The following is a 61,555-nucleotide window of genomic DNA, read 5'->3' as shown; positions in this document are numbered from 1 at the left end:
GCTATAAAGCTGTTACCTCTTGATAAACTCTTGCGAGCAAGTCTGTTTCCAGGTGCAGCTGAATTGACAACTTCGCTGTTAAGGCTTTCAAGTATTCTTTGTCTCCCCTTGTGTCGAATCAATAAATTGGGTTTTACTACCCGCGAAGACTGCTGCGATCCCCTATACTTGTGGGTTATCAAGTAGATGCACTAGGCAACACATTAAGAGCATGCTGAGACACAACAATAGTGCGAGCATCAGACGGATATGCATCTACACCATCAGTGTCATAGTCATCATCTTCTGGAGCATATGGATCAACATCATCTCCAGTCTCATACTCATTGTCCTCATTAATAATCATAACTTTACGATTAGGACAATCTCTCTTGAAGTAACCCTTGCCACCACATGTATGACATGCCATATCACGGTTGCGCGCAGTAGACATGCTAGAACCCCTTGAACTTGCAGCAGGTTCGGACTTCTTTGTGTTGGACACATTGGACACCGGCTTGATAGACGAAGTGGGAAACTGTGCGGGGCGCGATGATGACACGGGCGCCGTAGATGGAGGCGCCCTAGGCGTGTAGCGCCCAACTCCCGTAGCACGACCTTTGATTTGCGCTTCTTCAGCCAACTGTGCGTCAGCTTCTCTTGCATGATGCACCAACTCATTCATAGTAGTGTAACTGTGATGACGAACAATGCCTTTGATCGATATCATACTTCAAATCATGTAAGAAACGCTGCATTGTCATCTGAAGTGACTCACGGACACGGCCACGCTGCATAAGCATCTCCATCTCCATGAAGTATTCATCAACAGTCTTCACACCTTGTCTCAATAGGGTCAACTTATCATATATTGTACGCAAATAATTAGTGGGCACAAAACGAGCTTGCATAATGGCCTTCATCTCACGCCATGTACGAACTGACAGCTCGTTATCTTCTTGACGAGTATGTGTAACTCCATCCCACCAACGCAATGCATAGCCATCAAATTCTGAGGAAGCAAGTTTGACCTTCCTATCTTCAGTATAGTCATGTAAGCGCCATAACTTCTCAATCTTCAGCTCCCAAGTGTGGTATTCTTCAACATCAGCTCCTCCTTCAAACTTGGGTATGGAGAACTTGGGCTTACCCAAACCATCTTCTTCCTCAAACCCATGACCATGGCGTCCGAGTTCTGCGAATCCACGACCGCGGTTACCACGTCCAACACCACGACCAGGTGCTTCATCCTGATGATCAGGGTCTTCTGCTTCTTGTTGTTGTTGTTGTTGTTGTGTAAGATTGTCAACATCCAGTTGCAGAACTTGAAGACTGCGCTGGATATCCGTCATTTGATCTTTCATTGTAGTGACGGTCTCACTAGTAGCATCCAGCTTCTGGGAGATCCCTTGTACCGTCCCCCTAAGCTCATCATCCTGAGTGCGGAATTCACGTCGCATCTCATTACGAAGAGCTTCATATTCCCTCCATGTCATTATATCAGCGGAATTCTTGTTTTCCTGGTTAACAATTTTGGCATCACTAGTAGACATGGTTAGTAGGTTAGTGCACTAAATCAAAAGTATATATGGTGGTACTCTCACAACTCACTCAAAACTGATAAGACAAGGAAATCTTACCGCTCCAAAGTGAATTAGTATTGCTTACCACTTGTGGGGACAACTAGTGCACGAATGTAGCGAAGCGAATATCAAGGGTATAAGAACAAATCACACGGCAAAGCAGGATATATGTGGGGCTGTAGGTAGGCTACCTATTTGCACCAATAACGAGCTCTAGCGCTGACCGTAGAGAACCAATGATACTCACACAAGGCGATAAATGTGGCAATGCAACTATATGGATGAAAGGTTGCAATGCACTCGAGAGACACTAGCAAAGCTCAATGAAACAGGCACAAGATTGCTCAACTACAGGTGCAGAAAAGTAAACTAGGCCTTCACTTGATCTTACTAGCACTTCACACGTTTTCTTTTTTGATTTTCTTTTTGTAACACATGCAGCTATGTAGCTCATTTTGCTTCTTTTCTATTTATTTTTTATTTTATGACTCAACTCCTTGATAACACGGCCAACAGATAATGCAAAGCACCAAAACCCTAAGAGCAGCCTGTCGAGCGGTAAAACTAGTCTCTTCTGGGGAAGTTCCTAGTCACGTATGTCGAAAGGCTGTGGCTATGGTTTGGACAAACACACTATATGCTATGTGGACTCGGAGCAACAAAAACTGACTCTTGATGAAAGCGGAAACACAAACCCTAACAATACTAGATGGAAGAAAAAGATACACAAAAACAACTACGAAAAACAACTAAAACTCGAAATTAGTGCAATTTAAGGCGATGGCAAACCCTAACCCTAATATTTTTGGCTTTTTCTGGATAGGAAATACTCACAACTCAACTACGGGGTGGATTGTGGATGGCTTACCGAGGAAACGCTGAAATCTGATACCAAGATGATAAGGGGTGGCCCGATCTTCTCAGTAAGCGAGGTGGATGGTGATGAACACACGATGAACACAGTGGAGATAACTTGATGATAACTTGTATGATGCAACGAGATCTCTCGATTGGTCCCTGTCGCCAATGCAACAGCTTTTAATCCTGCAAGATATTCGCAACTCCACACACTTGCGCACGTAGACGCCGACCACGAAGTGGTAAGTTGCAACCGTCTAATTCCCAATGGAACAGGAGATCACACAAGACTTTCAGGGGTTCAAAACCAAATCGATGCAATATGGTGTAGAAATGCAATAGATTTGCAAAGCAATCAACTATGAACTAGGGTTTATCTTAAACGTGGTCTAAAGCTACTTTGGGGGCGTCCTGGGCACTTATATAGGAGTTCAGGACGACCTCAGGTCAAAAAAGTACGAAAATAACCGACCCAGAATAGATCTGGTCGAGACAGACTCGGACTCGGCCGGCCTGGGGACCGGTCGACCCGGTCTGGGACCGGCCGGTCCGGTTCAAACCGGGCCTGGCGTCGGGTGGTGACCGGACGATGGTTCCGGGCATACTGGATAGTGCCCGGCTGGCACAAGCGCCATGTCCGGTTTGGACCGGACGGATCCGGCCTGGCAGCCGGTCGGACCGGGCCTGGGACCGGGTGGTCCGGCGGCACGGCCGGTCGGACCGGGCCTGGCACCGGCCTGGACTGAATCTCCTCCTCTCGCGCATGCCTCCCGCTCTTCCTCGCGCGTCCATGGGATGTCTTCATGTCCAGCTCCATGTCCAGCTTCACGTCCAGCTTCTTGTCCAGCTGCTCCTCTCCTCCTCGTGCGATGCTTGGTTCCTCTTCATACCTGATCATACATAAGTAATACGACTTAGGCAGTATAAAGTTCTCATCGATCAAAGTATCATTTAGGAACAAGTTCACCTGTTGTTTAAGTAGCTTCGCACGAGCTCGTGTCATTGGTCCAATCCTGACTTCATTGGACTTGAGCTTCACATCAGGATCATCTTCAACTTGTAATGATGGAGGTAGTAGTGTGGTAGGGATGTCCTCATCACTAGGGGCCAAAATGAAAACTGTGTCGCGGCTTTGTTCCAATTGTCAGATCCGACTATGACGACCATTTTCAGGGTGATATCAGCCGACCTACGGCCAGCACTGCCCTAAGGGCATCTCCAACGCGGGTACACAAAACTTCCGCGTGCGTCCTTTTGGGTAAATACATGTCCCAACGCGCGGACCCAAATGCAAAACGTACGGCCCGCGAGGGTCCGGCACGACCCCAGCCGGCCTAAATTTGGGACCTCTTTGCGTGGTGACGGACGTGTTCGCGCGTCCGTCCTAGTCCGTTGTGTCCGCCCCCAACCCCACTTGGCAGTGTCTCTCCCTCCCACAGTACCACCTACCCATCTCTCTCCTCCGGCGTGGCATCCCAGCGTCGGCCTTCGGCGAGGCAAGGACGGCCACGCCCCGCCGCCGCGAGCACGAGCCGCGCCTCGCTGTCGTGAGCACCGGCCGCCCCTCGCACCGCCTCCGCGAGCACCAGCCGTCGCTAGTAGAAGCTGTCGCAAGCACGGGCCACGCCGGCCGCGCGAGCACGGGCCACGCCGGCCGCGCGAGCACGAGCCGCCACGAGCCACGCGTGAAGAGGCCGCCCGCGCCGCTGCAGAGTCGGACACGCCCCACCAAGACGCGAGCGGGCCGCCGCCGTCCCGTGCGTCGCCGCGCCATCTCACGCCGCCCCGCGCGCCAAGGCCTGCGTCGTGCCTCGCCGCGGGTGGGGCCTGCCGGAGCAGAGCTCGCCGGGGCTAAGGTCGACGCAGGCGGGGCCTGCCGGAGTAGAGCTCGCCGGGGCGTGGCGGATGGGGCGCTCGAGGAACGCTCGAGATGGAGCGGAGAGGGGGGAGCGAAGCGGCGGCCATCGCGGGTGTTGCTGTGCGCACATCCTTGGAGTTGGTCGCAGCTAGAGGCGGCCGGAGCCGGACCTGGGCGCGATCGCATGGTGGTTGACCGGCGAGCGTAGGGCGGGCGTGGCGCGGCTGGAGGCGTGTGACCGGCGAGCGTCAGGCGGCCTAGGCTTGGCGCAGCTGGAGGAGCTGGCCGCGGTGTGTATGGGCGCAGCCGACCGGTGCACGCTGCTGCTGCTTTGCTAGTTGGTGTTTTGCTGCTGCTTGCTAGCGCGCTGCTTGGCTGCTCTGCTAGTACTACTAGGGGAAGTCACATCGTGTTGGGGAACAGAATGTCGCGGACGTTTCATCCTATCCGCATGTGTAGAGGCCGACCTAAACCGCAAAAATGGACGTCCCAACGCGTCCGTTGCTAAGCTACTAAAAAGAACATCCAATAATTCAAAACCTAGCAGTTTTGTGCCCCAACCCAAACAAACTTGGGCTGATTACACTCACCCTCCCCAAGAAACTCCAAAGGCCCAACGGGCCTTCATTTCCCGACCCCGCGAGCTAGAGCTAGGCAGCGGCCTGCAGCTCGAGCGCACGGCCGAGGCGGCTCTCCGTCGGCGAGCAGGGCGTCCGGCCGGCAAGGAGAGGAAGGAGGCTGCAGGAAGCGCCCAGGTAACTGCGAGCTACGCGGAGCGCGGGGGTCAAGGGCGCGACCGCGTGCCCCCAAGCTGAATCGCGCGGCGGCGCCTCGGCGAGCCGGCGAGCGGGCGGAGGCCTGAAGGGGAGCAGAGCGCGGCGCTACTCGCAGAGGCACTCCGCAGGCAAAGCACCACAAGAGGTAGCTTCTTGGCTCCCTGCTTTGTGCCCCAACCCAAACAAATTTGGGCTGATTACACTCACCCTCCCCAGAAACTCCAAAGGCCCAACGGGCCTTCATTTCCCGACCCCGCGGCACCTTGGAGCTAGAGCTAGGCAGCGGCCTGCAGCTCGAGCGCACGGCCGAGGCGGCTCTCCGTCGGCGGGCAGGGGTCCGGCCGGCAAGGAGAGGAACGGGGCTGCAGGAAGCGCCCGGGAAACTGCGAGCTACGCGGAGCCCGGGGGTCGAGGGCGCGACCGCGTGTCCTGTGAGCTGAATCGCGCGGCGGCGCCCTCGGCGGAGGCCTGAAGGGGAATAGCGCGCGGCGCTATTGGCAGAGGCACTCCGGCAGGCAGCACCACGCATCCGCGAGAGGTAGCTCCTTGGCTCCCTGCTTCCGTCCCTGCAAGATAGACTTAAGCCCACACCTGCTGCCCCTGGCTGTTCACTTCAGCTGTTCTGTGCTATGTGCAAACTTGCCTCATTTGTCCAAGTGTATTCGCGTAATTGTACTCCTAATTTCGCTAGCTGTTTAGCAGCATTCATGTGTGCATTTTGGTCCAGGGCATCGGTGCCTCCGGATCTTTGCTACGGCATGGACATGGAAGGATTCGGTGATCATCATCAGAGCACATGCCCTCAGTCTCAGCAACACCCTGACCATGTCTCTGATTCTGCTGAGGACCCGATATCTGATGAGGTGCTGCTGCCCCTACTGATGCTGAGCTGTATTAAGCTTTGCTTTCTTTTTGCGAAAGAACTTTTATTCCATTAATTTCTGTTGTTTGCTTGGCCCACAAATTGCGCAAACATTGTTGCTGGTCATGTGCTGGTGTGAAAGGAACTGTTCCAAATTCCATATTGGTTTGGACCCTGAACCACTCCATTAGATGCACATACTACAACTGCTGCTTCTTTCTTAAGATGTTAAAACTCGACCAATAGGCACTAGCAGTCTAGCACCATGGCTTCTAATCCCCACGGACGCTAGGCAACGAATGCTGGTGGATTGGGCGTACACTCCTGCCTCTAGACAATTGACTGAAGCTCAGTCCTCCCTCTTCAACTGTTGCTAGCAAATGTACCTGACATCTTTATCAATATTACAATTTCTGGCCTGTTCATATGAAATGCTTGCTGAGCTTGTGGATTTTTCTTCTATTGTATATCAACAGGACGTTCTTGCACCAACAAGGCTCTCATTGTCTAGTGCTACTTCAAAAAGAAGAGAGAATGATAACAGAATGGCGGACCATGCTAGATCTGCCGTCTGGGATGAAGTTCTGGAAGAAGCTGATGAGCTAGCCCATGTGCATAAAGATCTTCGCAGTGTCTCATTTCTATCTGGTGGAACAAGCAAAAGTACACCACTGCATCTCCTGCTATACGTATTATACAGATTCTGTTCCTTTTTTATGAATGGAGGACTTTGATACGTGAATGTTTCCTTGCACAACTTTTCCTGGTGGAGATCCTATAAGAATCGTTCTCTTTTCACCACTGATGCAGGGAATAAATTTGACAACAAGCCCAGGTTCTCAATACGTGGATCTGGTTTTGTTGCATCAAATGTAAAGAGTGGAAACTTGGACGATGGTGAGCAAGAAGTATCATCAGGAATGCCACCAGCTAAAGCCTTGGAAACTATGATGGCTGAGCAGGTGGAAAATATCGATGAAGAAATTGAAGACTTGCCCTCAGATTTTGCCCATCCAACCAAGAATGAAAATATTTCAGTTGCTGAACTTCTTGAAGATCTACAAGATAGGAGTGGCTCTTCTGTTAGAACACCATTTCCGGTGTGTATTTTTTTTACTCTGCTTCCTTATTTGGAGTTCTTAGACAATAGTTAGCTTGTCTCTGAATATTTCACTGCAGTTTCATCAACACAGTAGAGCTACAGAAGGGAAGCCAAAAGTTCCTACTTCTGGGAATAAAACACTAGCACTTCTAGGTCAGAGTAACCTTGGCAAGGAAGAGGCCTCACAACATGTTATTGGTGAAACGTCTAGTGAAGATGAAGTGGAAGTATGTTGTTAACATACTAACAACTCTTATCAGTAATTGTTCAGTTGTTCAATTCATCATGATACTTCTATCCTGCAATAGGATACTGTTCAACACAACTTGGCTATGGTGACCAAATATGTGAAACGAAAAACTATGACTGACCTATTCCAAGAAGCTTTTAGCGCAACAGACATGGATGTTACTGCGCTGCCCATGAGATCAACTGGGTACAGTAATCCTGACAATTATTTGCCAATTGACAATTCAAATATCTCTGGATGTTCTGCTTATTTTCTTTTCTTATTTCTCTGTGCAGAGCTGGTTATTATGGAAGGATGCAACAGATTTTGCAGATGGAGAAAGATAGGCACGTTGAGTTCTCAAGACAGTGTAGCAAGGCGCCAGACTATTTAGGTGGTCCTTTGTATGTCATTGTGATAATTACGCTAGACTTGCTAGTAGAAGCAGTTGGTATTGGTACTAAAATTACCTCCATCAATGTGTCTCCATATATTGATGAAGTAGCGACTCTTTGTATTTCCAGGTAATTCAAAGGGACTTATTGTTCAAATTTTGTCAAGGTCCTTGGAAGGAAAACTAACAGTCTGCCTCTGCTTGTTGAAGGAAAAGAGTAATGTTCGTGTTTCATCTCAATCTTTCAAAACCTCTTATGTTCTTTCGTTGATTGATCATTTGTTAGCAGTATTCCTAGATCAAAATGTTGCTTTCCATACTCCAAAAAAGTAATAATTATTGTGCATGAAATGATACTCTTGCTGACCTGGCAACTATAGATATTATCCAGGAATATGTGCTGTATGCAGAAGTCATGCATGTTGTGTGCTTTGGCCACTCCTGAAATGTCCAACCATCTAGTGTTCAAACATTTAAGATGAAAATACTGTGCGGCCTTTAGAATTATATTCCTTTCTGTTTTTGAGCCCTCCCAAAACATTTCCTTTTGCCAGAGACAGGTTCTGACAAACAAACGTCATGCTATACTCAAATGCTATTTTTTCAGCATCTTGTGGCAGTGGTGTTATCATCATACTTGTGTTTCTTGCAGTTACCCATAACAAGCAAGGTCTCAACAGATTGTAGCATGGATGACAGCAGCAGTAAGAGGACCATTATATTCAGCCCAAAAATATGTGACAATGAGGATCTTGTAGCAGGAAACTTAATTCATATCTACCCACCATGGTATGCTTCTATTTCCATTTTTCTGTTTCAAGCGACATCCTGTTGTAGGCTTGTACCTATGATGGTATATTGGTTTTGCTCAGTAGGATTAAGATATTGTTTGAAAAAAGAAGACATCATGAATAAGAACTCACCGAGCATGGAAAATGTGGGGAAAACTTAAATGGCCTATTTGTTAATACTTCAAAAGATTGTAGTGTAGCGCTCAGGGATAAACTTCTCACCAACCCGTTAGTAACAACCCATGCTTCAGGCATTTTGCAGTATGTAATTTTGGTTTAGAACTTAGGTAGGGAAATTTGATCAGGTGCCGCAAGGCAGCAGCAGCTGCCTGCTCATTTTGGTTCAAAAAAATAGATACCTGGTCATTTAGGACCGCAGAACTTAGGGAACTTATCTAGGTGTTCAGAAAGTATGAAATATGGCTAAACGTCCGAGCATGTAACGTCCAAAAGAAAAATAAGGGGATTGATTTTCTCATGTATTGATACTTGCAGCTCTCCTTTTCCTTGAGAGACACCTGATACGAATAACTAGATCATTGCTGCACCTATATCTGCTTTTCTTACACATGCTTTGAATCCAAGCAACAGCAAAATCGAGAGATTTGACAACTTGGTTACCTCGGCAGGAAAGAGGTTAAAGTTAAAGAAGAGGAGGTGATTATTTGCACCTATTTTTCGCATCACGTGGCGTGAATGAGAGGGATGCCAAGTGACACGTGGACATTTGTGTATGTAATGGGGTTTGTGCACCTAGGGAATTTGCAGGGCGAAGAGATTGTGCAGTTCACTGCAGCAGCGGCAAGCATGTAATTCTCGTTTGTTGTTGTCTGAAATGGTATCAGTGTAGAATATATCAGGTCAAACAGTGTAAAATGTAGGGGTTACGAGGGAAGCCTGGAAGCATGATGGATTGAAGTCAGTCCGCTGTTATTTCTTTCACCGTTGTTCATAATGGTGTTAGGAAGATAAAAGATACAAAAGGGCAAAAAATATTGGAAATCCAGTTTTGATTTAGGGTGCGTATGGTCTACGCTGGTCATCATTAAAGTATATGTACTACTCCCTCCGTCCTGGGGAACTTGTTGGACGCTATGTACAAATGTCATTTTGCAAAATACTAGGAGGTAACAACCTCCAATTTTCATGGAAGCAATGGAGCTGGCCAAGAGAAGCAAACTGTTCTAGGAAGCAAAATTAAGTTGTAGAAAATAGATTTTCAACTCTTGGAAACAAGAGTTTAATATGCCACGATTATTCCAGAAAATAACGAGGGTATTTTTCCAAAAAGGAGGCTTCCAGTGCTGAAAAACAATGCTTCCCTGTTATAAAACTATGGTATATTGGTTTTGCTCAGTATGGATGTATTTAAACTAAAATATGTCTAGATACACGAAAATTCAATGGCAACTAATATGAGTTGGAGAGAGTAATTGATTTTTCTTATACTAACTCCATCCCACGAAGTTATCTGAGATTTATCAAAATTTAAATGTATATATACACTATCTACCATGTAGACACATCTACTCCGTAAAAAAATTTCAATACTCACGCAAATTTAATGAGACGGAGGAAGTAAAAAGCTATTGTTTTGGATAAACCGGACGCATGCAAGATGTTTCCTGGAATCACGGGAAGGAATCGCGGAAAGAACGAAGCGGAGGCTGGTTGAAATTCGTACGACCAAGCTGCTTCCAATCCTACGGCCAAGCACAGGGCCAATCGGAAGCAGAAATCAGCATCTGATTCCGAGGGAAAAGCTGATTATCATCAGGCGTACGTCCGCCTCCGTCGCTCGACACGCAGGCTCACTCCCCACCGGCTCCTTTATTCGGTTATTCCATCGTCTTCTTCCCCATGTGCACCTCCATGTCCCCGAATCCACTCCTTTCTTATCCAAATCCTACGCGATATGCTCCCACAATGCTCAGCTGCTGCTCATATAACTCGCGGCCACGCCCCGCCGGCACTCTCCACCAGCATACGCCAAATCAACAAGTGCAGTCCCACGGGAGCGTCTCTCTCCGCCGTTGCTTCAAGGCTGACGGCGGAGCGGCAACCGGGTACCGCCGATGCTACGTAGGCATAACTAAGCTTGTGTGACGAGTCATACGGCTGATAGCGAGCAAAACATTTCTTACCGTGAGTTATTTTCCATTCATCGGAACTGTTGTGTTATTAAATTATTATGCTACCTCTTGGGTATACAGTTTGTTTGTTGTTTTCCTCATACTTTGGGGTGATCACCTATGTCATTTCACACATTGAACTAGATGATATAGTTGTTGAAGCTCAGATGATAATAAGTTTCTCATCCTCTCAAATCGATCGATCTTGCTGCTAATTTCATATTTTATTTGATAATATCTATTTTTAATAAAAAAATGTTTGGATATCATCTGCTAGATTAGTATATGTACAGTCATTTTAAGTAGCCTTTCTTATTCGTGTTTTCTTCACTCTAGTATTCACATTGTTTATATCTATGATTGGTCTAGGGTTTCGACTTAACATCCATTTGCAAGTCCAGTCCTCCGATAAGAAAGCGGTGACCATATATCAAGGAACTGGAACTCAAGATGCAACATAATGTATGTTGCCTTTTAAGCCCTCCATTTTAAGAACTCAGAGCATAGTTACAACACGTATGATGCAACATAAATTTTGTTGCAATTTGAGTTCCAGTTCTTGATGTGGTCACCTCCCTTTCTCTGAGAGGACTTAATTTACAAATGGATGTTGAGTTGAAATGCTACACTAGTTATAGATGTAAAGAATGAATACTAGAGTGAACAAAATAAGTATAAAAAGGCTAGTTGAAATGATTTTTGCAAAGACAAATCTAGCAGATGATAAACAATCAGTTTTTCATTAAAATAGATGTTATCAATAAAATATGAAATTACCAGCACGATCAGTCGATTTGAGAGGATGAGAAACTTGTTATGGTCTAACCTTCAACAACTATATCATTCAGTTCACTACGTGAAATGGCACAGGTGATCACCACAAAGTGTGAGAGCAAAGCAACAAACAAACTATATAATTCAAGAGCTAGCATCATTTAATAATACAACTTCTGAGGAATGGAAAATAGCTCGCTGTAACAAATGTTTTGCCCAATTATTGGCTGGATGACTTGTCACACGAGCGCAGCTATGCTTGACGTCATTCCAGGCCACAGCACAACTGACACCGCCTTCGTCTTGTCCTGACGACCAAAAGAAGGCGCTCTTGAAATTCCTTTGCTTGAGCCTCTTCGCCATCCATATACAACCAATCCTGCACCTGCACAGCTAGAACTCGCATGAATAACTAGATCATTGCACCAAAATTTGCTTATTTTTTCTAATGATTTTGATCCATGTAACATCAGAATCAAGAAATTTGACAACTTGGTTACATTGGCACTAAAGAGGTTAAAGTAAAAGACGATGAGGTGACTATTTGCACCTGCTTTTCGCATCACGCAGCTTTAATGAGAGGGGTGCCTCTGACGCTACCTTGCCGCTTGCTGACATATACGTTCGGAAAAGTAGACTACCATGCTCACGCTAACTGTGGACTTTAAGCTGTGAAGATTGAGCAATTAACTGCGTCGGCTGCAAGCATGTAATTCCAATTTGTTGGTTAGAGTGGACAACATCAGCTGAAACAGTGTAAATGTACATTGCTACAGTCAAAGCCTGGACGCAGGATGAATTGAAGTCCTTTGTTTATTTCCTTCACCGTAGTTCATAACGGTGTTAGGAAGACGAAAAGATACAAAAGGCAACAAAAAAAAAGGAAACAGTGATACTTATGTGAAACTCCCTGTAGCTACTGTAAAAAGATATGAGTTCAATACAACAATGCAACTACACAGTTGGGTCCTGAAGTCCCGATAACTAAGCCCTTCGAGGCACTATCTTAACAAAATGCCATAAGAACACAATACTGCTATACAGTGGATTTATATCAAATTCTTCACGACCATATAGCATTAGTCTGCCTTCAGTTCCTACACAACCTCTTTCGGCCGTCAAACAAAACTGTGGTGACAAACTGTATTCTCGGAGTATATGGAGCAGTACCTCCCAAACCAGCTCTCTAAGGGATTCTCAAAAGGTCGACTTCTAATAATCACAACTCGTCATGAGATTCTGGTTCTGAATCGTTAGTCTTTTCCGGCGCAGGCTCTGACTCCAATGGCTTGTCACTGGATTCAGACTCAGAGGCAGGTTGTTTCTCCTTGCTAGCAGACTCTTCTTCCTTTGGAGGTTTCTTCTCAACCTTGGGCTTTGGTTTTGGAATCCTATTGACGCTAGAGACCTGCACGCCAATTGAGTTCCCATCATATTTCAAAGTCAAAATAAAGTTGTGAAGTTTGCTAGAATGCTAAGTATAAAATTCTAACCTTATCTTGTAGGCCCAAAACTTTCTGATAGACCTCTTCAGATGTGAAGGCAGGTGAGCTGTAGACAGGGGTACTGCAGTATACTCACTGGGAGTTAGCCGGCCGTGTGCAAGGTAATTAGAACTTGGGAAATGATTTGGTTTTAAAAGGCTTACCTTTTCTGCAGGGCTTCCTTCTCCTCCAACCAAGTCTTCAGTTTATCTGCTTCACTCACGACCTAGATCCAGAGATAGCATCACACAACCAATTAAATGAGAACTGCACATAGTCGGCGAAATGAGTTACTCAGAAATTTCACTGATCTCAATGGTTACCTCATCTATTCTCTTTTTAGGAAGCCATGGTTTGCTTGTCTCCCAGTTCTTAACAATCTTTAGAAAAAAAAAATACAAATGAGAATACTGTAACACAGCAACCATTTAGTAAATGGTACAACATCTAGTACTACCTCTGTCCATCAAAGGATGTCGAAAATTTGTCTAAATTTGGATGTATCTAGACATTCTTTAGTGTATAGATACATCTGAATTTGAACAAATCTTCAACATCCTTTTATGGACGGAGGGAGTACAATTTTTACTACTCCCTCCGGTCCATAGTAAGTGTCGGGGTTTTACTTCAAATTTGGACTAAATTGAACTAAAGCTCTGACACTTATTTATGGATCGGAGGGAGTACTTGGCAGTGCTATAATGCAGATAAATAAAAATATGCAGGTGTAACTCGTGGATTCTGAATTCAAGAATGTCCAGACTAAGATTTTTCACAATGAGAACCCACAAACATAAAGAATGACCATAGATAAATAAAAATATGCAGGTGTAACTCGTGGATTTTGAATTCAAGAACGTCCAGACTAAGATTTTCACAATGAGAACCCACAAACATAAAGAATGACCATAGATAGGTGATTGTTCAACATGATGAAGTTAAGTTTGTCAGTGACAAGGTAGAGGATGAACCATGCTAGGAGGTTGCGTTCATTACACAACACTTCTGCCAGTAATGGCCTTTCCCAAAAGAATGTGCAATTGCACTATGCTTCTCTGCTCAAATGGTGAGTTGCATTCTCTTTTCATACAAGCATAATTTAGGTGCAGAGTGAAGCTTCTTGATTCATATATTGTGTCAAGATAAGATTACTATAGTTAGAAAAACCAACATTGTGTCTCCGCGTGATACCTTTTGTAGCTCATTAAGATACAATCGAGCACTTCCGCAAGCTGCAGGTCGGGCTTTTAACTCACTCAATCTGTATAATCAAGAAAGGAACAATCTCAGTCACTGTGTTATGAACATAACTTGATAAGAAGTAATTACCTGAAAAGAATTGGGTCACCCATGGCCTTAAGCTGATCAAGGCGCTCTTGAAATTCTTTTGCTTGAGCCTCTTCGCCATCCATATACAACCAATCCTGCACCTGCACTTGCCAACAAGAGCTTCAGCATAAGACATCCTAGACAAATGATACATATAACAAGATTCATTCTTTCACTGACCTCACTGAGTTTCTCTGCAAAAGATTCCCTCTCCTGTTCAGTTGAGACAGTCAACATGTCCGTGTTTTCTTCCAACTGTGATGTAGTCAAAAAACAAATAAGGTGCAGCACATAAACAATAGTAACTGTGCTATTTGTATATTATCAGTAATCTGTATTTGCCAAATTATATAGATACAATGCACAGTACAGTATGCCACGAACATTGACAGATTTGTATATCTTATGGAGAAACAACAGTCATCATACAATTTTCTGAGATCCAAGCTAAGTGCAAAATGACTCAGATCTATGTTCACATCACAACAAGCTACAAAAATATCTTTACATTCACTTTGCAATGTGTAACAATAAAGACAGGACAAGAAGAAAATATAACCTTTTCCTTCATAGAGTATATGTAAGACTCTAAGTTATTTTTCAGTTCAGCAGTTTTCCTCCTTTCAGCATCCTTCTTATTAAGTACCTCTAACCTACTTTTTGCTTCAGCATACAACTCTTTTGAAAGAATCGATCCAGGACCAGCCGTCGTTTCAATGACCTATTTTTGAAACAGGTAAACAAACAGTTAAACCATGTCTGTCAATAGTAGCATCAAATTACCAACCGAGTATAGTTTACCTTCAATGGAACCCTGAACGTTCTTTTCTTTAGCACCTTCTCTGTAATAGTATCTTGCGCATTACTTTCATCATTCGTACTGCTCAAATTATCTGCATCACTTCCTGAGCTCAAATCCTCCTTACTATCTTTTGCACTATCAGATGTTCCTGATTCAGAAGACAAAGTCTGATCCGTGGCATTACTCTCCAGAGTCAAGTTCTTCTTCGGAACTTCAACCCATTCAGTTATCTCAATCACTGCTTCTGCCCTATCGAGAGAAATAATTCCACTTCTACTCAAAGAAAAATGTAGATTTGCTTTGATAGGTGCAGACAAATTGCGGCTTCCATACCTGCTTGAAAAATGCACATGGTTAAATTGATGCACTGAAACAAAACAGGTGGTGAATACATGCAATACAACGGCAATGGAAAGTATCACTTAATTTGTGATGTCCTCGAGCATATGTTTTTAAATGGAATGAGTTCTAATGACATGACCATATGTCTTACAACCTCATAGGTAGACTATTCACGAAAATATTGATTCACATTTTCAGTCTGTTCAACTGGACTATGCACAGGGCCTGAGAGTTGACACTTGATAAAATGCACAGAAATAACATAGGCATTATGCTCGCTTACTTTTCACTCGCATCTGTCAGGCCTGATATGGAATACTCCGCAAACTTATGTGATGAAACACCTGGGGGCAGTTCAGAAGCTTTGTCGTAGCTGAGAGAGACATCGAAGTCCTTAGTATGTCTGATGGACCTGAACAACTGTAGACAGCAAACAATAACAAGCTTGTTCAGATTTTTTTTTTCCAAACAGGCAGGTTTATCGGCAAGTAGAAGTAAAAGCGAAAGGTTGGCTAATTCTTTTTAACCTTTATTGGCATTTTCTTCATCCTCGGCACAAGTACTTGGTCGATACTTTCATCTTTGACATAATCTAGGCCAGCTATTTCAAACACGAAACCGTAAGTAGAACCATCAATCATGCCCAACTTGCGGTTCAGCTTAATTCCATCACTTAAGTTAGCAGCATGCAGGGAGGCACCAAGAACAATTGCTTCATCTGCATCAAGGTGCTTATCCAGATCGCTCCTTCCCAGGAATTCCTGCAGTTTAGCCTGGAACAGGAGAATACAGCTGAAACTGGTAAATAATACAAACACTGGGATTCAAAATACTAATATAAGAATAAATGATACGAATAGATAACACATGTAACTCTATTTCATAAGTAAAGGGAGTCCTCCGTATAGCTAACAGCAGTTCACAAACCCCTCTGAGGGTGAGGGCAAATATGAGAAAAGAAATAAAGAGAAGCGGGCAATCCAGCACACATGCACCACTACAAAGTTCAAGAGATTCAACAGTGCAACAGTCCTGCATTACTCATTACAGACCCTCAATGCCAGGTTAAACATAAGTTTTGAATGAAAGCTAAATAATCACCTGCAGTTTTGGTACCCTAGTAGCTCCTCCTATCAGCTCTACAGCATAGATGTCATCAATTTTCATGCCAGAGTGCTTGAGCACATCTTTAATTGGAGTAAGGGCCTGCTCCCATAGATCTTCACAAAGCTCTTCAAATTTTTCACGTGTTATTGTGCTCCTGTAACAAATAGCACGTAGGTGAACATGTACAGCCTTGAATTTTTTTTCTAATCATGAGTAAAGATTACATGTTCGCTCTGTACAAGTGGAAAATGAAAAGCTGAAAGCCTGAGCTGGGGAAGGAGATCAACCATTGTATAACAATGTGTAATACCAAACTTTGCTTTGCTACTCTTAACAAATGTTCTTCAATGCATATATGCACTTCAAAGGGGAGAGATAACATCGACTTGAATCCATCAAAGGTCAGATCATTTGACTAGTATGAAATATGAGGGCATGTCAATCTGTCATACATGCTTCTCGAGAGATAGTATGTTTACTTACATGCAAGACTTGCCAAACTAAAATGTGCATTTTATAAAACAAAGTTCATGTGCTCAGAATTGATTCAACTCGGCACATAGGATGGGACAGCGAATCTGACAATGTTTCACAAATGGAATGGTTATGCACGTGAAGAAAGACGCACCTGAAATCGATATCATTGTACAGAGATTCAACTGAGATCGGAGCAGCAGTATTTGCACTAAGAATTTCTTTGGTGCGCTTAACTTGCTTCTTCAACTTAGCCATTGCCTTGGGAGACTGGCGGATGTCAGCCCCGTTACCAAGCTGCTTATTGAATTGATCGGCGAAGTAGTTCACTAGACGCATTTCCATTTCGAGGCCTCCGAGTTTGGAGTTCCATCTGACATCCTTAACCTGCAGGGGGGAATTATAAGCTAAAAGTATCAGCAGTAGTTTAAGAACTAGCTACCGGTGAAAGATAGCACAGGTAAATTTTCAGCCTTTTTCAGATCTACTGCGTGAGAAGGCAGAAATAGCAGATTTTGTTTCAGGGATCTTGTACAGAGCAGGCATGTGAAAGAAACATAATTGAACGGATGAAGAGCCGGAGGAGGAGAATCGGACCTGGAACTGGTTGACAGACACCGTCTTCCCGAACTCCTTGGCGCTGTAGGACGAGTAGTAGACGAGGGCGGCGTAGGTGCTGCCAGAGCCCATGTCGTAGAATACAACATGCCTCGACTCGTTGGAGAAGTCCTTGTCGATCCCGTACTGCAGCGCGGCGCCGGCGTGCTCGTTGACGAGGGTGAGCACGTTGAAGCCCGCGAGCTGCGCGGCCTGCGTGAGGGCGCGGCGCTCGGCCTGCCCGAAGTAGGGCGGCACGGCGACGACGGCGTCGCGCACGGGGAGGCCGACGTGCGCGTCGGCGATCCCGGACGCGTAGTGGAGCACCATGGCGACGACCTCCTCGGCGGAGTAGGCCTGGCCGTCGTCGGCGCGGACGGCGGCGGCGCCGCGGGGGTCCTCGACGAGGTCGTAGGGGAGGAAGAGGGAGGCGGCGAGGGCAGTGGCGTAGGGGAAGGGCTTGGCGAGGAGGTCGCGCATGCGGGAGAAGACCTTGGCCGGGTGGCGCGCCGTGATGCCGGCGGCTTCCTCGCCGGCCAGGCGGTTGCCGTCGGCGAGCGCGGCCAGGGCGGGGGACTTGCGCTTGGACATCTCGTTGGTGGCGACGGCGATGGGGGCCCGGCCTGGCGCGAGGTGCACGGCGGCGACTTTGAGCCACTCGGAGCCCAGGTCGATGCTCGCCACCGCGGCGCGCGCCGGCGCCGGCGGCGCGGCGACGGCCAGCGCGAGGAGGGCGAGCAGGAGGAGACGCGGCGCCATGGGGGCGGCTAGTGGGATGGCATGTAGGGTTTGGAGATCTGGAGTGGGGGCTAGTGCGGATGGGGAGCACGCGGCGGAGGAGGAGCGGAGCACGGGGAAGGATCTCGACGGGGACGGAGGGAGGAGGCCGTGCGTGCTATATTGTGGTTTTTTTTTCTCCTGTTAATGGGGGATTTTACGTATGGATCCCTGTATCTATATCTGGTTTTGTAATACAGCCTTGGTGTTGTGGTGAATTCTGCCACTGCGGAGTGTTTGAGAAATATGAAATATTACTGGGTTGTTGTGTAAATCTGTTAGAAGTTGAACGAAGCAGGAACGGCGAGGGATTGAGTCACCTGTCCAATGAAAGGGCGCCGCGTGGAAAAGCGTCCACGTGGCCCGCCCTGGTGGGCGTGGTGCGTTGGAAGCGTGAACCAGGTGAGACGAAACAGAAACAGACCATGGGGCCAACGCAAGCAGTCTCGCCGTAGCCACTACGCACTACTATACCACTAGCCGGCACTGACGACATAAAGGAATCGCCACGAGACGTCACTTTGTATGGAATGTCAACAGTCAACCAAAAATATTACAGTAGAGTATTATTCTTCTGCAACAATCCGGCCCTTCCTTGTCACGAGGAAAAACCCTCATTATGATGCAACGGGTAAATTCTCATCAATTTTTTATCAAAATATGCTGCACCGCCGAAGCCTCGGCGCGCTCCCGATCTTAGGGACGGTTGGATCCACCTATGTTTGCAATGATGAGAAATTTTCGAGGAGCCACGCGAATTGCCAGGTAAACATAGCAAAATTAAGAAGCAGTTCAATTAAGTTGTTATGTGTGATCCTAAATTCTCATGTATACTTTATTTTGGTATTTCCAATGGTTACCAGAAATGCTAGATTTAGGCTGCATTCCACTTATATCGCTAAATTTAGTTATACCCTTCGTCGTCGGTCATGCCTTCATAGTCGCACGTAGCAGATGCCTCGCCCTAGTCCTACGGCTGGTCGGCTTCTACGGCCTATCCCTTTGTCATTGCCTCCGCTCTCGTTGAGGACATCGCACCCAAAGGGGTGCATGTTTTCATACCCAATAGACCACCGGCGTTTGGTCATCATCTTCACATGGGTAGTAGTGTAGCTTTAGGTGTGTGGATGACGAGGTGTTGGTTGGTATGCATATGTGGATGGCGTTTGCTCGTAGGAGTTGGGCACCAAAATGGTGCCGCTTCGACGTTGGATGAGTATGCCACGGTAGAGATGACCGTTGTATGATCTCGGATCAATCATGGAAACCATCGACGAGGTTGGATCCGATGCCTATTCGGCACAGACCCAATCTGGCAAGGCTTGAATGTATTCAAAATTTTGGGGTGCATTTGGATTTCAGATCCACTTGGAGGTAACAGGAGCCTGAATGTATTCAATTCAGCTTGTAAGCTGGCACAGAAGTTGGGTCCCCAAATGTCAGACCATATGACATGCTCATCCCTATTTGTGTGATGATCTTGATTGATTGACGAAAGGATTTAATTCATGCAACTCATCAAAAACTTGGGTCGACAGCGGGATATGAGAAGCATCAATTAGGTTCGACAAATCCAATATGCCCTTCACCAAGGCTAACTTGTTAATGGCAACAGAGTGGAATTGTGGCTTTTTCTCCATAGAAGATCTCGAGACCAATTGTCACTCCAAAAGAGGGTCGTCTTGCCGCTAGAGACCAAACAAGAGATGTTCCTCTTAAATTTAGAACAAAGCTTAGCAATGTCTTTCCACTAGAAGGCTAGAGATATTAGAGTCTTGAGGCGATGAATCTTTATAGGACCTCCAAATGAGTTGCACCCTGAGGGAGATGTTGTCTTTGTTAAACAACTTACGCAAAAATTGAGGGGAAGAGCTTCATTTGGGGTCAAAAGGTTGACCATGCCCAATCCTCCCTTTGATTTTGGCCTACATACAAGGTCCCAAGCCGCCACCGATTGGGTTCTGTTAGTTGCTAAATTTTCACCATAAGCAGGTTCTTCTCGATTTATCGACAACTTCGATGATTGCATTTACAAGTTTAAGGGTGTAGATGTAGAAAGTGGGGGGGCTAAGAATGTCCTTGGTCACCGTCGTTCTACCATTTCGGGGGAGGAAATAGGCAATGGATGTGATTCTATTACTGATGTGGACGTGGAGGGGGCCAAAATCTCAGATGCGAGTGTAAGGGTATATTGTCCCTATGTGTTGTTTTGGTAATTAAGTGACAACCCCTATGGACTAATGTTTTTATTGAGTTTATATGAAGGAATATTCCGTAGGTACTATTGTATTCCATGTGTTGGATTCAAGTATGGATGATGTCGTTGCCTATTCGACGGTACCTCAGAGGAGGGATCCTCACGAGGGGGAGAAGAAGTAGGGGCCATAGGGCGGAGTGCACTCGGGACGGTGGTACGCGATTTACCCAGCTTCGGAACACCTGCACGAGGACAGGGCCTACTGCTGCTTGTTGATACGTCTCCGACGTATCGATAATTTCTTATGTTCCATGCCACATTATTGATGATATCTACATGTTTTATGCACACTTTATGTCATATTCGTGCATTTTCTGGAACTAACCTATTAACAAGATGCCGAAGTGCCGATTGCTTTGTTCTCGCTGTTTTTGGTTTCGAAATCCTAGTAACGAAATATTCTCGGAATCGGACGAAATCAACGCCCGGGTTCCTATTTTGCCCGGAAGCATCCGGAACACCCGAGAACCGCCGGAGAGGGGGCACAGGGCCACCAAACCCTAGGCCGGCGCGGCCAAGGGGGCCTGCCCCCTATAGTGTGGCCACCCCGTCGGCCCTCCTCGCGCCGTCTCTTCGCCTATTTAAAGCCTCCGTCGCGAAAACCCTGAGACGTTCGACGAAACCCACAGAAACCTTCCAGAGCCGCCACCATCGCGAAGCCAAGATCTGGGGGACAGGAGTCTCTGTTCCGGCACGCCGCCGGAACGGGGAAGTGCCCCCGAAAGGCTTCTCCATCGACACCGCTGCCATCACCACCGCCATCTTCATCACCACTGTTGCTCCCATGAGGAGGGAGTAGTTCTCCATCGAGGCTCGGGGCTGTACCGGTAGCTATGTGGTTCATCTCTCTCCTATGTACTTCAATACAATAATCTCATGAGCTGCCTTACATGATTGAGATTCATATGATGATGCTTGTAATCTAGATGTCGTTATGCTAGTCAAGTGAATTTTACTCATGTGATCTCCGGAGACTCCTTGTCCCACGTGTGTAAAGGTGACAGTGTGTGCACCGTGTGGGTCTCTTAGGCTATATTTCACGAATACTTATTCACCGTTATGAATGGCATAGTGAAGTGCTTATTTATATCTCTTTATGATTGCAATGTGTTTTGTATCACAATTTATCTATGTGCTACTCTAGCAATGTTATTAAAGTAGTTTTATTCCTCCCGCACGGTGTAATGGTGACGAGTGTGTGCATCCGTGTTAGTACTTGGTTTATGCTATGATTATGATCTCTTGTAGATTATGAAGTTAACTATTGCTATGATAGTATTGATGTGTATTATTCCTCCTACATAGCATGAAGGTGACGAGTGTGCATGCTATGTTAGTACTTGGTTTAGTCGAATTGATCTTTCATGCACTCTAAGGTTATTTAAATATGAACATTGAATTGTGGAGCTTGTTAACTCCGGCATTGAGGGTTCGTGTAATCCTACGCAATGTGTTCATCATCCAACAAGAGTGTAGAGTATGCATTTATCTATTCCGTTATGTGATCAATGTTGAGAGTGTCCACTAGTGAAAGTCTAATCCCTAGGCCTTGTTCCTAAATATCGCTATCGCTGCTTGTTTACTGTTTTACTGCGTTACTACTGCTGCAATACTACCACCATCAACTACACGCCAGCAAGCTATTTTCTGGCACCGTTGTTACTGCTCATACTTATTCATACCACCTGTATTTCACTATCTCTTCGCCGAACTAGTATACCTATTAGGTGTGTTGGGGACACAAGAGACTTCTTGCTTTGTGGTTGCAGGGTTGCATGAGAGGGATATCTTTGACCTCTTCCTCCCTGAGTTCGATAAACCTTGGGTGATCCACTTAAGGGAAACTTGCTGCTGTTCTACAAACCTCTGCTCTTGGAGGCCCAACACTGTCTACAGGAAAAGGAGGGGGCGTAGACATCACTTGTATGGAATTATCTGGGCGCTTTCGCGTTGTTACAATGAGTTGTGGTTATCCCTCTAGGGCTCCCAGGATCCGGCATATAAAGACGCACGGATCTAGGGTTTACATGGAGAGTCCTAGCCGGATTACAGATCTGCCTAACTACGGTACAATGTCTTGCCGTGTACGTCAAGGATCCAGCCTTCCATCTATGTCGTACCGGATCCGGGTCCCTACTGGGCCTTCATGGATCCGGGTTCCTCCAAAGGTCGGTCGGATCCGGCTCCCTGCTCCTGGGCCGGACATCTTCCGTCAAGATCAAATGCAACTGGGCCGCCCGATGGGCCACATGCCTCATCACCATCTGTGGGTCACCCGGGCTTGCTGGATCTAGGCACTGTCGATGGTACACCCATGAAGTATACCCACAACAGTAGCCCACAGAGTTCTCCGAGTTCTCCGATTTTTTTTTATCAAAATAGGCTGCACCGCCGAAGCCTCGGCGCGCTCCCAAGCTTAGGGACGGTTGGATCAACCTATGTTTGCAATGATGCGAAATTTTCGAGGAACCACGCGGATTGTAAGGTAAACATAGCAAAATTAAGAAGCAGTTCAATTAAGTTGTTATGTGTGATCCTGAAATCCCATGTATAGTTTATTTTGGTATTTCCAATGGTTACTAGAAATGATAGATTTAGGCTGCATTCCGCTTATATCGCTGAATTTAGTTATACCCTTCATCATCGGTCATGCCTTCATAGTCGAACGTAGCAAATGCCTCGCCCTAGTCCTACAGTCGGTCGGCTTCTACGACCTATCCCTTTGTCATTGCCTCCGCTCTCGTTGAGGACATCGCACCCAAAGGGGGTGCATGCCTTCATACCCAATAGACCACCGGCATTTGGTCATCATCTTCACATGGGTAGTAGCGTCGCTTCGGGTGTGTGGATGACGAGGTGTTGGTTGGTATGCATCTGTGGATGCCGTTTGCTCGTAGGAGTTGGGCACCAAAATGGTGGCGCTTCGACGTTGGATGAGAATGCCACGGTAGAGACGACCACTGTATGATCTCGATCAATCATGGAAACCATCGACGAGGTTGGATCCGATGCCTATTTGGCATCGGCCCAAATCCGGCAAGGCTTGAATGTATTCAAAATTTTGGGGTGCATTTGGATTTCAGATCCACTTGGAGGTAACATGAGCCTGGATGTATTCAAAATTCAGCTTGTAAGCTAGCACAGAAGTTGGGTCCCCAAATGTAGGACCATATGCCATGCTCATCCCTATTTGTGTGATGATCTTGATTGATTGACGAAAGGATTTAATTCATGAAACTCATCAAAAACTTGGGCCGACAACGGGATATGAGAAGCATCAATTAGGTTCGACAAATCCAATATGCCCTTCACCAAGGCTAACTTGTTAATGGCAACAGAGTGGAATTGTGGCTTTTTCTCCATAGAAGATCTCGAGACCAATTGTCACTCCAAAAGAGGGTCGTCTTGCTGCTAGAGACCAAACAAGAGATGTTCCTCTTAAATTTAGAACAAAGCTTAGCAATGTCTTTCCACTAGAAGGCTAGAGATATTAGAGTCTTGAGGTGATGAATCTTTATAGGACCTCCAAATGAGTTGCACCCAGAGAGAGATGTTGTCTTTGTTAAACAACTTACACAAAAATTGAGGGGAAGAGCTTCATTTGGGGTCAAAAGGTTGACTATGCCCAATCCTCCCTTTGATTTTGGCCTACATACAAGGTCCCAAGCCGCCACCGATTGGGTTTTGTTAGTTGCTAGATTTTCACCATAAGCAGGTTCTTCTCGATTTATCGACAACTTCGATGATTGCATTTACAAGTTTAAGGGTGTAGAGGTAGAAAGTGGGGAGGGCCCTAAGAATGTCCTTGGTCACCGCCGTTGTGCCATTTCGGGGGAGGAAATAGGCAGTGGATGTAATTCTATTACTGATGTGGACGTAAGGGGGGCCAAAATCTCAGATGCGAGGTCTAGAGAGGCCAAGTGTGAGACCAAGATAAGTCAATAGGGAAATACTCAAGTTTACTCCCTCTGTTTCATAAATATAAGATGTTTTAAACATTTTAAAGGAAGCTAGATACACTTCATAATGAGTAAATCTATCAACATATTAAAAATAGACTAGATATATACCAAAATAGATGGATTCACTCAAAGCTAAAACATCTTATATTATTTATTCGTGAAGAGAGGGAGTACATCTGAAGAGGCTGACAAGAATAACACTTTTTTTTACACTGACAAGAATAACACTTTGTCATTCACAAGGTCGATAGAGAGCATGCATCATTTGGAAAAATTTCACTCGGAGCCCCTGGATTGAGGAAAAGTTTCAAAAATGCCCGTAAGGACAAGCAATTTGGTGGTAGAACTGTTAGGGCATCTCCCCAACGGGGTGACGCATTTTTGTTGAGCACCCGCCCTTGAATTGGTGGTTATGTGTCGTTTAGCCTCCAGTCTGTGGTCATGTGACACCGCTGCCCCAATTGTCGTGGTTTTTTGTCATTTCATCATATTATTAGATAGACTAGCAATGAACGGCGCGGCGGCACGCCGCGCTATATCGTAGCTGTTTGATGGTAATTTTACCGTGGTAAATATTTTTTGGGTCGAGTTGATTAGTTTGTCCTTTTAGAATTGATGTGTTCTGATTTTTCTAAGACTCAGTTGTTGTCTCGTTTTATTTTTATATGGCAGCTGCATTTTGATTTCTACTTGGATGTGGATGGTGGTGGAGTGTCTTAGTAACCGGTGGATCACAGAATAATAAAATTATTAATGAACCATCGAAAGAACACACTGCGTAAACCAATCAACTGCAAAATGATGCGTGCAAAATTCAGAGTTCTAGACTGTGAGTGCATTCCGAGTGTTGTAGTCTTATTTTTCTTTTTTTCTTTCTTCCATAGGTTGGGTTCAACCTTGTTTTCCTCATATTATCCTTGTGTTATTTCCCCCAATTGTGATTAGAGGACAGTGCTTAATTAGTTAATTTGTTGATTTGTAGGTCTAAGTATAACATGTGACTTGCATAGCCAATACGAATTTCTTGCTCGACCACTGCGTCGGCAGCAACAAGTGAGGAAGACACGTCAATAGCCCAGCGACGGCTATGGAGAAGCCCAACAACGGTGGTAGATGACAACCTAACAACAATGGTTGCGATGTGCTTAGCAGGATTTTTTTTTCCAACTTGTGCTTCCAGCAGGATCTTTTAGAGTGTTCCCAGTTTGTAGCATTGAGAAAATTCAATATGTATTGAACAAATTTCAACGCAACAGAATTGCAATGCACTCTCGGCGATGATATTTCTATTTTTTAAAAAAGGTGTTTTATTACTCAAAAGGTGCGATGATATTCCCATGGGCATACATATAATACGATTTGCAATAGGGGCCGCATTATGCGATCAAATGGTAGATTAGCAGAACGGTACAGTCTTGCAGCTACTCAGAGGTCTATTACATACGATAGTGCGGCAGTATTTGTAGCATGCAATTTGAATTTATTACTAATATCATTCAAACAAAATATCAAGGAAAAATAAGAATGGACATATGGACTTTAACTGACGATGTGATGTCACATAAGAGTAAGCTCACTACATATTTGAGCAAACAACTACAGAACTTCTTATTCAAAAAAAAACATGGACCGACAATCTTTTAGAAGTGATAGGAAGAAAAAAAACTTCTCTTACATGAAGTTACATCATCTTGATCCAGTAAACCTAATATTCATTTGCATAATAGATGTTCCCTTGGCTGAGAAAGTACTCAGTCGTTAGCCATTTAAACAATGATGGTGACAAAGCCTTTTGATCAGGGTGTCCTGAAATTGTTTCACCGTATGTTGGAGTCAGCTGCAAGATATCATTGTGTGTAACTACTTTAGTTAGAAAAATGAACCATACAGTATAGAAGTAATAGTTCTTGATTAGTACATTACATTTCAGCCTTGAATGATACGAGTTGGACATGCAACACGAATCTCAAACACCAGGAAAAAATGATGTTGCATCATTATCTCTATGTATTTGTATGGAAGCACATTAGAGTCTTTGTGAACGGCAAAAGCTCAGTTCAATCTCACACTTGTACCATCTGAAAAGCAACATAGTAGGCATGCAAGTAAGAGATGTGTCAATAAAAACCCCTTGAATCTTAAGCAAGCATAGCTAAAAATGTGTATACACAAAAATGTATGCACCGCAGCTCAGATAAACTGATCATGATCCGACAGAAGTATTGAACCTACCGTAGCTATAGAAGAACAATATTTATGCAGCTCGACATATTTGAGTTTTTGTTTCCAATCACCAAGTGACGGTTTAAAGAGGAAGATGTTTTTACAGAGAGACATCCACATCTCCACTCACCGATAAAGCTTTAAATTTTCTTAGCCAATACCCGCAAACTTTTCTGATTAGCCAATACATTTGATGTAGCTAGCAATTGACATCCATAGAAGCAACGTGCAATAAACAAAAAAAAAATTGTGTATCTGTAACGAAATTGAAAAAAAAATGTAGTTCTTAATTTAATAGTACGGAAATCTATTCACTATCTCGAATTCCCTAAGTTGATTATCTAAGACAAAAAAGAAAGGAGCAAACCATGATACATAAATGGGTTACCTTAATTCCTCAAGCAATCAAATAAATTAGACTCTGCATACTTGGCTGAATTGTTGCAGTATCTACATTTAACATGAAGTTGTGTGCATTTCGATGTTCGCCATTTTGAAAAATACCTGTTGTGTCATACCAGTTAGAATTCAGATTTGTAAATGCGCGTGTTATCTCAGTTGAGCAAGTATTCAGTTTAGGATGCATATATTCACTGGAGCCAATAGGAACTCCAAAGTTTTTGATAGATGCAAAGAGATGTACCTGATTTAGCTACATGGTTTCATAGTAGTGAACACATTCAATAATGTGTACACATACTCCTGACTCCTGAGAGATTTAGCAGAATAATCAAGAGATCACCTGCAGGACATTGTAGTGGTAAAGCAATCGTAGTATATTTATTTATAAATAATACTCTAAATCATGAAAAAGTTAGTTCATATTTGCAGTACTACATCCCAGTTAAGTTCCAGTGAGGGCATGTACTCAGGTTATTTAATATGAAAATATTTTTATAATGTATAATAGATTGATAGGGAGCAATAAATACCCATAGCTTTCTCACATAGCTATTTCTGTAGCTCTTCCTAGGAATTATTTATGAGCAGATATTTCTGCATTACTGGTATGAAGAATTAGTTCCAGAACTTGTGCCTTTATATTCTACTGATCAATCCGTTTGAGGAGATCCCAGGCTGTGTTTAGTAAGAAGAAAAAATTAATAACAATGCTTTTGTTCATGCGACTAAGGCCGAGCTGAGATGTAGATGAAAAAATCTACAACTGAAAATCACCAATGAATGGTGAACGCCTTTTCATATCGATAAGAATGAATTATTAATTTAATGAATCGTCTGATTTTTAGAAATCATTCATGGCTAGAAATATTTAGGGTAAAAGAAATGGAGCAAGAAAATTACGTTCAGTTCATCTAGCAAGGACAACATAAATATTTATCTATTCGAGCTTTGCATACACATGTTGTCTACAGCATTAAACATGCACTGGTACAACTACATAATATAATAAAACACACAGATAGTCTAATCTTGATGAATTAATTATGCCTAACAATAGGCGTGTTTCTCTGAAATAAGATTTGTTCTTAAATAATTAATATGTTCATATAACTTGCCCACGACCAGTTGCAGTTGTATAGTAGGGTAGGTCACTTCCGCAGAAATTTTCAAAATGATTTTTATTTATCTTCATAAGTTAATAATTTTGGCTCCACATTCATAGCTCATGTAGTTGTGATTCAGATGTATGATCAAATCGTGGGTTATCTTTGTTACATGAACTATCGGAACGTACCTAAAAGATAGTCTGGAATTTAAGGCGACAGCTTTACAGTTTCCTATAACTATCAAGGGTCATAGAAGCACACTATCATGGTAAGCATACTTACAATCTATGTCCAGTACGTATCAGAGACCTTACTCATCTTACTTGTCTGCAGCAACTCTGGAAGCCAGCCTCGCCAGCGTCGGTGCAGTGGCTACAAATTCAGATTGCGGCGTTATCTTATTGGTTGCCCGCACCTTTGCCAATTGCATGGACGCTAATAAAGCTGAACTTCGTGCTCCGAAAGAAGGCATCCACTTTGCTGCTCCTGGTGTCACAGACCAATTAGTTTTGAGAATGATTGTGCAGCTGTTGTACATCCTGTTAATTTTGAGAATGATTGTGCCTGATCACTTGGTTGGCAAGTGGTCTCAACCACGGTTCTGCATTCAAGTATCTGCATGTAAAGCATCTGTCAGCCATGCTCTTTCAAAAAATAATATAGAACATGATAAGTAAGCACAATGTACATAAGGGTGTAGTCAAAGGGTGAAAGATAATTAGTATCCATTCTACATTTCTTGTCACCACAGATTTGATGCATATGATGCTCGACCTTTCTACTGTCTCAATAAGATTTTGAAAGAATGTTTTCAGTTAAGAAGAAAAGATGAAGATTAAATTAGCAAACAATGGAGAAAACGACAATTGTGGTAGAACCTGCTTTTCCCCGCGACTCATACATGAATACAAATTAGTACAAATTATCAGTTAAGAAGAGAAGATGAAGATTGAATTAGCAAACAATGGAGAAAACAACAATTGTGGTAGAACCTGCTTTTCCCCGCGACTCATACATGAATACAAATTAGTACAAATTATCGAACTAAAGAACACAAATTATCTGTTGCACACTTAAAATACATGTGTGTACAAAATTATCAGCTGCACACTTGAAATACATATATATTTTCGATAAAGGGAATATATTAATATCAAAACGATACCAATTACACCAAGCCTCTGCAACAACGTAACACCCTAATGGCACTACGGATGCACACAGCCAAAAAAAAGAAAAGAAAACTAAGAAACAAAAGTCCCGCTACAGTATCTCGGGCCTAACAACAACAATACATCCACCGCCAAGACAACACCTAAAATACAGAATCTCCAAAAACGACAATAACTTGAAATACATATATATACATTAATTGGTATGTTGAAAAGGAAAGTGATGTACAGAATAACTTAGAAAGGGAATTGATTCATCTTGGTTTAATCAATCAGTGCAAACATTATTAGAAAGATTTAGAGGTCACACGCTCTGATGTTACATCCAGAAAAGACCTTGTAGCTCGTCGGCGGCACTTCAGACTTCAGCGTGCGGAAGCGGAGGACTGGAAATAGAGTCACCGACGTACGTTGTATCGGATGGTAATGCAGAAAAAATGATCCGAAGTCAGAATCCAACAGATCATGCTATGCAACGCTGATCAAAGAAGTGAAAGCGTTACTTCAGGAAGGGGAGAATTTGTTATCAATCACATTAGAAAGAAATCAAAATACTATATTATTAGCTAACTGATGTTAACCATGGCGAACCTTGCACATCTCACCTGTCTGGCTATGTTCAGGGAGACGGTAGTAGGCTAGTAGCTGCTCTGTGCGAGAATGGTTCTTTTCACGGGGAAGAAGTGAGAATAACCGAGAAAAAACTGAGGAGGGAAGGGGATGAGATGAGTAGCGGGGAAAGAGGAGCATACACCCAACCACGGCTACTGGTGGATGTGAAGGCGGCACCGTCAGCTCTCTCTCGAGATCCGGTGGTCGTCGTGCCGCCGCTTGCCGTCAGACCCCGGCTGAACGACGAACGCCAGGCCCGTCTCCGTCATGGTCCGCCTCCGTCATCGCTCTCGGGTTCCCTCGTCCGCCTGCGCAAGCTGCTCCCATCGGTTTTGTTCGGTGTCCTGTACCGTCGTGCCGCCGTGCCCGAGATGGAAGAGGAGGATGGCGATGTCGCTTGTGTGGGTGCTATTGAGAAAGGGGGTAAGGATGAGGAGGATTGGGCCTCACCGGCTACTGCTGTTTGGCGTCAAAGCCATCAATCCCCATCATCATCGAGTCCGGCTCTTGCATCTCCTCCCGCCACCGGCCGCCGGTCACCTACGACCTCCTCTCTTTCCACCGGCAACCGCTCACCGTGGTCACCACCTGCTTTCTCGCTTCCTACCACCACAAATCTCCGGCCCGTGGTGTGGCTACATTGTTGTTTCTGATGGGAGAGACAATTGTACGTGGGGAGGGATCCGGAGAGAGAAAGGGGAACGAAATTTCTAGATAGGTCCTGGCGAGGAGAGGAAATAGTCAAAGCGGTGAGGCCAGTCAGATCACTGCTACGGTTCAGAGAAATATCAAAACGCTAAAGAGCCCCCAAAACTACACACAAGAGAATCGCATGTTAATTCCGAGCAGGCCCCAAAATTATGAGAAAAATCGAGTCAGTTACCCTTTAATATAGTAGTTATAATGAAATATATTTTTATATGGTATCTACAAAATATCATATTTGTTCATACATTCTTCTAAAAGTTTGGTCAAACTCTACATCGCTTGACTTTTCAAAAAAAATATAAGCATTAAACCTTGAGATGAAGGTAGTATTTTGATTGGATGATTGGCCGCGCGGATGAGCGGAGAGCGGATCCGGCAGGCCATTTGAGTTGCAGCGATGTAGCCATGCATCGCAAACAGCAAAAGAAAAAGGGAACAAAAATGTAGAAAACACAATTAAGAGTACTTAATTAAACATATGCCCTATTATGGATGGCAGATTAAGAAAAGAAAGCCCTATTGTGGGCTTTAATTACTAAAAAAATTGAACCTAGGGTTTGGGGTCATGGAGGTGGCCACAGGTGCGTCATCTACTGGAAGTAGTCGTCGTCGTCATCGCTCTCGATGATGATGGCACCGTCAACCGGTGCGACGCTCTGGTGGCTTGAGACAGCGGGGTGCACCTCAGATTCCGACCACGGTGACCAAATGGCCTCCTCCCAGCCCGAGTGCGGATGCGGAGGGGTGTCGGCCTTTGCAAATGCGCCAGCCTCGCCGCTTCCTTCTGTCGATGGGCCGCGGCGTCCTCTACTACTTCGCCTCGCAGAGGAACCAGGCATGGCACTCCTCCTCCTCCCACGGGTGGCCTCCTCCTGCTCGCGCGCCATCTCGAGGAACGCTCCCGGCCGATGATGGTGGATCGAGCGGTGGGGCGCGCGAGGCGAAGTAGGTGTGGCGTCGCGCGTCATGCTACGTCGTGAACCAGAGGTCCCAGTGCGAGGAGCACTCCGCCTACACCGGATCCTCGAGGAGGTCCAACGAAAGGTGGGTGTGGCGGCACTGGATCTCGGCGCGGCAGGCACGGCTAGAGGCGGGGACGGGAGGCACCGGCACAAGATCGGGGCTCAGGTGCTAGCCGTGGGGGAGGTGGACGTCGCCCCACGACATGGGAGCACCGCCCCTCCCAGACCCGCACGGTGACGTAGATGCGGTCACGCGGTTCAGGCTCCGCTGGCGATGGTGACATGTTGAATGCCGCAGGTGTCGCCACCGCCAGCGCGACCTGGTGGCTTGACCCCGCCTCGTGGTAGTTGCGGCCACGCTACACCTTCTTGGGGGGCCATGGCGGCGGAGTGCCCGTGGGAGTGGAGTGTGGATAGTGACAGCGTGGGGACGAGAAGTCTCCTCGATCCCATTTAATAGGACCCGCAAGGGTCGGTCGGACACCGACAGGTGGCCGCTCGAAGACCAACGGACGGACGCGGGAGGACAGGCCGCGCGTCCTTACTCCGTCTGCGGCCACGCAAAACAGGTCCAGATTTGGACCGGTTTTGGGTCGTGTAGGACGCCGCGGCGGTCCGTTTCGCCGTGTTGGGCGACACTTTTGTCCAAATCGACCCATCTGGATGCGCGAGGCCGGGATGGGTGACCGGCGTTGGAGATAGGGTAACTTTTTTTTTGAATACCTAGGAATCTACTCTATATAACTGAAAGTGGGGAATAAACACTCAATAACAAACAGGATTCAGACATTTGGCTACTTCCACAGGAATGATTCTGTATGCGAGAGAAGATACGCGAAAGAGGGGCGCGAATCCCCGCCGCCAGAGCCCAGAGAAGGAAACCCTGTCCTAGTCGGATCTGGGGCGGGACTCCTGTCCTATAAATTACTAGTTGAATGCCCGTGCGTTGCCACGGCTCCTTGCAATTTATTTTTGTTACACATGTAAAAATGATGCAGGTGAAACTCTCAATGCCGTTGAGAAGGAGTATAGTGTTTTGGTTACTCAAGAGCGTGACATGATGTTTGACTAACTATTTCACATAACTTGGTTGTTTAGTTGATGCTTGTTCCCACGTGAAGTAGCAATTTGTACGAGTAACTATATGCAAAATGTTTTAATTGTCCCTCTACTGTATAAACCTACAAATTTCAAAAATTGAGGAAAATTGAAAACAACAAATTTGATTTAGGTAAATCCCAATTATGGTTTCCCCGAATTTCTATAATTTATTTTGTTTTGATTTTGAATATTTCGTAGGAAATGAGACAACTTAATTTTGGGAACTTTAATATCTAATTTTTGGTTGTTCTTTTCATGATTATTTTCTCTTATTCTTGTATCCAGCTTATTTCTACATAAATAGTCGAAGGCCCAATAAATTTATACCTACATATATTGATCAAGACATTCATAATCTACGATACATGAATTTCGTAGCCCTCTCGGGACAATTTTATCCTTATGTTTACTTCCTCTAAGTGACTATACTTGTATAACTTGTAATTATATTTCTTAGTAAAACATACTCGTTGGCCTTTTACTTCCAAGATAAAACCTGTAACCACTCCACCAAGAATCTCGAGCTTGGTGTTGAGGTACTGATCGACCGCCAGCTTTCAGTTTCTCCCACATACCATATGTTGTATAAATTAGAGTTTCAACCAAACCAGGCACCTCTTGTGCTCCATCCTCACTTTGCCTTATGTCCAATCTTCAGATGCGACAAGGTATTATGTCACATGATCTATACCCAGTCAAGAAGTCTGGGCACTGATAAAATTGTTAAAATCTAACTATACAGTTGTAAATATTTCTCGATGACACCAAGCCGTTAAACCCCTAGCTTCTAGTTCACATAAATCCAGCCTGAACTTTACGGGTAAAGGAGAGGAAACAAGTTTCTCTTCCATATTGCACAATGCATGCAAATACATAGGTGTCAGTAAAATCATTTCACTATATTCTGTGGAGAAGCACAACATATCATTATAAAGAAAAAATTAATGAAAAAGTTAACACATATCATACATGTATGGTTTCCAAGACGAAATTACAAAAATTACTATTACGAACTCTTCCTATATCTTTTGGTGCACATACGTCTGTATATGTGAGAACTGAATAGGGTGAATTCATGTAGTAAAACATTACATATGTTGTGGACTATTTACTGCATAAAACCTTCATTCAAAGTAAATATGGCTAAATTACCAGATTTTGAAAAAGGCTACGTATGACTGGTTCTAATCTACTTCTTCCAGTGTCATTCATCCAGTCAAAATAAGACTGAACTGGTCTAGCTAAGTATATCACAGAACCAAGATGTATTTTTTTTAATAATAAATCAAAGCAGCACATATGGTATATATACCCTGTTGTGCCTGTCGTTCTTCTTGAGGCAAGTGAATCCAACCATCCATTGATGGACAGCTTCATGTTCCTAAATGGAGTATACATATCGATCTTGCTAATGGTGATATACCTGATGCTTTGCCCTTTTAACAAACTTAACAAAGAGAAGTCTTTGTGTTCAACTGACATGGAAGAACTGCTGCACCTGTAGCGACACCAAGATCGTTAGGTCTGGCGCCGCGCACCCCTGCCCTGCATCCTCCCCGCAGATCACCACCACCTAGAGCCGGTCCACTTCTGCCTGTGCCAATACCATAAAATGGACCCGTGTGATGCCATAGAGGAAAACCTGCAATATTACAATAACTCAACATCTGAAAACACGGTGTGATACAATAGTCAGCAAGTAAATAACAGAGAAGATTTAGGAAATGGCTGTTACATGAGTGCGTCCTCCTAACCGCCCGACTATAAGTAGCATCTCCCCACCAGCGATTGGAGGAAGAATTGGAATATAGTGAAATAAATGTAGAAAGGCATGTAACAGCCATTTCCTAAATCTTCTCTGTTAGTACAGCCTTTAATTTTAGCCATGTAAGTCTCCAGGAGTACTTATATTTTACACAATATGTGAACATGCTCATTACCTCAATTTGCCTTACAGACCAAACTAAGAAAGGCACACCAGTGGTCCAGTTGCAAGATAGGAACGATTATGTAGTATGTATATCTTAGCTAATAAGCGCAGTATCCTCTTTCCAGGACTACTCTCTACTACATGGTCAAACAATTTACAAGCAACACAATTAGTAGAAAAAGACATGAGAGAGGTAGATGAGGCGATGCAAGACAAAATTACCTTAGATGTGCTCGGGGTGACGAGGAGAAAGTAATTCAGGGGCTCTTTGGGGCAGCATCGGCGGTGCTGGAGGTCCAATATGAAGCTCAGGCTGAGTAAAAAAATTGTGGAGGTCAAATCACAGTCATTTACACACGTACGACAACTTTGTTGGAGATGAGACGACAGGAACGGATCTAACAAACAAAAGACAGATGGTGTGAGATACAACAGGACGCAGGAGAGAGGGCGCATGATGAAATGAGGAACCGCACTTCGATCTCCCGCATCGTACCATGAGATGAAAGAGATGGTGATGGCGAGCCTGCAGGAAGATCTTGGTAGCGGGGTGTTCTAGGTCGTCCGGCCGAGAGGAGGTGCTACGGTCGGTGGCCGCCAGTCCGCGCGGATCTCCATGAGACTGTTGAGGGAGTCGCCACGGTTGAGGGAGGCTCCTGCCGAGGGTCGAGCATAGGGGAGCGCAGGCACATCTCCAGGGCTCTGTAGGTCTTGAGGAGCCCAGTGTAGCGGTGGTGACGGAGGGAGGCTCAGACCGAGTTCAGCAGGGTGGCGCTAGGAATGAGATGAGGAGGACGGCTAAGGGCCATGAAGATGGAGACCAGGGACATGACCGCAAGAAAGTCCCAGCGGTGGAAGTGGTCTATAGCGCCGGCGAGTGGGTGACGGGATCAATTTCGGCGGACATGAATGGGGAATGGAAAAACTCCCAATCTCGATCCGGCGAGTTGCCGATCCATGTGGACAATAGGAAATAGAGGTGAGGACCGCAGCGAATATCTCGGGAGAGAATACGAGAAATCTGAAAAGGCAGGCGGCGCTGCATCGGTGGCGATTGGAGGTGGCGGCGCGACTTCGGCTAGATGCAGCCGATTCGGCTCGCGCATCCTAGAGGTCGAAAGCACGGTAAAAAGGATTCAATCTGGGGAGGCGGAGAGAAACATGAAGATTTCGTGGCCGACAAAATTATCATCCCGGACCTTCATTCTGAAGCGGTATTCTCCACTTGGCGGTGGCAGAGAAACGTAATTAGCTGAGCTAATATCGGAATGACCTTGTACCGTAAGATATGTATCGGATGTTTCAGATTGTCCCAATCTCCTTCACCAAACGCGTTGTATGACGTACGACCAACCGAAATATAATAGTAAAGACTACGGAGTACTCCTCTAGGAAGGATTCGATCCAATTAGTTTCATCGATCCAACTTCAAAATTGGCACCTTTTCCTCATCCATCCAAGGAGTATGTCCGTCGAGCAGCGCCACCGCACTCGAGTTCTCGTGGTGCTGCAAGACGCCAGCGAGGTGGGCAACCTCGTGTTCAAGCTCAACCTCAAGCATCTCTTCTCCTCCTCCTCCTCCGAGTCGCCGGATCCCGGCGAGGTGCTGAGGCTCCCCGACCCCGTCGCCTGCTTCAAGCAAGTCGACCACTTTGAGCGTATGGCGTTCGCCGCCTCCGCCTCTGGTGACATCATTGTCGCCGCCAGCTGCGCCGGTTACGGCGGCCGTACCCTGATCTACGATGCCGCCGGCGTCTCCCCCGGTCCGGACATGCGCTCCGCCAAGCAGCGCCTGTTCCTCGTCCCGGTGGGAGACCACATGTTCTTCGGCATCTCCGCCTGCCCGAGCTCGGACCGCCCCAAGGGTCTACCCCGGTTCGAGGCTCTGCAGCAGCTCCGCGGTGGCCGCTGGGCCTGGACCGCCGTCCAGGACCCGCCCGGCCTCGCCCGTGGCCGGAGGGAGGACGTCAGGGCCTACTTCGTCGCGGGCCCGCGCGTCTACGTCTCCTTGCGGCTGCAAGGCACCTATTCTTTCGACACGGTGCGCCGCCGGTGGCGCAAGGAGGGCGCCTGGGAGCTGCCCGTCACAGGCCGGGCCGTCATGGTCCCCAACTTTCTGGCCACCGGCCGGCGGCTGCTCTTCGGCTTCCGATCCTCCGGAGATACCTACTTCTGCGCCGTCGACATGGACGCTAGGCCGCCGGTGATCCTCAGGTCCTGGCCTGAGGCATGGCCAACCAACGCCTGGGCCGCCGGATATATAGTTTGCCCGTTCCCTCCCCAGGTGACCTATTTTGGGGGCGGCAGGTTTTGCATCTCGGTGACGAATCGGACCAACGGCCCCGAGGCAGTACGACCCAGCGTCGTCTCCTTCATGGCCGTCGAGCTCACCCCACTACTGCAACTCATCAAGCACCAATCCAGCAGCTACATGATGCCAACAAGCTCACGCGGGGAGATGGCTCTACTAATTTAGGCTCAGTTCTTTTAACGGCTTCTCCGAGAAGCTGTCCTCCCCCACCTTACTGGAGAAGCCGCACCAAAAATTTAGAAAGGCTTTCAGACTAGTCTAGCCTAAGCCATTTCGGAAGACTTTCAAAATTTTGGGGCGGCTTCCCCAATAAGCTGGAGGAGGGCAGCTTCTCGGAGAAACCACCAAAAAAATTGAGCCAGTCTGCCACATAGATCTCTAAGAGCGTCTACACCAACGAGACCAATAGCGCCCGCGATAGCGATTTGTGGGCTGGCTTCAAATTCATGCTCACACTGGCACGTTCAAAATGCGCCGGCGCCGTTTCAACCCCAATAAAACAGCTAGCAACCCTATGCCGGCGACTTCCCGTGGGGCGCTGAATGGACGCACCGGCGCCGCGCGCCACGTCGGATTCAGCGCGTGGGCTCCGCCTGTCATCCGCGCGACCCCAATCTCTACAAGTTTCCCCCAAATCTCCATCTCCCGCCTGCCGCTCATTTTTATCCCGCCCGTCGCTCCATCTCCTGCGCCCATCCACTTCCCGCGGCGCAAAACCCTCGCTGCCATGCCACAGAAGAAGAAGGCTCTGGTGAAACCGCGCGCGGTGGCGCCGAAGGAGAAGCAGACAAACATGACGCAACAGGAGTGGGTCGACGAGAAACGGCGATGCACCATCTTGACGGCGGACCGCGTCGGGGGTGTGCTTGAGCGTGGGTGGCACGCTGTCCGAAGCCGGAAGCGCCTCTCCATCCTCGCCGGCGTACTTCGTGGAGCCTCCGTCACTCTCGCAGATGTGTTTCTCGCACATGGAGGGGCACGCCCCCTACCCACTGAGTACGCCGACAACAACATGACCGTTGATCTGAACGCGATGTACTCGCCGGCGTCGGTTCCGAGGGGCAGCAACGCCCTTCGCTTCACTATCAACCTCAACAACGACGTCAACATCGGGTCGCTAGATATGCACCGCGCACCGGGAAGCAGCGCCGGCCACGTGACCAATGACACTGGTCTCCCCCTAAGCATGTTCAGCGGCGGCACATCGGCGACAGCAGGAGCGACCACCATGTGTTCGGCAGCGCATCCGGCGCCACCTTGGAGGATGAAGATGTAAGTTCCCCCTTGAATCATGGCTTGTGCACATATAATAGAGCTTCGGCGAGCAAAAGATGAGGCTTTTGGTTGGTTTGCTAGGTGAACGACGCCGATATCCTGAGTGGCATGATCCGCCGCGGCCACGCCTACGAGCCCGTCTTCGAGGAGGACGACTACGGTGAAGAGGGCGACGACTACGAGGAAGGAGACGAGGTGGACGGTGAGGAGGTCGACAAGGACGCTGATGAGGTAGCCGAGGAGGAGCTTATCGATGTCAACACCGACGTGTCCACGAAGAACAAGAAGAGGAGGAAGAAGAAGACCGCCGACACTCGAGGGCCGAAGTGGAACTCCCTAGAGGATAGGTGCCTCGTCGACACATGGAAGCTGGTTAGCTTCTGCCCCATCACCGGCACCAATCAATTCGGCGACAAGTACTACAAACACATCTTTGATCAATTCAATGAGAGGAAGAATTTTGGTGACTACGCCACCATCCACATGATCCGGAACGACTCCACCACGTCTCAATGTTGAAACGTCATCAAGAAGTCATGCAATTGATGCATGTGAAATGCATACATGAACTTTGAACTTTATTGACATATATTTCCACATCATTGCATCTTATATAATGTTATTTTCATGTTTTATATTGTTTTCCGAGATTTTTTAAACAATCCCCTCTCCTCTAGTTTTAACTCTGTCTCGCAGAAAACATATGTTGTTAGTATTTTCGACTTTCGAGGAGCTACGGGACTCTAAAAAGGGCAAGATCAGAGGCCACGTTTCGGATATTTTGAGACGAACAAAATGAGATAAAGTGGTACACCAGGATGTAAATGGGCTGGGAGATAGGGCCTGTGGCGCGAACTCCCACTTTGGGCGTGCCACCCGGACTCATTTCTCCCTCGACCGTCTGATCAGCCTCAATCTTGCGCCCACGAACTTCGTTTGACCTAAACACCCCTATATATGACCCCCAGGGTTTCCGCGAGACAACAACGAAGTTCAAAAACACATTAACAGAGAGTCAGCAGGCCGTCGCCGGCGGAGATCGGAGGGGGAAATTGATAGAATCGCCTCCGGTGGACTCCACCCCACGCCCCGGCATGGTCATCATCATCTTCTTATTCATCAACACCCTCAGCATCATCTTCGTCTCTCCTTTGTAATCTCTTGGCAAACATGATGTGTGAGGCAATCTATCATTTTCCCATGATGTATTGTACCTCTATGTCTTTGTTTGAGTAGTTATTTTTTCTTGACAATTGTGAGATAATTTTTGATGGTTGCATATAAGTATTTGTTATATTCTATGAGGATCTCTTGTACTAATATAAGAGTGCACACATATGTTGGGAATACATGAGGTTGTCGCCGTTGCATGATTATATGAGGAGGGACAGCTGGAGCTTCACAGAAACCATATCCCGATTCTTAGACATTCATGTTATATTAATTCATGGTTAATCAACTGGAGATATAACTATGGGACCTTTAAAATTACAGCGGTGGTTGGACTTTATGTTTTCATAATTTTCTTGTTTGCTCTTAGGACTTGGGATCAATCACTAGGGGTGTAACTGCTCATATCAATGGTTGCATCTGTCTATGGCCCCTCTTTAGAAGAAACACCAAAAAGACTATACTGAGCCTCACTAATTGTGACAACCACATAAATAAAATAGCAATTTGCCAGAACAACTCACTCCCTTGAGTTACTTCACTTTGCATCACTTTACTTTACTTTAGTTTAGTTTACTACACTTTACTTTGCTTGCATTAGTTTTACTCCTTGCATTTTATGTTCAACACTTATAGTTTTATAGTAGAAACCTCTTCACATATGCATACACTATAAATCCTAGCTTTGCATATATAGAAGGCCATATAAGTGGGTTATAGGGCTTTAGATAATAGATAGTTTACCATCAGCTCCTCGTGGATTCAACACTCAAATACTTATCGAATTATACTGTGGTGATCCCATGCACTTGGGGTTATCAGGAACACGTTTCATGGCTTCTATGAGAAGGTGAAGAACCATGCCGAGAGCGGCAAAATGATGGTGGATTAGGTATGTATTGGCATTGTATTCATGTTTACCATTTGATAGGTTGTTCATGTCTTGGCATTGTATTTATGCATTGCTTGCTCTTCATGCATTTGCTAGATGCTCGACCCCCTTGCCATGTACAAGCATCAAAATGGTGACAAGGACTTCCCCTTCGTGCATTGGTTCATGAAGCTTGAGGATTGCAAGAAGTGGGACGCTGTCCGCCTCACTCTCAATGACAAGAACCACATCAGAGAAGATGGACCAGTCACAGCCACCTCCGTCGAGCGCCCCATTGGCAACAAGAAAGCCTAGACCGAGAGGAATGCGGTGCCGGCATTAGCCGCCATCGACACCTTCATCGAGAAGATGGTGTCCTCCTTCTCCATCGAGAACAAGGAGGCGGCGGATAGGGTCGCCACCATGTGGCAATGTTGGAGAAGCAAGATGTGAAGATTGGGCTCGAGAGGGAGAAGGTGGAGGTGACCAAGATGGAAGCTCAAGCCGGTGTCATGAAATCTATGAATGAAGAAACACAGCTATCATTGGCCAAGATGACTCAAGAATCCAAGATCTTGATGGCGGACATGGCGAGCATGGATCCATTGGCGAGGGGGTGGCACGAGATGTTTCGCGAGCTCATCGGCAAGAAGGTGATGGCGGCGCAAGCTGTGGCGGCTTCCATGGCAGCATCGGCACCATCGACACACCTACCGTACACGCCGACAGCGACATCGACGAGCATGGTTGCGCCGGCGTCCACTAACAAGGTGCCGCAGGTGATCTCCGACGAGGAGGACGTCGTCGAGGTGCAACCGCCGTTGACGTCCTTGTTGTGATCATTTGGCCTTGAAGCACAAACTATTTTTTTAACAGCCAGACTATGATGAATGACGACGATTTGGTGGCCGGATGTTGGCCTAGACTGTATTCAAAAACCTTAAATTCAAATTTCTATCCATGTTTGTGTGTTTTATTTTTATTTTTTGGTTCAAAAAGTACTATTGAGCGCCGCCGGTGTGGGGAAGCCTTCCCCAAACGGAGGAAGTCGTGCTGGCGTCCGCTATACGCGAGTGTTGGCGCCTATTTAGGGGCTACCGGTGGAGATGCTCTTAGATCAATTGTGGAAACCATCGACGAGGTTGGATCTGATGCCCGTTTGGTGCCACCCCAATTGTTGTTACCAAATGCGGCAAGGCTTGAATGTGTTCAAAATTTGGGGTGCGTTTGAATTTCAGATTCTCAGCCCTATTTGTGTGATCACCTTGATTGAATGATGAAATGATTGAATTCATTAAACTCATCAAAATCTTGGGCCGACAATGAGAGATGGAAAGCATAATTACGTTTGGCAAATCCAATATATCCTTCACCAAGGCTAACTTGTTAATAGCAAAATAATGGAATTGTGCATTTCCCCCCATAGAAGATTTGGAGACCAATTTCCACTCCAAAAGAGGGTCACGTTGCCGCCAGAGACCAAGCAAGTGGTGTTCCTCTTAAATTAGAATAGAGCTTAACAATGCCTTTCCATTAGAAGGTTAGAGATGTTAGTGTTGAGGTGATGAGTCTTTATAAGATCTCTAAATGAGTTGCACCCACGGGATGTTGTCTTCGTTAAAGAACTTTGGCAAAAAAAAAAAAAGTTGAGGAGAAGGCTTTGTTTTGGGTCGAAAGGTTGACTCTGCCCAAAATCTCCCTTTGATGTTGGCCTACATACAAGGTCCCAACCCCAAAAGACTGGGGTTTGTTAGAGTTTGCTAGATTTTTTTCTTCTCGATTTATCCACAACTTCGATGCCGCATTTGCTGTGGCGAAGTTGCACTGTTCTAGAGCTTAATGAAAATATGAGATTGCAATCACCTTCGCTTCCACATTCTTACAGAGAGGAATTACTGTTATTTGCCTAATGGCTTTTGAGAGTGGGAAGTGGCATAGAGTTGACATGCCAAATCGACAAAATAACACTTCCATAGAAATCTCTCAAATACTCCTACCTGATTCTTGCAGATATCTAGATGGTCAAATTTCATTTGTTTATGACTCAGGATGTCAACTACCAAATATTACATCATACTTACATGGCCATGCCATTTTAGCACCTACAAATGAACAAACCATTGGTTATGTCAGAACAGCTTGGAGGCTGCCTCATGGATTGATGTTGCATTCCCGCAGGAAATGCTGGTCGTAGTCAAGATACTTTGACCAGTAGCTTCGGAACTTGGGCAGGCCAATCTCCAGCCAGGGCTTCATGTTACCGTTGTAATGTATGACCGCAGCATGCTCCAGATCTCTGCTGCTCACATGCGGATTGTAACCAAGACCGAGAACATGCCATGATCGATCGAGGGGAAATGTCTTGTTCCAGAATGTGATCAGACCTGGAGGGAGAGTGCCAAGTTTCCATAGCAATCTGTCTTCATTCTGCAATTAAAAGTTGATATATATTATATTAAACTGAATGCAAAAGAAGACAAACGATAAATATAATTACTAAAAACTATGTGAGTTATCGATGGTTATGGAACAAAAAAATACTATGTTTCTCTCATGTTTTGCACAGTACTAATGTCTCAACAAAATTTAAACCCTTCTGTAGCACACAATAGAAGTACTGAGAGAACTCTTTCAAGTCTTGGTACCCAGGGATGTAAGGTCAAATTAAAGAGATAATCTGTAGCATAACACAAATATGTTTTTAGTGTGGTAAAGTGAACTCGACATTAACATGATCTTTAGTTCAATATTTTATCAACATGTCTATGTATGTATAGAAGTCATATTGCCACCAAAGAGAGTTCTAGAGTCCACCTAATGCATAGTTTAACTTGAGCTCAGTTAACATAGAGACATAAACAAAGGGTCTCTATTAGGTAATTTATCATGTATGAAAGTAATTCAGTATGTGAAACTTACAAGCTTCTGCCATGAGTGGTAAATTTTGGTTATGTTCTGCCGCCTCCACTCAACTAGATCAAACACATTCATTCCAAAAGCCCAGCCACAAGCATGGGGGTCAAAATTCTTCACAATAACAGGATTTGAGAAATTCAGGTACCGATCAAAGCGATGAAAGCTCTCCCCACAAGTCTCTACAGCCCCATTTACCTTCCCCTTCATATCGATTGACCAGAGGCCTGTTATGTCCTTCTTTACTACTACATCGTCATCAAGAAAGACCATCTTGTCAAGCTTGGGGTAAATCTCAGGCAAGTAAAATCGCAGATGATTAAGCATTGATAGATACTTTGGGTTTCTGTACTTCAAATTTGAATCTGAGTTTGCACGCTGTGCCCTAAAGTAATAATCAATCATAGATTGAGACCCAAGTTGCTTCAGTACTGGGCTGTAGCTGTCATTTAGCCATGTGAACTCATCAATATTTTGTACTTCAATTGTTGCTTTTCCAGGTGGGTTAGAGAGGAACCACATTCTCATTGGAGCGTAATTTAGTCTGTCAGTTACTATGTGGAAGACATGATGAGATGGATTCTGCAAACGAAATAATTACTCAATTTGTTGCATTTTATCTATCAGAGTAACTGAATTAGAAGTATCAAGGATAGTAGGATACATACCTTGGCATTTAATACTGTCGAATTGACAACAACCGCTGTTGCCAATATATTATCTGAGAACAAGGCATAGTGATACAGTTTGGGATTAGCGAGTTTCTCACGGTTCGGGAATTGTTGCTGACCAGGCTCCAGTGAAAAGTATTCATTAGCTAGCCTCAGGGGCAGGCAGTGAAGACCTTTGGGAAGGGTTTTGGCTGCAAGTTGTGTTAGAAAAACTGTTTGCTTCTTTTGTGCATGCAGCTGCTCCTCTGCTGAGTGGAGCATAGCACGAAGCTTTTTGACAGCAACAGAGCAATCGTCCTGTGTCTGTGTACCCTTGATCAATGTCTGCTCAAGTGCTTTCACCTTCTCATTGGCACTGAACAAGTCAATGTAGATTAAAAAATTACTACATAGTTGCATGAGGCTGGAATAAATGTGCGCTATGCGCTATGTTAACAGTTCCAAAATTGGGTTAATTCGATAAATGTCATTGCCAACTTCTTGTAATAAAGAAATGCTACTACAAAAAAAGACTAACAGAAAACGCCACTCTAACTATTCCTTACTTTGAAAATTGCCATTAAGATCGTTTAAGCACACCTATCAGCCAATACACACTTGGTATCTCCTTCCGTATTTCCGTCGGGACCAACCCCCACCGCTGGATAATATTGTTGTTTTGTTCACATAGCATACACAAGTGGATATCGTTGCCGTTTTTGAACATTCATCTGCCAAATTGCTTGCAGATTTCAGTGCAATTCAGTTTATATCACATATATCTTTTCCCTAAGAAAAGAATTACAAATGCCTCGAGTCCGTGACTTAGCAAACAGAACTGAAAAAAAATATACAAGGGGCCATCTGAACTGAGTCCCAGCAGCAGGAGAGAGGAAGGACGGGAATGAAGGCAGTGGGAGCAAGGAAGGCATCTCAGAGAAGGAAGGATGTCACCGGGGAGAGCAGCAGTGGGCGGCGGCGGAAGTTCAGGAGCTTGGAGGTGCCAACTGCATTTGAGGTCTGAGTTTGGAGATAGAGGACTTCGCTGTAAGTAGCAAGTGTTGGGCAGAGGTATTTTGGCCCCAATGGAAATACAGGAGATATGGATGCGTATTGACAGGTATTTGTGCTAAAGTAGCCATAATGGCATTTTTTAAGTATACAGTAGTTGGAACGACATTTTCCTAAGTCGCTTTTTGTAGTGGGGTTTTTTATTATGAGAAACTGGGCAACGTCATAATAGCAAATTAACCCTTTAAAATTCATCAACTGAGTGGCTCTTACTTCTTTGGTAGATCGGAGTCCTTGGATACATCACCAAGCACCTTTTGAACTTCCCGTATGCGCTGCCGCAAGTCCCTGAGGTATTGGGGATTTGCTCGAATGGCTCCAAGACCAAGGTAGACCTTTGCCTTGATTAACTGATCCTTGATATTCCGGACTCTGGTATCAGGCAAAGCCATAAGTTTACTCTTACCATCTGTGTTTTCTTTTTGAGGGTTCTCCACAAGAAGCTTTGCAGATGTTTGTTTAGGTATAATCTCCAATGAACTTCCCTGCACATACAAGATTATGCAATTAGATATGTACTATGGTCTATGTAGCAAGAAATCATGACTAAGATAAGAAAAACTGTGATTTCAACTTTCTTCGTCATGAAACGGGAACTACCAGACTGCGCAGAAATTGTTGAGATGATAAATCCAGCATATGGATGAACTATTGACAATGTAAGTAATGCATGGAAAATAGAACACATTGACCACACTCAATACATGGAAATTTTCTGGTCACTAATGCAGCAAAATATTGCAAGTGTCTGTGAACCATGAGTCGTTTGGTTCATTTCCACATAAAGTAGTCCTTGCCAATGTCGTGGTGTTCCTTAATATCTTTGCCTAAAGAGGGGGCTCACATCAGGTGTTCTACGCCTTAGGCATGTCTTGCAAAGCTAATAATATAAGAATCCAAAGATAGGAAATGGCATGACAATTATGAAGGAAAAGAATAATCAGAAGTCAAGGTGAGATCCTGAAGTGAAAGTTCAGGACGTCTCAAGCTTTGAGCAGACAGAGTGTTTGTTTTCCCACAAGGAGCACTACTTGATAGCATATTAAGCGGAGAAAGAGACTTCCCTACCTACGAAACTAAAGTTTGGTCTCAAAAACTACTGCAAGCCCCAAAGGGCAGCTGACGAAACTAAATGACAAATACGAGGTTCAAAAATCCACACAGGAATCCACAGGTTGCAGCTTAAATAAATTTGCCAGTATTATGCACCTAAAGCCCGAGAAGCACCGCGTACCAACCTCAGAAGAAGACTGCTGCCGGGATCCCGCGTCTCTATCCTGCCGATCCATCGAGCCCCTCGCCGAACCACCATCTTGTCCCTGCCGCCCTGTCACCTGGTCGATCAGGCCCGCACCCTTCGACACAGCGCCATCACCGTCCGTGGCCTCAGAAAGCGCCCTGTTTCCGCTTCTTCCCCGGTGGCAATTCTGCAAACAGTTTGTGTGCAGACCGTGTGAGGACACGAGCACGGAAAACCCTGGTTTGTAGGGTGACAGGGTAACGTTTCCCGAAACCGGGAAGGGAAATTTAGAGAGTGCACCGCCGGGACCTTGGGGTCGATGCCCGCCGCCGCAGCGCTCGCCGGCGGCACGGCGACGGTCGCCGCGAGGAGGGCGATGAGGAGGAGGAGGAGGGGAAGGAGACGTGGCGCCATGAGGGAGGTCAGTGGAGTGGCATGTCGGGGGCTAGGGTTTGGAGGTGTGGAGTGGGGGTTAGTGCGGTGGAGGAGGAGCGGAGCACGGGGGAGGAGGATCTCGACGGTGACGGAGGAGCGGGCGAGCGTGCGTGCTATATTTCCATTTCCAAATTGATATTTTCTGCTGTTATTACTGAGAGAATTTACGTACGAGACCCTGGAAGTATTCTGGATTCCCTATTACAGCCTATGCTGCTGTGGGTGGACTCTGCCACTACCAGTGTGGCTAGGTCAAGAAATATGCAACATTAATTCTCAACAAAAAAAATGCAACATTAGAAGGCTTGATGTGTGATATTTTCAGAGCCAAAACGAGGCAGGAAAGCAAGTCATTAAAAAAAAGAGGCAAGAACGGCAGGGGATTACATGGTGCCATCACATGGCTGTCCTGTCTATACCGGCAGCGATGGAACCATGGAACCGCGCTCAAACGTCACTACGTACGGATCGTCAACGGTCAATGGTGAACAAGAGTAGAGTTTTTCTTCATCAGTCCCTGACTTATTTTTTCACAAGGAAAACGTATCCCGGACTTTGCAAAGTTATGCATGGACCTAAACTAGTTGTAAAGTTAGGCATGGGCCCAAACTAAAATGCAGGGGAAGCTATAATCGAGGGAGTATGAATAGTTAGTTAAGTGAGCAAAAGGAGGAAGAATTGTAATTCCATTCAAACCTTCTTCATAGAGGTGGTTTCAGCATCTCTGAACCGTGAAAGGCATTGCCATCCCCAAGTGGCGGCGGCAGAGGAGGAGGCCTCTCCCTTGCTCGCCAACCATTCGGCCTCTCCGATCTACCCTTCCATCAATGCCCGCCAATCTTCCTGAGGTGGTGGAGAACCCCACACCCAAATGGCCACAGATCTCTATCTCAGGGCAACAATTGTGTTTGGTCGTCTCTTTTGGGATCGAGGAGTGAGACATGGTTAGACACATCTACTATGAAAATAATCATTGGTACTCAAAGAATATGCTTGGTTTATTTTCTAACCACCTTGCATTGTACCCGGCTAGATGGCACTTCGGCCGTGTGGACGGCTAGGCTTTGATTGGCATGTTCATGTGTGGTCGTAGTTTCTCGACATTGGACTTCATGAGAACGTTGGACTTCATGATTGGTGGCACTTCTCCAATTGTTGCTGCCGGAGGAGACAGGGTTTCCCGGATTTTCCTCCATTGAAGGTTTTTTTTAGATCGAACTCCATTGAAGGTAGGAGTGGTGGCGTTGTGTGTGGTCTTTGTGAGGCGATGCAGGTTGCACCGCTGCCATGGGCATGATCTTACACAAGTCGTGCACCATCTATAGGAGTTTCCGGTGGCCTAGACGGCTATCTCCGGATAAAACACCATGGATCCTGGAGCAGCTGTTGGAAGATCCACTATCAACGTGGTGGCTTCAGGAAGGCACGTTGCTTCCTCCGCGTGAGTTCTGCTACGCGATTCAAAATCCTTGTTAGCAAATAGCAATTAGCAGTTCTCCTGCTATTTTTCAGAAAAAAGGAAACTAGAAAAACAACCTTGAAAAGGCAAGACATTAAAAGGCACATTTTCCTCGCAAAATTAGCCTGAACTAAAAGTACTGATCTCGTCATTAACCATGTCTTGATTACACAATCTTACACATCATTTGACAACGGTTAGAAGCGTTGTTTCCATCCACCAGCCAGGATGAACTGCGTGGTTCATACCAGCTTTGCCACTTCAGATAGTTTCAATACAAGCACAGTTAAGCATGCCTTATACACTACACATGACAGCTTTGCAGGGTCGCATTGCATTATCTGTTCTGTCAAATAGGAGTGTTTAATCCCCAAGAAGGCACAAGGGCTGCCTCATGCTGAGCTCCACTTTCAGCCGTGGATATAATGCTAGGTCGTTGCTTGTTCCCAAAACCCTCTGCATTTCAAGTTTTTAGCAAACAAGTTACTGTATGTTCAGCCTGATCAGTAGGAAATGGCGGTTTCCTGAGAAATAGAGGAAATGGGAGGTTTTGGGGATGGGGGAAACTTACTACTGCGGCGAGATGCGCCTCTTGTAGAATAGCTCCATCAACCTCCAGTCTAGCTATTGGAAATTCTGGAAGATGTCCTGACTGTTTCTTGCCAAGCAGATTGCCAGGGCCACGCATCACCAGGTCAGCGTTAGCTAGGTGAAATCCATCGGATGACTTCTCAAGAACCTTCAACCGTGGCAATGTGCTAGAAGTGGAGGACAGGAGTATACACTTGGATTTCTTTCCCCCACGGCCAACCCGCCCTCTTAACTGGTGCAGTTGAGACATACCGAATCTCTCAGCGTTCATGACAATCATCATAGAAGCATCAGGAACATCGACTCCGATCTCAATAACTTGGGTTGAGAGGAGAATACGAGTTTCCCCGGATCTAAAATTGCCCAGAGCTTCATCCTTCTCGACGCCCTTCATGCGCCCATGCAACAGCCCACATGGGTAACCTTCAAACTTTTCCTTTATAGAATCAAAATCAGCTTTAGCAGCATGGAGTTGTGGTAGGTGCTCTGATTCATCTATGATAGGATAAACAAGGTAGACTTTGCCACCATCCATTAGCTCATCCCTCATCATCTGCAAGACGCAAAGCAAAAGTATGATAAAGAAATTGGGCATTACATCTAGATGCAAACAAAGACGGAAAAAAGGCTCTAAATGCCATAGCAAAAATATACACCAAATTATGTCATCACCTGGAAGACAGTTTCAAACCCAGCATCATTTCCTTCAAGGGCAAGAGTTTCTATGGGTTGCCTTCCTGGAGGCAAGTCTGTAATCTGTAAGAGAAGTGGGTTTCAATTGTAAATATTTCAAATATTGGCGAGAAATGAAAGATAGCAATGCAAGAAACTAAATTTAAACATCGTGTTTCCAAATAAAATTCTGTAAAGTACAAAGTTCTGGATGAGTAGAGTATGTTACCAACTGTTTACATATATTTGCATTACTCTATAGTTACTCATGTGATGTGCTAGTTTATTTTATTTTCTTGCCAACAAGCGGGGTTGTTCATTGCTGGACCCTGTACCCCATGTAATGATCCTACATGTATAGCAGACATAAATTACTTAGAGAACTAAATGTATCTGTAATACAGTACCTGAGTAAGAGACATATCCCCATACAAAGCAAGGGCCAGTGTTCTTGGAATTGGGGTAGCTGACATAGCAAGAACATGGGGAGCCATAAATGTTTCAGAATCAGAAGCCACATCTGCGTTTCCATTTTCATCACTCAGCTTTGAAGACGGAGTATACAGCTGTAACGAGTTGCAACAAATTGGCTTAGCAACCAAATGTTAATCTTCTTAAATTTGTAGAAAAAATAGGACGGCAGAAATCAAGAAATGATATTTGGATGTCAAAGGTGACTACTACCTCCTTTCTCTGGTTACACACATTTCACCATTATATTTCTAATTTTGGTATTATAAAAAAAAAAAATACAATGATACGCAAATACTTCTGATGACAGGTGTACTAAAATAATTTTAACGTAAAGAAGTCTTAGAAAGCTGACCACGTGTATTCTAGGGTCAGGGTGACTTCTGTTTTCGAACAGAGGTATCAGCAAAAATTCCTTGGACAAATGACAGCTTACAGTAAGTGTGCATCCACAAGGCACAAGGACCACAACCATGCAGTGAGTTCAAGTAAAATATCGTGCATCAACAACAAAACCAACCATAGGATGCAATAAATGCAACAGACAGAAGACATATATGTTTAGGCAATGATTCCAAGCGGGTATTTGGATAGACTATGGAATTTTTCAAATAGAAATTATGCACAGACAACAAAATTGACCACAGGATGCAGTAAAAGCAATAGACAGAAGGCATTCGTGTTGATATAATTCAAGCATAAAACTATTTTTCCAACAATCAGCGGTTGTGGTATTTGCACAGGCCATTAAGCTTTTTAAATAGCTAAATTCTGGACAAGGAGGGAAGGACCAAGTTTAATTTCAGTATTTGAGATGTAAATCGAAATATGACATTATTTGACATAATACAGAAAAGGAGACCATAGTCGTTGTAACAAACAAAATGCACAAATTGCATCTCAGTATAGGAATAGAGTAACACGCAAAAGTACATGCCTGGTTAATATTTTATGTGAATAAACTGCTAAGTAATTACCTTGTTATTAAATCTTCCTCGCTGAACAACACCAAAGCGTTGCTGCTCATCTATAACAGAGATACGTAAGGCTGAAAAGTTAGTTTTATCAGCTATTAAGGTGTGTGTTCCAATGACCATCGATATTTCTCCAGTCTTGAGACCCTGTCATGTAATAACAATAGCACGTAAGATACAGAAACATGCATGCCAAAACTTGAAAAGTGTTAATGAGTAGGGATAATAGCTTGCATTTCGAATTATCCTCGACTCCCTGGTGGAAGTGGAACCAGTTAGCAAGGCAATATTTGGTTTGCATTCATCTCCATCCAACTTCTCCAGCAATGAAGTTAGGTGTTCATAATGCTGAACAGCAAGTATCTCAGTTGGAACCATGAATGCAGCCTACAAAAAAATTATAAGGTTAATACACCAGACAGATGTCTCCTGAAAAAAGATAGCACAGCAAGCAGGATGACTGTTTGATTTCTTGTAGGTCCCATTTGGATCTTCTAATATGCCCCAACAAGCTGGATATCATTGATAGAAACCTTTGATATGATGTAATAACAGAACAGAAGGTTGTCAAATCTGAAGAGTGTACCTGAAATCCTGAGTTAACAACCTCCATACATGCTAGGAAAGCCACTATAGTTTTACCACAACCAACATCCCCCTGTTACATAAAAACAACAACTTTATAGAAATATTCATATAAGCTTCAATATGTTTGAGTAGCACATTTGTAGTTAGTGTACAAAAAACTCATATGATATTTCTAATTGAAGAGACACATAGCTTGTACACAGATAAATACAAGTGTTCTGTAGTATCACATTTGGAATTTTAAACAGAAGGATGGTTCATGTGTACTTGGTCATTTACACATAACAAGGCAAGGTGGGAATGAATGGAATAAAACACTTCAGTTCAAACCTTTATGGCCAACTACTCCAAATAAACTCTCAGCACAAACAAGACTGAGAAGAAAAATAAGAGACAGTTAACCAGTAATATCAAGCAACTCATTACTCTGTCTGAAAACAAAGGGTGTATTTCTTGTTCATGAATATAACGCGTGGTCCATAGTCCAATGCAAAGAAAGTGTAGTAATGTCCAGATTTACTTTGTATTCCCTACACACGTGCTTTGAATAAAGTACTACAGATATAAAGTACTACAGATATAATGACCAGGGTACAGTCACTACGTTTTCTTGTCTATGCGTAAGATACAATATGCCAAATCTTTTCAAACGAATGGAGTAATAAAAAAGTCCAGAAACAAGGACGATAAAGTTAGTTAATAAACCAAGAAGAATGCAAATAATTACTTGCAAGAGCCTGTTCATAGGAACTGGTCTTCTGAGATCCCATATAATCTCTTTAACAGCATCTAACTGACTAGCAGTAAGTGAATAAGGAAGAGCCTTCAACAATTTCTTTGCAAGAGGAGACCACAGATCGACACCAACAGCATTCAACTCATGATTTTCACACTTAAATAGCAATTCTTCCTTCTCAACCCGTGTACCAACTGCTTCAAGCATTTGAAATAGTCTTCCCAACTGAAACAATAACAAATGCTTTTGTTACTGGCACATGTTCATTTGCATCGTAATGAAAACCAATGTCTATGAAGAGTGATTATGAACTGAAGGAATGCAACTTAACATTCCCTCAAACTTTACAATTACACAGATATTAACCTTCAAGTTTTTTCAAATCAACGTAATTAAACCAAACACATTAAGCTTCCTCTAGCAAGTTGCCAACTGAACAAGCATATAAACTATACTGAAATTTCCAGACAGGTACAAGGAGATCTTGCAAAGATGGCACCATAAGTAGATTAGAATCTTGACTATATAATGGAAGTTTGATGAAGGAGAAATGCTGAAAAGAACTCTTCTTCTTTAGCAAAAGAAGATGACAATATCCAAATTCCATGTAGCACTAAGAAGCAAGGCATCTGAGAAAGGTGGTTTACTGAACCATATGATGCTACTACTTATAAATTTATGCCAGGAATATATAATGATACCTGGAGATAAAAGAAATCGTCGAAAATAAGCCTTCGTCGAGCAAAATCAGCTTCATCTCGATTCTTAGGTTCATGAATCCCCATGTAAGCCTAAAATCAAGTAAAAATTGCATGCAGGAATGAGGAGAACATTTAGGAAGGCAGACAGGTGACAAGGTGTACAATATAATAAAGTTTGAACAGATAAAATACAGCTATATCAGTTATCGGTTGAGAAATCCAGAAGTCGCTCACTCTTCCACAGCTGAATGCGAAAACTAGAGATCGTAAAAGGCATGTCTAGCACGGCCGAACATGTAATGTATGTCTATGCAGTTGTAGATCAGCACAAAGGACAAGCCGATAAAAGTAACTCTATTATGTGAAGTAAAATTAGTGGTATTTATCCTTACATCAAAAAGATTTGCCAAGTTGAACTCAGCGAGAACCTCAGGAGGAATAGGATCAATGTCTGGAGTCAGCATCTTCAAGGTCCTGTAAACATTTGAGACTCTTATATAGCCAGAAGGAAAATAATGTGTAACTACATGCATATCACACAGGGTTAATGCGGCTAACTTATTATGTTTTGCAGTCATCCGGTCATATCAACACAGCGTAAGTTATGCACCTCTATATATTTAGCTCTTCCCAATTTAATCCAGAAACAACTATTCAACTTCAAGAACACCGTCATGTGCTTACTTGGGAGCCTAATCTTCTTTAAGATTTATTTGATTGATAGAAGCTGGTTACAACGTATTTGCTTTTTACAAAGAGGGTTTGAAAAAAGGAAAGCTTAAACCAAATCCAAAAGATACCTAAGTACTACCGTAACAAAACTGAAAATAAACTAAAGAGATTGGTATGAATCCTAACTTGAGGATCTAGCTGCTGCCTTCTTCTCCTTAGCCTTAATGTGGTGGCCACAACCCCGGTTCCACATGACAAACACAATCAACATTCGAGCACATTACTTCACGTTTCATTTCAGTTGACTTACAAAGTTGACTGAATCATAATTTGGTGGTATGAACCAATAGTTTTGAGTAGATTTGATGAAAAATATAATCACAATATCACATTAATTGTGGACTTGAAGGACATTAATTATTTGCCAACAATCATTTAGAAACAAAAAAAACATAAGCTTGCACTGACCTAGAGATGGACTGGCCCAGCAAACGTGCTTCCAGACCCGCTTTTGATGGATATATAGGATATGGTTTCCTGTCAGGCAGGGTACTTTGTTGCTCTTCTTCAAGCATGTCAATAGTGTACTCCTTCAAATCATAATGCCCATTAGACAGTACCTTCTTCACCTGCATGCACAGAATCGGCACAAAAGTATAATTCATGTACAGAACATTTAACCCTGGTCCTTTATGCACACAAGTGTACATATGCAAAAGGTGGTGGTTAGTCACTTATACCATAAAATTATCAAACAGAAGTTTAGAAAAACAACAGCAAAAGTACCATGCCACAAACATGCATCAGTGTAAAGAAAGCACCAGCGAAAGGAGGATCAAGTAGCATGTAACAGAGAGAAATGCTTTAGTTCACCAACCTTACCACTGACATAAACAAGATCCCCCTCTTTGTGCTTTGATGATATGCAGTTAAGAAAATATGGAGAAGAGAAACGTGTGCCGCTGAAGAACTTCTTGAGGTGCAAATGAATAGTCTTTTTTTGCTCTGCACCAGAGTTACAACTCATAGCTGAAGAGCTTAACCCGGTCTCAACTATTGAACAACCAACGACAACCTCAACAAGACCTAAAGTACTTCTAATCTTGACTCCCCTGAAAGAGAGAAAAAATATTTAGAAGGATGGAGAAAAGAATCTAAAATATATTATGATTTTACATGAAGGAAAACGATAGCCAAAAAAGGAATTCAGCAACCAATTAAATCATCATATGACATAATTATCCAAAGATATCAACATGTAGAAGCAGATAATATAAGATTATGTCTTTCATTTTTCGCTGCCTAATTGATCACTTCTTTACATTCTCAGAAATATGCAACATCTACAAATTGCTTCCTGCACACAACACCCACGCTTATTTATCATGTAATATGTTCCAAAATTGTACTGTGATACACTCAACACCAAAATTAAGTTTGCTGGAAAGCTGAGAAATCATTTGAATTGGTGATAGCGAGAGAGAACCATTAAACGGTATGACTAGCTGATTTATAGACTTGTTTTCGCAAGGTTGTACCCAAATGATCAGAGGAAGGGTGGTCCCGTTCCAGAAATTAGGTAAGCATCATAAAAACTTACAAGTTCAATGTTCTATGCTCATGTAAAAGCTCAAGTTCATTTGTTTATTTTTATAAACTCATTTCTACCTATTAACCTATTTCCCCGTCCCAAAAATATAAGGTGCAGATTTTCGCACGGTCTTTGATGCACAACTTTGACCACTAACATATGCTAAAATATATGGATTGAGAATGTATAAATGGTATCGTTGCATTCGTTTTGCATTTCTCTTTCATTTCGTATATATTTATACACATTTTTTGGACATATCATGAGTACAAATCATAGTCAAAGATGTAAGTCGTTGACCAGCAAAATTTAAGGGCGCCTTATACTTTGGGACAGAGGTCAGAGGGAGTATCTTTTATGCTTTCCTGTTAGCCAAGAAGCGATTTTATGTCCCTTTTTCGCAGACTATACAGAAAGTATATAGCCAAACAGCAAATATGTCAAAACGGCTCAATCAAACAGGTTGATGCAAATGCCTAACGTAGCTTAAGTTCAAGTGATCTGAAAAATTCAATACAATTCTTTTTCTCTAAACTTTATCCTCCATCTGTATGAATTGTATGGCTCTATCACATCATTAACTATGTCATATCTATAACTACAAAGGTCTACGCCCAAGAGAAACAATGATATCATAGTAGTTCTAATACTTTTCTCCAAAAAAAATATCTGAAAGGCTTAGTCATTAACCACGAATGAATATGCAGTGTACAGTATTAATGATCCAAAGTGCGTGAAGACTGTTATTGCAAAGTCAAATCAGGATATGTGCCTATGCCTTTTTCTGTTTTTATGAGAAGACGGTGGGCGGTGCAACAGACTGAACTGAAGCACAGTTAACATGTGACTTCTGTGCCTATAAAAAATGTCAAGAAACCTCTTATATGTAAAGATAGAATTACTTGGAAGATATAACAGTTCCAAAGAACATGATGTACTGCCCATCTTCTATTAGACCTTGAGGATTTTGTAGATCTGCATAGGTCCGGGGGAAATGCTGCAACAATTTGCGGATCTATACAGAGAAAAAAAATTGATGTGAAGAATTTAATTACAAAACGAAGATTACACAAAGTGAAGTGGCTCTACTGTTGTTACCGTATGGAAACCGCCATCCTCTAGCTTGCGATATTGCCTACTAGTTGTTCCAGGCAAGGACCTTATATCTTTGTCCAAGATATTACCATCAGGACTTGTAGCATCAGCTAATGACTCGAGAGAAGCTTCCATACCAACCGCTGGTTCTCCAGGCAAACAACTTTCACTTTTGTCCAGGGCATTACCATCAGCAGTTGCAGCATCAGGTAATGACTCAGCGCAAACCTCAGCATCAACTGCCGGTTCATGAGAAATATTCTGAGTGATGAGAGAACTCTCTTCACTAATTGGAGGATTGTTTAAATTTGCTATGGATGGATCTAATGGGTGGCACTTGTCAGCAAATTCACGATCCGTCTCCAAATTTCCACCAGATTCTAGGATGAAATTCGTGAGGTTTCCAGAAAGCATGGTTTCTTTGCACATCATACCAGCAGAATCATCATATAGTTCAATTGGTGATGAGTCACCGATTTTTATGCAAGGAAACTTTGCCGAAATTTCCGCGAAATCAATTTCTTTCAAGACACTGATCAACTCTGTAGCAGATTCTCTGCGGACTCTTTCTTGCTCCATTAGATACTGTGTGTTACTATAGCCCATCAAAACAGGTACCTGCGACCGTACATATTTTAGAGCATGCTAACCATTTATTTGTCGACATTGAAAATGAATGGTAATAGTTTGTGGATAATTAGTCACAGGCAGCATCAAGAAGACAACTGTGCAAATGGGAACAATTCAGGGACTACTAATTAGAGTTGTCAATTGAGCTTAAGGAAAGCCACAATGATGTATCCTTTTTAATTCATATTGCATGGACAAATCAGAGGTTAAAACCAACAAGTTACAGCAACCAATTAGGGCAGAAACACACATACTTTGTTGAGGAGCTTTGATCTCTCCGCCACCCCATCCACCTGCAACAGCTTCTGCACGGACGTGTGTTTATCACGTGAGCACCACCGGAAGAGCCTAGAACCAAGAGCATTTCTAAACCTGTAGCCCAAACGAAAATTCAGTTAATGTCCCCAATATCACTCGCTACTCCCTAGTCACGTGCGGACACAAATTAGCATAAGACAGAGAGGCAGATAGTGGTAAATTCTCTGGAGAGTAATACCTCATTCTGGAACCCAACATTGTAGAGCGCCCCCTACTAAACTCTAAAGAGATCGCCCTAGCTAGATGATTCTCACCGCCGACCTGAAACGGAGGGGAGCGACCTCACTTCAGGCAATGAAGAGGGGGGGGGGGGTTCAGCTTAAGTAAGTTAATGACAGGCGAAGAGTCCGGAGCAGAGTACCTTAAGCCATGACTGCGCGGAGGAGGAGGCGATCATTGGGGCGGCGGGCCAGCAGGCACCCTCCGTAACCCGCCGCGCGCAGCGCCCAGTTCGCCAGGCACGAAGAGGAATATTACCATTAAATTTCGGAGAGCGAATGGGGCGGAGATGAAGGGCCCGGCGCGCCTGGGAGCAGTGCGGCGGAGCGAACCGGGGAGAGAGGCGACGCGGGGGTGAGCAGCTGGGCGAAGCTTTCGGGACGGGCTGAGCGAAGCCTCCGAGGTGTCCGGCGCCCCGGAGGCGGTGCTCGGTGTTCTAGGGGTTTAGGGTTGAGGAACTAGCGCGGCGGAGGAAGGCCCTAAACTCGCCGGAGCGGCGGCGCGAGGAGGCGCTCGTGCGCGCGGGTGGAGGGGTGCTCGCCGGGGAATAACGGCGCCGGCGTGCGGCGTCGGCGTCGGCGTCGGCGTGAGGAGGAGACGTGGGTTTGTGGGCGATGGCGAGTGGACGAGTGGAGAGGAGAAGGGCAAATCCTATACACCGACCAGATCGGTGTGTACGGCATGCCGCACACCCTGGTCGGGTATACGGCCAGGCCCATTTCGCCTTTTGTTCTTCTTTTTGCGTTTCCTGTCTATTCTTTCTCTTTCTTTTTTCTTTCTTTTTTCTGTTTTTTGTTTTATTTTTTATTTTTCCTTTTTTAAAAATTCGTAAAACATTAAACTTTTAAAAATATTCAATTTTGAAAACTGTTCAAACTTTAAAATTGTTCAAAACTAAAAAATGTTTAAATTTACAAAATGTTTAAATCTAAAAAATTATTTGTATTCGAAAAATGTTCATTTAAAATATGTTCATGTTCAAAACAAATTCAAATTTAAAAAAAAATCAAATAATGTTCAATCTAAAAAATATTTAAAATCTGAAAATTATTTTTTGAAAAATATTTTTAAAAACAAATCATAAAAATAAAAACATTCGGATTTCAAAATGAATAGATTTAAAAATATTTCTGCTTTTTAAAAAAACAGAAATATGTAAATAGAAAATAGAAGGAGAATAAGAAAATCAAAAACAAACTTACTTGATGGGTCGCGGCCCACTACACAACCGTCAGGATCGGGGGGGTGCGGCACCCCATCCGCACCGACCCGATCGGTGCATAGCACCTCCCGAGGAGAAGAGCAGGCGAGAGAAGATGGTCGTTCAGAAACGTGGGCGTCTTGGGCTCGTTTGAGGTGGCCCATGACCTATGGCAGAGAACGTTTGTGAAAGGTTCGTATGCCACCTGGAGGGGGGTGAATAGGTGCTATATCAAATTTTAATTATTTTTCAGTTTAGACTTGACACAAAGGTAAATTCTCTAGATATACAACTATGTGAATTACCTATATAACAAGATGCAAGCAAGCAATACACAATACAAGATACAAGTAATAGAGTGCGGTAAAAGGAGAGAGGTAACCGAGGTGTAGCACGTGGAGACACGAGGGTATGATTCCCGTAGTTTCTTCCTTGTAAAGGGAAGTACGTCTACGTTAAAAGGGTGTGGTGCCACGAAGGCCTCACCCTATTCTCTGATGAGCAATACCACAAAGGTCTAGCTCACGCTCCACTAAGCGGTTGCCTTAAGGTTGCACCTTTACACAAAGCTTGGGGCACACATCCACAACCAAATCGGAGGCTCGCAAGATGTAACCACGAAGCTTTACACGAATAGTAGCTTCGGGGTCACCTCACAAAGATCCACTAAGAATGATGGTGAAATACAAATTCCTTTGGTGGAAGTATAGATCGGGGTCTTCTCCTTCGGTTCTCCAAAGATCAAGAACTTTGGATGGTTGGAGTAGGAGATCAAGTGATTTTGGTGGCTCAGCTTTAGGTGATGAACATGAACTGGTCGAGCAACCTTAGCTTGGGGAAGAAGGAGGGTATTTATACCCCCCTCGAAATCCAGCCGTTGGAGAAGAACAAGGGCGGAAATTTCGGTGTAAGTTGGGGCCGGAATATCCGCCCCCCTGTCGAGGGTACTCTTCGGCAATGCCCTCCGTATGGGGCTTAGGGTAGATAGAATCCTGTAGGCTGATACGAGACATCGGTTATCAAACAAGCGGGGAGAGCGATTTACCCAGGTTCGGGGCCCTCGATGAGGTAAAACCCTTACGTCCTGTCTGTTTGATCTTGATTATGAAAATATCGGGTTACAATGGGGTGCCAAAGGCTTCGGCTATGATCTCGTCGAGAGTCTAAGTTCCGCAGGGACCTAGCTCTAGACTTGTGGTGGCTATGATTGCTAAGATTGCGTGTGCCCTCGGCAACCTCTCTCCTGGCCCCTATATTGGGGGTGATACGTCTCCGACGTATCGATAATTTCTTATGTTCCATGCCACATTATTGATGATATCTACATGTTTTATACACATTATATGTCGTATTTATGCATTTTCCGGCACTAACCTATTAACGAGATGCCGAAGAGCCGATTCTGTCGTTTTCTCGCTGTTTTTGGTTTCGAAATCCTACAAAGGAAATATTCTCGGAATTGGACGAAATCAACGCCCGTGGTCCTATTTTTGCACGAAGCTTCCGGAAGACCGAGGGGAAAAGGAAGTGGGGCCACGAGGCGCCGCCACAACAGGGCGGCGCGGCCCGGCCTTGGTCGCGCGGCCTCGGCGTGTGGGGCCCTCGTGTGGCCCCCGCGTTGCCCTTCCGCCTACTTAAAGCCTTCGTCGCGAAACCCCCAGCACCGAGAGCCACGATACGGAAAACCTTACCGAGACGCCGCCGCCGCCAATCCCATCTCGGGGATTCTGGAGATCGCCTCCGGCACCTCGCCGGAGAGGGGAATCATCTCCCGGAGGACTCTTCACCGCCATGGTCGCCTCCGGAGTGATGAGTGAGTAGTTCACCCCTGGACTATGGGTCCATAGCAGTAGCTAGATGGTTGTCTTCTCCTCATGTGCTTCATTGTCGGATCTTGTGAGCTGCCTAACATGATCAAGATCATCTATCCGTAATTCTATATGTTGTGTTTGTCGGGATCCGACTGGATAGAGAATACTATGTTATGTTGATTATCAATCTATTACCTATGTGTTGTTTATGATCTTGCATGCTCTCCGTTATTAGTAGAGGCTCGGCCAAGTTTTTACTCTTAACTCCAAGAGGGAGTATTTATGCTCGATAGTGGGTTCATGCCTCCATTAAATCTGGGACAGATGACGAAAGTTCTAAGGTTGTGGATGTGTCTGTTGCCACTAGGGATAAAACATTGATGCTATGTCTCGAGGATGTAGTTATTGATTACATTACGCACCATACTTAATGCAATTGTCTCGTTGTTTTGCAACTTAATACCGGAAGGGGTTCGGATGATAACTCTGAAGGTGGACTTTTTAGGCATAGATGCATGCTCGGATAGCGGTCTATGTACTTTGTCGTAATGCCCAATTAAATCTCACAATATTCATCATATCATGTATGTGCATTGTCATGCTCTCTTTATTTGTCAATTGCCCGATCGTAATTTGTTCACCCAACATGTTATTTATCTTATGGGAGAGACACCTCTAGTGAACTGTGGACCCCGGTCCATTCTTTTACATCGAATACAATCTATCGCAATACTTGTTTTACTATTCTCTCGCAAACAATCATCATCCACACTATACATCTAATCCTTTGTTACAGCAAGCTCGGTGAGATTGACAACCTCACTCGTTTCGTTGGGGCAAAGTACTTTGGTTGTGTTGTGCAGGTTCCACGTTGGCGCCGGAATCTCTGGTGTTGCGCCGCACTACATCCCGCCGCCATCAACCTTCAACGTGCTTCTTGACTCCTACTGGTTCGATAAACCTTGGTTTCTTACTGATGGAAACTTGCTGCTGTACGCATCACACCTTCCACTTGGGGTTCCCAACGGACGCGTGTTGTACGCGTATCAGGGGCCAGGTCTCAAGAGATCTGTCCGGGTACGATTAGGTTACAAAGGGCCCTAGTTCTAAGTTTTCCTTGTATTCTTCGTCTCCTTGTCTTATTCTTCAAGGATTCTTCTTTGGAACCGACGTTGTGGCCTACCTGGCCATCGGCTGTCTTCATG

The 61,555-nt window shown here is 44.6% G+C and overlaps 4 protein-coding genes and 2 long non-coding RNA genes across 16 annotated transcripts; 2 read left to right on the top strand and 4 right to left on the bottom strand.

Annotated features, from left to right (window-relative positions):
- Positions 1–5,128: 5,128 nt before the first annotated feature.
- On the top strand, positions 5,129–9,550 carry LOC124688154. Of its 2 annotated transcripts, none has more exons than XM_047221869.1 (10): positions 5,129–5,199; positions 5,782–5,917; positions 6,393–6,579; positions 6,727–7,016; positions 7,096–7,245; positions 7,327–7,454; positions 7,544–7,641; positions 7,772–7,863; positions 8,294–8,430; positions 9,062–9,550. In XM_047221869.1, exons 2-10 carry the CDS (start codon positions 5,813–5,815, stop codon positions 9,126–9,128), a joined length of 1,254 nt encoding a protein of 417 aa, XP_047077825.1. In that variant the 5' UTR covers positions 5,129–5,199; positions 5,782–5,812; the 3' UTR covers positions 9,129–9,550. The 2 variants fall into 2 exon arrangements, with proteins under 2 accessions (XP_047077825.1, XP_047077824.1); XM_047221868.1 differs by lacking the exon at positions 5,129–5,199 and adding an exon at positions 5,506–5,592.
- An 875-nt stretch (positions 9,551–10,425) lies between these two features.
- LOC124692981 lies at positions 10,426–11,522 on the top strand. The gene is made up of 2 exons (XR_006999821.1): positions 10,426–10,577; positions 10,934–11,522. It is a non-coding gene; the product is annotated as an uncharacterized LOC124692981 (long non-coding RNA).
- Positions 11,523–12,234: 712 nt separating this feature from the next.
- LOC124692980 (heat shock 70 kDa protein 17) lies at positions 12,235–18,238 on the bottom strand. Its single transcript, XM_047226419.1, has 14 exons — positions 17,474–18,238; positions 17,031–17,263; positions 16,397–16,556; positions 15,823–16,068; positions 15,579–15,715; positions 14,953–15,286; positions 14,711–14,872; positions 14,332–14,406; positions 14,152–14,252; positions 14,014–14,083; positions 13,146–13,202; positions 12,987–13,048; positions 12,832–12,904; positions 12,235–12,746 (listed from the first exon to the last, which is right to left on the bottom strand). Exons 1-14 carry the CDS (start codon positions 18,230–18,232, stop codon positions 12,558–12,560), a joined length of 2,658 nt encoding a protein of 885 aa, XP_047082375.1. The 5' UTR covers positions 18,233–18,238; the 3' UTR covers positions 12,235–12,557.
- A 7,680-nt stretch (positions 18,239–25,918) lies between these two features.
- LOC124692979 lies at positions 25,919–30,703 on the bottom strand. 10 transcript variants are annotated; one of them, XR_006999817.1, is made up of 5 exons: positions 29,709–30,703; positions 27,336–28,815; positions 26,702–27,196; positions 26,393–26,547; positions 25,919–26,306 (listed from the first exon to the last, which is right to left on the bottom strand). It is a non-coding gene; the product is annotated as an uncharacterized LOC124692979 (long non-coding RNA). The 10 variants fall into 10 exon arrangements; XR_006999813.1 differs by having other exon boundaries at positions 27,081–27,196; XR_006999818.1 differs by having other exon boundaries at positions 26,393–27,196; positions 27,336–27,434; positions 28,483–28,815.
- An 11,549-nt stretch (positions 30,704–42,252) lies between these two features.
- LOC124690566 (probable galacturonosyltransferase 4) lies at positions 42,253–46,600 on the bottom strand. The gene is made up of 6 exons (XM_047223937.1): positions 46,496–46,600; positions 46,185–46,373; positions 45,160–45,431; positions 43,894–44,251; positions 43,232–43,807; positions 42,253–42,739 (listed from the first exon to the last, which is right to left on the bottom strand). Exons 1-6 carry the CDS (start codon positions 46,598–46,600, stop codon positions 42,464–42,466), a joined length of 1,776 nt encoding a protein of 591 aa, XP_047079893.1. The 3' UTR covers positions 42,253–42,463.
- A 1,606-nt stretch (positions 46,601–48,206) lies between these two features.
- LOC124692978 (ATP-dependent DNA helicase homolog RECG, chloroplastic) lies at positions 48,207–57,820 on the bottom strand. The gene is made up of 17 exons (XM_047226418.1): positions 57,481–57,820; positions 57,298–57,380; positions 57,056–57,173; positions 56,175–56,789; positions 55,979–56,091; positions 54,363–54,597; positions 53,954–54,114; positions 53,206–53,287; positions 52,814–52,903; positions 52,104–52,337; positions 51,375–51,446; positions 51,023–51,175; positions 50,792–50,935; positions 49,751–49,909; positions 49,344–49,427; positions 48,652–49,224; positions 48,207–48,536 (listed from the first exon to the last, which is right to left on the bottom strand). The coding sequence occupies exons 1-17, from the start codon at positions 57,514–57,516 to the stop codon at positions 48,444–48,446; spliced, it is 3,045 nt and encodes a 1,014-aa protein (XP_047082374.1). The 5' UTR covers positions 57,517–57,820; the 3' UTR covers positions 48,207–48,443.
- Positions 57,821–61,555: the final 3,735 nt, after the last annotated feature.

This window comes from Lolium rigidum, chromosome 2, assembly GCF_022539505.1.
Source record: "Lolium rigidum isolate FL_2022 chromosome 2, APGP_CSIRO_Lrig_0.1, whole genome shotgun sequence".
NCBI lineage: Eukaryota > Viridiplantae > Streptophyta > Magnoliopsida > Poales > Poaceae > Lolium > Lolium rigidum.
The sequence above is the reverse complement of the archived record's forward strand: the minus strand, read 5'-3'. Positions and strand labels throughout refer to the sequence as shown.

What these genes read in the sequence shown, in the direction of transcription:
- LOC124688154 (XM_047221869.1), top strand. Translation starts at nt 5,813, where the DNA reads ATGGACATGGAAGGATTCGGTGATCATCATCAGAGCACATGCCCTCAG. An exon ending in CAAGGCGCCAGACTATTTAG is followed by an intron (nt 7,642 to 7,771) that starts GTGGTCCTTTGT and finishes TTGTATTTCCAG; the next exon opens with GTAATTCAAAGGGACTTATT. An exon ending in TGTTGAAGGAAAAGAGTAAT is followed by an intron (nt 7,864 to 8,293) that starts GTTCGTGTTTCA and finishes TGTTTCTTGCAG; the next exon opens with TTACCCATAACAAGCAAGGT.
- LOC124692980 (XM_047226419.1), bottom strand. Translation starts at nt 18,232, where the DNA reads ATGGCGCCGCGTCTCCTCCTGCTCGCCCTCCTCGCGCTGGCCGTCGCC. An exon ending in TGTCTGTCAACCAGTTCCAG is followed by an intron (nt 17,264 to 17,473) that starts GTCCGATTCTCC and finishes TCCCCCCTGCAG; the next exon opens with GTTAAGGATGTCAGATGGAA. An exon ending in CTGACAGATGCGAGTGAAAA is followed by an intron (nt 15,287 to 15,578) that starts GTAAGCGAGCAT and finishes TTTTTCAAGCAG; the next exon opens with GTATGGAAGCCGCAATTTGT.
- LOC124690566 (XM_047223937.1), bottom strand. Translation starts at nt 46,600, where the DNA reads ATGGCGCCACGTCTCCTTCCCCTCCTCCTCCTCCTCATCGCCCTCCTC. An exon ending in GGCAGCAGTCTTCTTCTGAG is followed by an intron (nt 45,432 to 46,184) that starts GTTGGTACGCGG and finishes TTGTATGTGCAG; the next exon opens with GGAAGTTCATTGGAGATTAT. An exon ending in GACTCCGATCTACCAAAGAA is followed by an intron (nt 44,252 to 45,159) that starts GTAAGAGCCACT and finishes TGACTTGTTCAG; the next exon opens with TGCCAATGAGAAGGTGAAAG.
- LOC124692978 (XM_047226418.1), bottom strand. Translation starts at nt 57,516, where the DNA reads ATGATCGCCTCCTCCTCCGCGCAGTCATGGCTTAAG. An exon ending in TTGTTTATGTCAGTGGTAAG is followed by an intron (nt 54,115 to 54,362) that starts GTTGGTGAACTA and finishes CTGTGCATGCAG; the next exon opens with GTGAAGAAGGTACTGTCTAA. An exon ending in GGGATATGTCTCTTACTCAG is followed by an intron (nt 49,428 to 49,750) that starts GTACTGTATTAC and finishes CTTCTCTTACAG; the next exon opens with ATTACAGACTTGCCTCCAGG.